Source organism: Simochromis diagramma, unplaced genomic scaffold (assembly GCF_900408965.1).
Source record: "Simochromis diagramma unplaced genomic scaffold, fSimDia1.1 OVJJ01000361.1, whole genome shotgun sequence".
Lineage (NCBI taxonomy): Eukaryota > Metazoa > Chordata > Actinopteri > Cichliformes > Cichlidae > Simochromis > Simochromis diagramma.
In genome coordinates this window covers 18,499,970-18,568,794 of record NW_024386860.1, presented here as the reverse complement: position 1 = coordinate 18,568,794, position 68,825 = coordinate 18,499,970, and the positions used below count along the sequence as shown (strand labels likewise).

At 49.7% G+C, this 68,825-nt stretch overlaps 5 protein-coding genes across 12 annotated transcripts in view; 1 reads left to right on the top strand and 4 right to left on the bottom strand.

Moving 5' to 3' along the window:
* tmem116 (transmembrane protein 116) overlaps positions 1-6,299 on the bottom strand; it is a 9,948-nt gene extending 3,649 nt beyond the window's left edge. The window contains exons 1-5 of one of the 3 annotated variants that reach the window (XM_040030919.1): positions 6,286-6,299; positions 4,581-4,713; positions 2,671-2,717; positions 2,011-2,074; positions 1,129-1,260 (exon numbers count right to left, since the gene is read on the bottom strand). In XM_040030919.1, the coding sequence (XP_039886853.1) occupies positions 1,129-1,260; positions 2,011-2,074; positions 2,671-2,717; positions 4,581-4,670 (333 nt within the window). In that variant the 5' untranslated portion in view covers positions 4,671-4,713; positions 6,286-6,299. Of the gene's footprint in view, positions 1-1,128; positions 1,261-2,010; positions 2,075-2,670; positions 2,718-4,580; positions 5,169-6,285 lie in introns of those variants that run through there. The other 2 variants (XM_040030918.1, XM_040030920.1) reach the window with 2 other exon arrangements.
* A 3,069-nt stretch (positions 6,300-9,368) lies between these two features.
* On the bottom strand, positions 9,369-18,856 carry LOC120732974 (zinc finger protein 436-like). Of its 4 annotated transcripts, none has more exons than XM_040030913.1 (10): positions 18,409-18,856; positions 16,356-16,428; positions 15,895-16,007; positions 14,959-15,659; positions 13,580-13,888; positions 13,344-13,419; positions 12,320-12,627; positions 12,132-12,221; positions 11,723-11,876; positions 9,369-11,521 (listed from the first exon to the last, which is right to left on the bottom strand). In XM_040030913.1, the coding sequence occupies exons 3-10, from the start codon at positions 15,956-15,958 to the stop codon at positions 10,812-10,814; spliced, it is 2,412 nt and encodes an 803-aa protein (XP_039886847.1). In that variant the 5' UTR covers positions 15,959-16,007; positions 16,356-16,428; positions 18,409-18,856; the 3' UTR covers positions 9,369-10,811. The 4 variants fall into 4 exon arrangements, with proteins under 4 accessions (XP_039886847.1, XP_039886849.1, XP_039886850.1 ...); XM_040030915.1 differs by having other exon boundaries at positions 9,369-11,503; XM_040030916.1 differs by having other exon boundaries at positions 9,369-11,485.
* Positions 18,857-18,975: 119 nt separating this feature from the next.
* On the bottom strand, positions 18,976-21,178 carry mrps12 (mitochondrial ribosomal protein S12). 3 transcript variants are annotated; one of them, XM_040030924.1, is made up of 3 exons: positions 21,063-21,178; positions 19,588-19,638; positions 18,976-19,514 (listed from the first exon to the last, which is right to left on the bottom strand). In XM_040030924.1, exons 2-3 carry the CDS (start codon positions 19,634-19,636, stop codon positions 19,132-19,134), a joined length of 432 nt encoding a protein of 143 aa, XP_039886858.1. In that variant the 5' UTR covers positions 19,637-19,638; positions 21,063-21,178; the 3' UTR covers positions 18,976-19,131. The 3 variants fall into 3 exon arrangements, with proteins under 3 accessions (XP_039886858.1, XP_039886857.1, XP_039886860.1); XM_040030923.1 differs by having other exon boundaries at positions 21,037-21,145; XM_040030926.1 differs by lacking the exon at positions 21,063-21,178 and adding an exon at positions 20,700-20,800.
* An 848-nt stretch (positions 21,179-22,026) lies between these two features.
* Positions 22,027-27,353, top strand: zgc:153896 (uncharacterized protein LOC569930 homolog). Its single transcript, XM_040030917.1, has 5 exons — positions 22,027-23,006; positions 25,231-25,376; positions 25,697-26,320; positions 26,412-26,682; positions 27,163-27,353. Exons 1-5 carry the CDS (start codon positions 22,643-22,645, stop codon positions 27,234-27,236), a joined length of 1,479 nt encoding a protein of 492 aa, XP_039886851.1. The 5' UTR covers positions 22,027-22,642; the 3' UTR covers positions 27,237-27,353.
* A 165-nt stretch (positions 27,354-27,518) lies between these two features.
* Positions 27,519-50,829, bottom strand: LOC120732973 (sodium bicarbonate cotransporter 3-like). The gene is made up of 25 exons (XM_040030912.1): positions 50,470-50,829; positions 44,405-44,486; positions 43,101-43,241; positions 42,885-43,023; positions 42,340-42,500; positions 41,736-41,924; positions 37,374-37,489; positions 35,208-35,365; positions 35,045-35,132; positions 34,361-34,507; positions 34,183-34,286; positions 33,871-34,045; positions 33,656-33,789; positions 32,505-32,750; positions 32,250-32,355; positions 31,963-32,124; positions 31,643-31,756; positions 31,065-31,226; positions 30,723-30,974; positions 30,575-30,643; positions 30,317-30,490; positions 30,111-30,239; positions 29,926-30,017; positions 29,743-29,850; positions 27,519-28,354 (listed from the first exon to the last, which is right to left on the bottom strand). Exons 1-25 carry the CDS (start codon positions 50,704-50,706, stop codon positions 28,273-28,275), a joined length of 3,567 nt encoding a protein of 1,188 aa, XP_039886846.1. The 5' UTR covers positions 50,707-50,829; the 3' UTR covers positions 27,519-28,272.
* Between the last annotated feature and the right edge of the window lie 17,996 nt (positions 50,830-68,825).

Here is a 68,825-nt window from a genome sequence, read left to right as displayed (position 1 = left end):
GGACACACCCGACCCATCCTTCAAATTCGGGGAAAAGGAGGACGCATTTGAAGGAGTCGACGAATTGGGACAGCCTTCGTCGCCTGGCTGTGACGTGACCGGCCTTCAAACGCGGCCTCCGGAGGATGCAGCCGACGCTTTGGGACACAGCTGTCATTTACCCGCTCGTCCTCAGGTGCTGGATTGGTTGTCATAGAAACAGAGGCAAAACCGCACCCAGTTTTATTTGATGTAAACGGGACTGAACGAGCTGGATGAGTCACTGATGAGGAAACGTTTAGAGGAGAGAAGCTCAGCAGGTTACGATCCGGACGAGACGCAGCTCAGCTCTGCAGCTCCAGTTTCTCTTTAGTTTTGTTTCCTTGGAGCTGATTGAATTTATTTTTGTTTCTCTTTCAATTTTTCATCACGATTGCTGCCCCGACCTTTTTCCTGCCACTTCCTTTTCCTTTTCTTGGTGATTTGCCCTTTAGCACAAATCGTCTTGGCAAACTTACTCTTGTGTGGTTAAAAAACTCTTTTCTGATAACTATGGATATAATCTGATGATTGCTTTTAGCTGTAAATGTGCTCCACGTGTTAAACATTTGACTTTATTGTGTGAAAGTTCTTGTTTTTTTGCTTGTTGGCACATGCTATTTCAGTTGTGTGTGGGGTCGACTTTGGCTGACTTCTCAGGAAACACTTTGCTTTGAGAATATGGAAATCCCTCGGCAGCTCCACGCTTCACTCTGAAAACTTTCCCCTGAAACAAAGTAAAGAGAACAAAGGCAGCCCGTCTGAAGCGGAGCTTGGTTTTGAACATGTTGGGGTCACGTGATGAAGGTGGAAGTGTTACCGGTGTGGTCTGACCACCGCGCTGGAATCACCTAACCCATCTGGAAAATCGTGTGTGGCGTCGTGTTGTCAGAGCTGCTGCTCCGTCAGATCGGAGTTCATGCCAGCGATCGGTCTCTCTGTTTATTTTATTTTAGTAGCTTTATCAATAAAGTTGGCCTGGGGTCCTGACACACACAAACCCTCGGGACCCTCGGGTCTTTCAGTTTGATTGTACTCCGTGGGTCACTTTGTCTTACAGTATAACCACAGCAGTCCAGTGTAGTGTTGTGTAGTGTTGTGTTGTTTCACCTGTTCCACGATGTGCAGGTAGTAACAGTGCGTGCTCCGGCTTGTGCAGTCTTTAAAGAACAGGATGGAGCCGATCAGCCAGCACACGGCGAGCAGCAGGTCTGCGACGCTGAGCAGCATCAGAGGCTGCAGCTACACACACACACACACACACACACACACACACACACACACACACACACACACACACACACACACACACACACACAGATTACAGCGTGCTGAGAAAGGATTTTAAAAGCTGGAGGGAGGACGGCGCGAGGCTAATGTAGATGACCAGCAGGGGGCGACTCCTGGTTGTAGAGGCAAGTCTGATTGGACAGAAGCTTATGAGAAAACGAGTCTCCTGTTCACCTGAAGACTTACTGGTGGGTTTCACGTCTCACTGAATAAACACGACGGCGGTTTTATGAACCTCATTAGGACTCGAGAAGGGCGGGGCTTCTTTGTGGCTGATCGGGTGTCTTTGTCCTACTTACAGACTCTTCTGTATAAAACGATGAGTGGACCCAGCGGTTACGTAATGTTTTCATTCTTATCCACATAAAAGCAGAACTGAATGTAAACATGTGAATGACAGTACATCTTTACATCTGAGTGTCCTAAAGTGATGCCTCTGCGCCGGGGAAATCTGACCTCGTTACAGCGTTGAACAATAGGCACAGTGTCAGCGTTCAGCCCCCTCTCATCACGCCTAGTTTCAAATCAGCGGCTCGGGCTGAGGTTTGGAAAAGAGAACTCGATAACACAAAGGGTGATTTCACAGCGGCCACGTCCAGCTTTTATAAGCACTTCCTCTTAATTATTTTAACTTTAAAGTTCAGACCACAGTTTATCTCACACAGTTTGTGCAAAGCGTCAGAGAACAGAGAAGCGGCTGACCTCGGGCTTCCGGCTGAGTCCCCGTAACATCAGGCAGCAGATGATGGAGCCTGAACCCAGAATGCTGCAAACACAAACACACATGAGTGGAACCTCACTGGAAGAGCTCGGTGTTTAATAAAGATGGCGTGAAAGAAAAACAGCTGATTGGAACTGCGCCTGCCTCTATTGTCTGAGCGCTGTGACCTCTGACCCCTCAGGTCTTTCCCACTGGTCCCACACTGGGTAAATGAACCAGCAATAAAAGCCTAATGTGCTCTGACGCAGCCCATTACAAACAAGTCTCTGTACAGGAACGTCCAACAGTCCGGCCGAGACGACTCTGATTCTTCTTCAGCGCTCGGATTATTAAAAATGCAGGATTTCAGAGTTTTACAGTAAAAAACAGCGTGTAGGTGTTCAGGTTTTACACAGTAGCTCTGTGGGTCACCTACTCAGTTTGCCTACGTTACATATCAAAAGGTCAAATGTATGTGTCACTAAAATGTAGTTAGAGTATCTTGACTTTCCCAGTCATGTTTCCAGTTTTACTCCTGATAAAAACAGTAATGGCGACAGTTACTGCTGCTGAACTTGACTGAAGTAAAATAAGCTCTAAATTACTCATGAATGGCTTTTCTTTACTTTCCAGCTGTGCCTGTGGAGGATGAAGACACTGACCTGAGCACAGCCATGACGAGCTGGATCCAACTGACCACGACGTACACCTGCAGGGAAACAGGCAGGCGGTCAGCAGGCTGACACACACACTGAGGTGTCTGCACAGACACACAGACACACACACTGCAAACTTCACATTTCTTCACGATGAAGCACAAACATCAAACGCTCTTTTGTTACTTATTCGAGCTCTTAGAGCTGCGTGACTCTTAATGCGATTGTGCTTTAATCGATGCTGCAGCGAGTGTTCGTCTCTCGGTCAGGTCAGTTAACATCAGCTGCAGATGTGGGAGTGAAAGTGTTAAAAATAGAGACAAACAAACTGTGGGGGAAACACAAAAAACCCCAGAGGAAGTTCAGAAATTCACTCCGAGAGGAGAAAAAGGAAACCGTTGTAGTCTCATTATTACTTCTTTCTAAGATGTCAGTTTAACCGTCTTACACCGATGAGGGTTGAAATTCACAGTTTTCAACACACAAAAAGACCAACAAGATAACGGCGAGTGCGCACAACCCTCAAAGTGCCCGCTGACCGCGGCCTCCTCCTACACAGAATAAAACTAAACACGGCCCAAACATCACAAACTGCAGTTCCTCTGACGCCCAGCAGAGGCTGCAGCGTCTGTAATTCGCAGATTTATCTGGACGTTAGTGAGCAGCAGTTAGCAGGTGACAGCTTTCAACATTCACGAAAGTCATTTTATCTGACGCTCTCACACTCCGATGGACGCGTCACGTAACTCGGGGAATAGACCCTGTGCACGAGAAAATGCTAACTTCCTGTTTTAAGAATCAAAGTTCCGCCCTCAGGGTCGGTAGACAAGCCGCTCTACCACTGGAGCCACAGCTACCCATCGATGGAAGTAGCTAGCATTGACAGCACGCCACCCTCTCCAAGTATGGTCACTTCTGGTGCCAAAAGACCAACATGGCTAAAATACTGAAGCTTCAAAATCAGTGAGCGACACCTTGTTGGATACCTCCATCTTTTACATACAGTCTGTGAGAATACATCAAAGTATAAATATGAATAAAATGTTTTAAGCAAATGTTTATATTTACTATATATAAATATAATACATATAATATTTAATTATGATCAAGATCAATAGACATTTTAAAATAAACAAACCCATGATTATGTACAAGAGAATAAATACAAATAAATATGACTCATCATTACTTAACTCTTCATACAGCGACCCTGTCTCTCATCACTGAGTCTGTCTCTAATGAGTTGTGCACTAAATGAAGAGTGAGAGAAACCCAGTGTGTGTTTATGATGACTGCTTTCTCTGCTTCTGCATTAAACCATCAGGTTATTATTGCTCAGCGGTGAGCGCGAGCACTTCAAAGATTTTATTGGAAGTGAAATTTATGAATTTATTTCACTTCCTTCAGTGAGAGATGCTCGATTTAGTGCAGCAGCACAAAAGCACGAGCTGATTGTTTTACTGGACTTTTGGCAGATGTTGAACTGACGGAGTCTCCGAGTGCAGACGGAACAGACCGAGACTCGTCACAGAAAACAAGCCGAACACATCCTGGACGTGACTCAGAGTAAATCACACTTGGATGGTTTCCTCCGGTGTGTTGTTCACAGAGTAGCAGCGCGGTGTACTGTCCCCTTAAGGCACAGAACGAGCTGCGGCATCACGCGTCTACATCAATATAATCTAATAATACGAGTATAGAAAACAGCTTATTTTTATTCATGCAGCACCAAATCACGACTGTTGTTGTTTATTGTTATTGTATTGTTGTAGATCCCGCAATAACACATAGTTCGATTTTATTTCCACGTCACACCGTTTATCCAGCCGCATGTAAAGCTGCTGAGCTCCGTTAAAGTGCTTGAATGTGCGCAGTGATTCTGAGAGCACAGGAGGTGCTGATCGCGATGAGCTCACCTGCGTCCAGTCCTCGGCTCCGGTGGTGTTTGCTGCTGTGTGGTTGGTCATAATCATCTCGTCTGAAGACATCAGAAACTCTCTGAGCATTTCAAATAATCAAGCTGAAGGTGAGAAGGTCACGTGATCGTGCCTGGTCCTGGAGCGGTCAGCTGAGCCTCCCGTAGGCTGTCGGGACCAGCTTTTATCCTGCAGGATGGCGCGGTATTTCGCTGACCCCGCCCCCGGGGCTCTGACTACGCCCCCTGCCCGTGAGGGGAATACCCACCTGCCTGACGACGCCGCAGCTTCGCTTTTATTAAATTGAATAAATAATTAAATGAAGAAGCAGCAGCTGTGAGTACTTCTACTCCAGTACTTGTGTAATATACTCAGTATTTTCAGTTACTTATACTTTATGTATTAGCTCAGGACTCCTGAGGGAACTGCTGATCTTTTCCCCTGTCCCGTTTGGATCGTTAGCCATCAGAACTATTGCCTGAAGAAAGATGCCAAGCGGATCATCATGGCCGTGCCATGTTGGTCCACTTGATTGACCTTTATTATAATTATGTATTTATTTTATTCAGGGAGAGTGGTGAGGGGAGATAAGCCTCCATACCTCGGAGAGCCTGAGATGTTCCCAGAGAGGTGGAGTCTAAGACCCAACCCGACATATAGACGAACAGGCGCACGCAGACACAAACATGCATTCCCACCCCCATACACACATAAACAAATCCTCGGCGCTCACCTGACATGGAGACAGACACTCCCCAAACTTTCTCTACATCCCAGGTCCAGGTACCCTCGCCACAAAGGGGCAAACCGTACCTAGACCCAGGAGATGTAACCCTTTTCCCTGAAGTGGAGACAAGCAGACCGCCCCCTTATCTCCATTAGCAGGTAGGCCCCGCATCCCAGACACCAATCTGACGGCCAGCACCTCCTCCCAGCCCCCCAGCCCCGACGGCTAACAGAGAACAGGGGTGAGTGAAGACGCTGATATGTAGTGTTGCTGCGTGCTGTTCTAAAGTGCATTTAAAACACAGGAGCGCATGGTCAATGTTCCCTCTAAGCTGCGCGGGTGCGCAATTGCGCACTGCTGGCACGTCTCTGCGCACAGAAAATCTGCATTGCGCACAAAAAAAAAAAAAATCCAACCTGAATTTAAGTTAAAATTAAAACTTTAACAATCCTGTTCTGCAGTGTTAGTCAGTGACTGGCTGCTCCCGTATGGGATCAGAACGATGCCACCTTAACCCACAGTCCAGCCAATGATGCGATTCACACTCGTATATACGCAGCTGATCCACGTGGCTGACAGGCTATGACAGCGTCCTTATGTGCGACACCGGTGTTTTAGCAAAGCGGCTGATGTGGAGTGGAGCCACGTTAATGACAACGTGTACAACCATTGGAGATGTGAGCAGGACAGACGGAACAACTGACGGAAACAGTGTGGACTTTATACCAGTTTTTAAATTGTGTTGATCGGCCACGTAAAACCAGAGTTATGATAAAAATATCTGCAGTGTTTGGTTTTCTTCCTGAATACTGTCGTTGTTTATATTTACTGCGGGAAGAAACGGTAAAAACTGCGTTTGATAAGGAAAACGCTCGAAAGCCTGTGAGCGAAAACAAACCTCCCCCCAGCCTTTAATGCTGTAATTTGATTATTTTAATAAACATGTAACTTGGATGGATGCGATGCTGGCGTGACCACAGTGCACACGTCTGCTGTTGCTCACAGTGGTCCAAGTGTCCGCTCAGGGAGTTTGTGTGTTCGCTCAGACACATGAAACATTACAGGGAACATTGGTCACGGTGCTTCCTGCCAGAGAGCAGCACGGCTCCTCCCCAAACCCTCAGTGTCTATACGTGTTTCAAATTGAGAGGTGGGCACCGGCGCCAGAGGTGGGTTTGAATACACAGACCATCCTCTGGATGCCGTGTAGCGTGCCCACCCCCAAGACCCTATATGTAGGTGTTATGAGAGTGTGAGTAATGTGGTTGTCTAGGTTGCGGAATAAAATTGAGGCACAGGCGTCCAGAAGGGGACAGAGGGGGAGTGCCCCACCCTGGTGACACACCTGCACCCCAAGCCCTGCATGTGTGTGGGTGTGGTGGAGCGGGAAGAGGGAGGCACCTGAGGATGGGGAGGGAAGAAAGGAAGGGGAAGGGGCCCCTCCCTGGGGCCAGCTCCCCCGCTGACCCCAGTAGGCACCCCCGCTCCCTGGAGTCCACCAAGGCCAGGGGGCCCAGGCCCATCCAGAGCCCATCTGGGGCACCCGGCAGCGGCACCGCCCAGCCCCACATAACCCCAGGCAGCCCCACCCGACCCCATTGCAGAGAAAACTGCACCCGACCCATCATCCAATCATCTCCCAGACTACACAAGACAATAGACACCCAGGTTGAGCTCATTCTCCACCTCTCCTACACCTCTCCTCTCCTACACCTCTCCCCCACCAGCAGTGAGCTCCTGGAGAGAGGAGACCTCCTGCAAAGATGTTGCTTATCATTTTTAATATGTACAAAAATAAAATCAAGACGATGAATTTGAATTAAGAACTCAAAGTCCAAGACGTCAAAAATCTGTCAAATAAGGATACAAAAACAAAGGATATATATCCATTTCTGTTAAATACAACTGATGGAATTTGCAAAGCAAACTAATCTGCGTTGTGTTATTAATAATCTTTAATGTTCGAATAATCTTCACTACCCGGGTCGCCACCGTCACAGACACACTCTGACATGATCGGCTCGATTGTGCCGCATGTGCTTCTGTACTGTGAGCTGCCCCCTTTTCAAAGATGTTCAACAATGTCTTCAATAATAATTATAAAAACAAAATTGATCTGGGACACACAGCATCTTCCCCCTGGGCCAGCGCACTTTTGGGCCGATGAGCCGGTCTGCAGGCCCAATTACCAGCCCACAGGGTTGGCCTGGAATATCCAATCAGAGTCCTTAATGAGACAGGCCCCTCCCCTAGTTGCTGTTCCAGCTTGTAGAAAAAAATTATTAGCTGGAAACTAGCTGGAAACAATAAAAAGAAATTAAAAGTAGATGCAGCACCGTGTCGAGTTAACCACGTTAGCTGCTGTTAGCTCCTGCACTGTGAACAGTAGTAACAGTAACCAGGCCCCCACAAGCTGTGGCGACGTGAGGAAGAGACACAGGAAGTGAAATTAACATGGTAAGTAAATAGACGGGGGACATAATTAAGAGAGAACTAAATAAATATGACTTCAGGAAAAACCCAGCGAACTAAAAATATGCAGAACATCTCCAGATGTGTCGACGCGAGCAGCCTGAAGGCCGTGCTGCAGGTGTCTGACACCTGCAGGCGTCAGTGAGGCTCTGTGAGCAGGTGTTGGGCTTCTTCCAAGCTCACAGCAACAGACACGAGCCAGCGCCTGATGAACAGGAGCCGAGTCAGCAGGATCAGCAGAGCCTTTACTCTGGAAGAGCTTCAGTGGTATTTGTTTGTTTGTGTCTCACTGCCATGAATGATCTATGTTCGTGACATCACTAGGTGACCAAAACACATCAGGAGTGGAACAGACCACGCCTCGTCCTAGAATCGTTCGGCGGCGCTTTGACGCGTCGGAGCGTTTAAAGAGCTGAGAGCGGCTTCTTCACGCTGAGCTGTGCTGTTTTGGTGCTTTGGAGCAATCCTGGCCTCCTACTTCTTTGCTACAGAATCGTTTAATTCCGGTGCCATCCAGTGGTACCAGGCCTCTTGGCAAATGCCCAATCTGGTGAAGCTCTCTCTGATGGACCCCCACAGTCCAAAACGGCACACCAAAAAGAAAAAAGAAAAAAAAACAGTGTGCTTACACATTAAACCCACCCCAACCGGTCGCAGCAGATGGCCCCGCCCCTCCCTGAGGCTGGGCGGTTTCTTCCTGTTCAAAGGGAGTTTTTCCTTCCCAGGTGCTTCGTACTGTAGACTGAAAACTCTGCATCAGCAGAAACAACCACCAACAATCATATGACCCCCTGTGAGCAGCACTTTGGCGACAGTGGGAAGGAAAAACTCCTTTTTAACAGGAAGAAACCTCCGGCAGAACCAGGCTCAGGGAGGGGCGGGGCCATCTGCTGTGATTGGTTGGGGTGAGCGAAGATGTAGCTAAGAATCAGAGGTGGTGCTCTGCACACCACCGAACAGCCCAGAGACGGCGGTCGTTTACCCCATAAATGCATTTGATATGTAAATAATAAAATGCACGAACAGTTTGTGAAGGTCTCAGTTTAATGTTTCAGATTATAAACTCTCTCCATGCTGGGACACCTCAGATTCCTGTCTGCTTCCCACAGACTGAACCTGGAAACATTTAAACACAGGAAATATCTACAACTCGTGGGAAAATCCCTCATAGGGAAGTGAAAGGTTTGTTGGACGTGACGTAGAAACTCTCACAGGTATTCTCACCTGGCGGAGATTTCAGTTTCATTCATGGACATAATGGTAAATGGCCTGTATTTGTACAGCGCTTTACTCGTCCCTAAGGACCCCAAAGCACTTTACACATCCAGTCATCCACCCATTCACACACTGGTGATGGCAGCTACATTGTAGCCACAGCCACCCTGGGGCGCACTGACAGAGGCGAGGCTGCCGGACACTGGCGCCACCGGGCCCTCTGACCACCACCAGTAGGCGACGGGTGAAGCGTCTTGCCCAAGGACACAACGACCGAGACTGTCCGAGCCGGGGCTCGAACCGGCAACCTTCCGATTACAAGACGAACTCCCGACTCTTGAGCCACGATCGCCACATAATCCCACTCATTTAAGCTCCCTGTTACACGTTGTTGTATTTAACTTGAGCTGCTGTAACAAGAGAAGATAAATCATACCCAGCAGCCACTTTATTAGCTACACCTTGCCAGTACAGGACTGGACCCTGTTTCTTCTTCCCAGCATCGACGAGGTTCTGGAAGCATTCCTCAGAGACTCTCCGTGTTGACGTGACACCATCACAGACTTACTGCAGAGCTGTGGACCGCATCCATGACATGTGGTGACTGTGGAGGCGTTTGGAGGACGGTGAACTTGTCACGGACGTGCCAAGAAACCATCACGCCCCCCGACAGAGAGATCCTGGATGTTGTGGCAGATATTCTGTAGCTCATCTGCTTCAGGGTGTGATGTGCTCAGAGACGCTCTTCTGCATACCTTTGTTATAATAAGTTATATAAGTTTGGTCATTCTCCTCTGATCTGGGGCACCACCCGAGCATTTTCTTCCAGAGATCTGTACTCTGTAAACTCAGCAGCTGTACCTAATAAAGTGGGCAGTGAGTGTAGATATAAAACTTCATAGAGTTCATAGAGGCGTACTGCCACCTGCTGGTAGAAAAATATCAGTCGTGTGACGGGAATATTTCTGCTGATGACATAATTCCACAGATCTTTCCTCAGGATGCGATGAAGTGTTGGAGCGTTCAGCACTCGTCTTTTAGTGTTTCCTGGTTGTAGTGGAGGAATCTGTGGTTCTGCAGGAACACGCAGCTGCTCGAGCTCCGGAAACAAACTCAGGTTCAGCTTCAGCTGAGCTCAGAGGCTTTAAAGACGTGGTGACTTTAAAAGTGTACAAACTGGTCCAGGGTTCAGACTCTACAACAGCACGAAGGCCTCTGTGTAGCTGACCTTTGACCTTCATATATCAGCTGTTTTACCTCTATAGAAATGAAATCAGAACCAGGGCTGCTGATCTGTAGCACCAAATATTCAACGAGCACTAAAAGTTTGAAAAACCCCTTCGTGACCACGCCTCTCGTTTGAAACACGTGACCTCCAAATGAGAAGCTGTCGGCAAAGTTCAGGGGTCACATCCGGACACGCGTCTGTGGTTCAGGCACCAAAAGCACTTTGGTTAAAGGGTCAGTGTGGTCCAATCAGCCGGCCGGATCGTGGACCGGGGGCTCGTTTGGAGGCAGAGATTCGTTCTGTTACTTGGGATGCTGTTAGCCTAGCTTAGCATACAGGCTGAAGGCTCATGCGTCTTCCTGTTTCTTCACTGCGTCCACGACAGGAATGTAACGACAGCTGCAACAGGAAGTGAGCTGAGGCGGGGCTAACAGCATCTCAGAGCCTTTCCTTTAAGGCAGATTTAACCGAGCGCGTCCTCTGAAGTCCTTCTAATATCTGAGGCTGAACTCACACTGGTTTCACTGGTTACTCGCTGACTTTTGTCCACACTGGTTTTCCCAGCACGGGCCTCCCTCTCTCACCGCTTTCAGAGACTCTCATTGGTCGAGGAGGTCCCGGCCTCCCTCAGCCCGGCTGGCTGCAGCTCGTGCTTCTTCATGTGCTTCCTGAAGACTCGGGCTCCGCTCAGGTTCTTCTGGCAGATGTCGCAGAAGTACGGCCGAGCCTCCGAGTGCACGTCCACGTGGTAGGTGAGCTCGAGGGCGCGGCTGAAGCTCTTGTTGCACAGCGGGCACTGGTAGCGGACGCCCGAGTGCGTCAGCTGGTGCTCTTTGAGCGAGCTGCGCTGCTTGAAGGTCTTGGGACAGATGGGGCACTGATACGGCCGGGCGTCGGTGTGCAGACGCTGGTGCCGGCGCAGCGCGCTGGAGAAGGTGAAGCTCTTGCTGCAGATGCTGCAGGTGTAGGGTCTCTCTCCCGTGTGGATCCTCTGGTGCTCTGTCATGTGCACGTGCTGGATGAAGCTCTTCCTGCAGGTGGGGCACTGAAAGGGACGCTCGCCCGAGTGGATCCGCAGGTGCTTCTGCAGCGCCGACGCTTTGAAACAGTCGCGCCCGCAGACGGGGCAGCAGTGCCGTGATTTCCCATCAGCCCCACTGTCGGCCTGTGGATTCAAGGGTCCGCGAGGACTTGTGGGCCCATCGCAATCTAAGAATCCATCAGGGTGTAAAGGTACATCAGGGTCTGTGGGTCCGTCAGGGTCTGTGGGTCCATCAGGGTCTGTGGGCCCGTCAGGGTCTGTCAGAGACATCAGAGAGAACTCAGAGGAACACCGACTGCTGCTGAGGAGAGTGCCTGCAGGCTTTATGAGGGCAGTCAGCGTTTCAGGGTCAAACATGCAGCCATCCAATCATCATTTAGAAAAAACCAAACTGCCGCTGCCCTCACAGAGCCAGTCGGGAGCAATCAATAACTAATTAATTAAAGATGAAGACTCACTGCCGCGCGCTGGCCTCCAGTCCTCTTCCTCACCATCAGAGTTTATCAGCCCGCTCACGTCTGGCTCTTTACGCTCCTCGCTGTTGCCCCGCCCCTCAGTGGGGCGGGGTTTGTTAACAGAGGGCTCAACTCCGGTGAAAACATCTACGGAGGTCTGTAGAAGTAGACAAAGACAGGAGGAAATCAAACTACAGTTAAATGTTAGCGTGATTATGTCTCCAGATAAATGGAAGTAATTTAAAATCAGTGTGACGTGATGTGAATGGCGAGCACGCGGGTTCACACAGAGGACCGGAGCGTCTGTCGGTGAGGCCTTTCATTTACAGCTGCTGCGTTCTGTGCTGACCTCGTTCTGCACCTCAGACCTGCACACAGGTCAAAGTTCACCTGAGACCAGCTGTTTTCTTACCTGCTCATTCACGCCTTCATCCACCTCCTTCTTCTTCTTCATCCCCAGCTCCACCTTCCCGCCCTCGATCTTCATGTCGAACCAGAACACCTGAAAGATGCACAAAATCTGATCTGAGTGCAGTTTCTATCTCCCGCCTTCAGTCAAACGCACGCTCAGATGAAAGAGGTTTGAAGTCTGGGCGTCACCTTGTCGGCGGGGTCGGCGATGAGCCCGTCCCTGATGTGGGTCCTCATGTGCTGGCGCAGCAGGCAGGGCTTCAGGAAGCTCCGGGGGCAGATGCTGCAGGCGTGCGGCTTGTCGGCCATGTGGGTCTTCCTGTGCACTCGCAGGGTGGCCGCGCTGCTGAGGATCTTCGCGCATACCGGGCAGCGGTGCGGCTTCTCCGAGTCGTGGACCTTGGCGTGCTCCAAGAGAGCAGACATCCCCGGGAAGCTCCTCCCACAGCTGAGGCAGCTGTGGGAGGAGCTTCCCTTCGGAGTATCGGTGCTCCCGTCTGAGGACGAACAGGAAGAGGGAGTGAAGGACCTGCGTAACTCAGCTGTTCATGTCACCTGGTGCCGTATCGTTAAAGCTCGCTTCAGTGTAAACCTGAGCTCCACGGTTCCTTCAGCCTGTTCCCACCCACACAGATTTACCCACTGCCACAGCCCACCCGAGTGACGCTGACCAGTGTGAGAGGAACTTGTTCCACTTTCTAAAACACAACAATAAGCTCAGTCACTTTAAATGTCACATCCTTTTTCTTATTTTGGTCCCTGATGCAGAATTATTCACAATCACCGGACCTGACAAGCCTCTGCAAACGTCCTCCACAGCTGGGAGAAGTTCAGACCTCACTGCTCTCTCCAAACATCACTCAGTTCATGCCGCAGTAAATTCACTCCCACAGCTCAGTCTCGATGTCACCACACTGCCTAACGCCCGAGTCCTCACCAGCTAATCTGCTGTAGGACACGCAGGAGCACGCCAACATCCAACAGCAGCACACCGGCGCCGAGGAAAGGTGTTAGCTGAGATGTGACGGATGTTCAGGGATAACGTTTACACTCTGGAGTCATTTCAGGAGAAAAAGCCTCCGTGGATTCTCACAGACTAAAAGGACAGACAGCTAAACTGTGGAGAACGTAACGTGTGGCATGAAATGAAAAGCCGCTTTGCCGCAGCGCGAACGGGCCGACCCGTCTGAAACGAGGAGCTGGAGTTTCTCACCGGTCGCCGAGTCTCCGTCTGCGTTCCCGGCGTTCCTGTTCTCCACTTTCATCCCGCTGAGCGATTCACCCGTTTTCTGGAACAGAGCGCAGATCTGAGGTCAGTTTACCTGCATCAGCTGTGAGCAGGTCAGATTATGAAGCTAACATGCGGCTCCTACATTTCACATAATCCTCTTACATTCTGCACTTATTTCCAATTTCTGCATGTTTCTGAAGTCGAGGCTGACTGCTCACCGGCTGGTCTGAAGGCTGTGATTGGTCGTCAGCGGCGGCGGTGCTACACTCTTCCCTGCCGTGGATCTCCTGATGCTTCCTCAGCACTCTGAGCACAGAGAAGCGCTTCATGCAGACGTCGCACTGGTACGGCCTCTCTCCGGTGTGAGAGCGCATGTGCTCCTTCAGCCGCGACGCTCGACCGAACTCTCGGCCGCAGACGCCACAGGTGAACTGCTGCGCCCTCTGGTGGAGCTGCCGGTGCTGCAGCAGCTTCTCCACAGACAAGAAGTCCTTCTGACACAGGAAGCAGTGAAGATTCATCTCCCCCTGAGTTTCAGACAGACGGAGAACAACCTGAAGCTTCAACTTTTAGCTCAAACCAGCTCACGGCAGCAGCTTTACATCTTTACAGGGAGGAAGACAGAACCAGGCTCGGGAAGAGAAAGCAGAGAATAAACAGAGGCAATGCTGATAGTGTCTGTCTGGGTGCAGACGAGACACCCGATATCTCGCCCTCTGTGGCGACACGTTGTGTCTTAAAATAAAGACCTGAGAATCGAATCGCAGACTCGGGGGTCAGAAGGGCGTCGACTACGATAATGAGTCCGACCTGGAGTTGAAGAGACAAAATGATCCCTGAGAGGAACCAGGAGAGCAGAGGGGACCCTGTCCCAGCGCTCTGCTGTCAGGTTAACACCTGGTGCTCAACATCTGGTTCTCCAGCTGTGGGGGGACACATTACTGTTCGACTTCACTGGGAATTGTCTGATGTTTCCTCAGAGAACATCAGTCTTCCTTCTCTCACCCCAACCAATCACAGCAGATGGCCCCGCCCCTCCCTGAGCCTGGTTCTGCTGGAGGTTTCTTCCTGTTAAAAGGGAGTTTTTCCTTCCCACTGTCGCCAAAGTGCTGCTCACAGGGGGTCATATGACTGTTGGGTTTTCTCTGTATGTGTTATTGTAGGGTCTACTGTACAATATAAAGAACCTTTGGAGCTTTAAAACTGAATTGGATCGCTGTGAGCTCCACGGTGTTTCTCCTGTTATCCGCCCGAGTCCTGAATTCTGCTTGAATGGTCCAAATGAATTCCCGCCTCTTTTCCCAGGATTTCAGTGTGAAGTTGGAGGAGGTCAGGGCAAAGCGTGACACTAAGTGAAACTAAGTGAATTTAACCTTCAGTTCGTTGAGCTTGAACCTGATTTTATTGCTTATGACAGACAGAAACTGTGAGGAGCGGCGCGTGAGCCAGAAACAGCCAATCACAGCGAGCCTCTCGCCTACTTTAAGTCACGACACAAAAGGAAAATGTGACACTTCTAAGGAAACTGTTCACTAAGACCAATCCCTCCTTTCACACTCTTCCAGCAGTCATGTGACCACACCTGTGTAACACTCACCTCTCCGTCGACACCTTCGACTTTGACCACCTGGATCTGCTCGGCGTGCTTCTGCAGGTGTTTCCTCAGCAGACCCGGCCTGTTGAAGCTCTTGCCGCACAGCGAGCACGGGTGCGGCTGCTGCCCCGTGTGCAGCCTCACGTGATCCCTGAAGGACGACGCCGTGGAGAAAACCTTCTCGCAGACGGAGCAGGAGTACAGGTTCTGTCCCGTGTGGGTTTTCTGGTGGTCGACGAGCCCCGTCCTGGAGGCGAAGCTCTTGGGGCACAGCGAGCAGAGGAACGGCCTTTCTCCAGTGTGAGTGCGCTCGTGCTGGACGAGGTGGCGCCGCTGGACGAATCCTCTCCCGCACACCGAGCAGCAGTGGGGTTTCTCTGCGGCGTGGCCGAGCCGGTGACGCCGCAGGCAGCTGAGCTGGGCGTAGCTGACACCGCAGTCGGGGCAGGAATACGGCTTCTCTCCGGTGTGAACCCGCTGGTGGACCGCCACGTTTATCTTCTTTGTGAAGCGTTTGCTGCACAGCGAGCAGCTGTACGGCTTCTCGCCCGTGTGGGCGGTCATGTGATCGACCAGGCGGGAGGGACGCGAAAACTCCCGGCCGCATACCGAGCACCGGTGGCGGCGCTTTGACCGGTGAGCGCTGTCTGAAGCCGGTTCATCTGGTACAGAGAGACTCTGCACACCTGGATCGAGCCCCGCCCCTGCAGGACACAAAGACATAAATGATCATTAAAATCACGTTTTAAAGGATTTCAACTTTCAATATGAATCACGTGAAAACCAATCAGAAGAGCAGCGGTAGAGGAGGACGCTGGGCAGACGCTCCTCCTGCAGCCTGTTGCTGATACCTGCAGAGCTGTTGGATCCAGCCTTGGCCTGATATCAGCGCTCCCCCCGTAACTCTGACACTAAAATAACCCAGCGAGGGTCCCTAACCTTGAGCAGGGAGCTGCTGACAGTCCTCTCCTGTTTCTTCGGGCTCCTCCTTCACTCCATTCATCTCCTCATGCTCTCCTCCTCCTCAGTGTTGATGCGTCTCCTTCAGGCTTCTGAAATAATAATAATGGATTGCATTTATAAAGCGCTTTACAATGCCACTGTTCATTCACTCTCACATTCACACACTGGTGGAGGCAGCTACAGGTGTAGCCACAGCTGCCCTGGGGCAGACTGACAGAGGCGAGGCTGCCATATCGCGCCATCGGCCCCTCTGGCCAACACCAGTAGGCGGCAGGTGAAGTGTCTTGCCCAAGGACACAACGACCAGGACAGACAGAGCAGGGGATTGAACCAGCGACCTTCCGGTCCCTGAACCACATTCGCCCCGACCATTAAACAATTGTACACAAGCTTCCTGCTCACGGTGAAAGCACCAGAGTGTTAGTGTGCAGACGTACCTGAAGCCTGGTTGGTTTCCTCTGAGATGAGCCGCATGAAGCCGCCGTCGCCCGGCTGGAGTGAATCCTCACACTGAGACAGAAGCAAACATTAATCAACCTTAAACGTTCGTCAGCGTGCTGCGTCTGCGACACCACTCTGTCCTGATGACACACCGATGAGCCAGCGTGGCTCACCATCATCAGGAGTCTTCTCTCATTCCTCTGTCCTCGTGACCTGAAAAGAAGCCTCGCCGCTCCACGCTGACGGATGTTTCACTGATCGATCGCTTTGAATCAGCTAGATCGATACACCGCAGCCCCGCCTCCTCTCCATTTGCACACAGCATCACTCAGCTTAACTTCATCATCCTCCAGACCTCTCCACGTATCACTGGACGCCTCCTCCCCACAGACCACTACCCTACTGGTGGCCACTTCTCCAACAGAAGGGAAACAAGGAGAATTTAACCTTTATCTGTTCAAATCATGGTCAGTATGTGCGAGGTGGTCAGGAGGTCCAAAAGTGAGTCTGCAGCCATCTGTGAGACATGGTGGAGGCTCTGTCCTGGTTTCAGCTGCATGTCAACCAGCGTTGGAGAGCTTTGATCAAACTGATCAAGTATGATCATCAGAGTTTGATCCACCATGCAGGAACATCTAGAGACATCTGATTGGCAGCAGCTGCCAGCGCAGTGAAAGCACATCTGGATAGAAACACATGCAGTGGATCGCCACAGGCAGTTTTAGACTCGGATCAATTGTGGGATTAAGTACTGAACTACGGAGCCCCGCAGGGGACATGGGAGAAAAAAAAATAAGACGGACTTTTGCGAGATCCCGAGTTTGTTTTGCGAGATCCCGCAAAAGTCCGTCTTAATTTTTTTTTCTCCCATGTCCCCTGCGGGGCTCCATACTGAACAGTCGTGAGCAACGTGATGCTGCCGCACAGTCGACGGCAAAACGACACGGGAAGCCGAGCTTGACTCCGCGGGCACCGCATGCTGCCTTCTGTTGGTCACAGGGAGCTGTGCTGAGATAAAGAAACACATCGGTGCGTTTGTAAGAACACTGTTACTATAATGTTACAGGACACTGTGCCAGCGCTACAGGACGAAAGAGACTGAACAGAAAATGTGAATGTACCTTTAAGCTTCAAGCTATTAAAAAGTCACTTTATAACAAAATAAATACAAACCAACAAAAATATCTTTCATACAAAAAGTAAACTTTGTTCAAATGTGCATCGTCCACATGAACAGCATGTTTGAAATCCATTTGTATGTTTTATTTTTAAATGTTCAATTAATTTTGTTTGTGCTCCAAATAAATTAGAAATTGCCCTCTTTTCTTGTTCTGTGCCCCACCTGAGCCCCAGGTGTGGGACCGTCACTGTGGAACACCATAAGTCATGGATGGGCCTCCCCAGAGCCCGGACCCCTGAAGCAGTGTGGGATCATCCTGACAGGGAACAGAACAACCGGCAGAAACATCCAAAGCAGCAGGCTGGAGAGCTGCTGGAGGAAGCTGCCCGAGTGGTTCAGTGTTTGCACATATTTCACATTTTCATCACAGAACATTAAGAAATGAGAGGTGGCTCAAGACTTTTGCACAGCGCTGTGTGTCTTTGTCTGCTCCCACTGTCTGTTTCTTCTTCCTTTACCGCACTGTGAGCATTAAAGCGTGTGTGCGGAGCTTCCTGATCACACAGACAGCAGCTCGGAGCTCACGCTGATGGTTTTTGGTGCTTTAACTCGGAGCATCAAACGGACAGCCAGCTAGCCCATCAGCTAGCCTAGGAGCTAGCCCGCTGTTAACGTAAAGCGTTCAGAGAGAAGCCCGGAGCTTCAAACACACTCGTCCGTACAGAATGGGCAAAGAAACGCCCGAAAAAGGATCTAAACCCGACGGTGTTACAGGAGCATCCCTGACAGCAGAGCGGCTGATGCTTAGCTGTGAGTGCGGCTAGCGCATGCTAACGCTAATTAGCTGTGATGGAGGCGGAGCGCCGGTTTAAAGGCTTCACAGCCGCCTTTGGCGAGCTAACCTGCAGGTGTACGGATGGAGCTCTCACCTGTCTGTCAGCAGCACTCACACCGACTCCAGGAGAACTGAAAACCAGAGAATGTTTTTTCAAAAATGAAGAGCCAGACAGCAGGTGAGTCCCAACTGAACCTAACAGTGCTGCCGCCGCTGGCCGGAAGGTGAACTACAACAACACTGCAGCGAGAGGCGGGCGTCCGCGTGCGCTCACGCACACTTGAGGTGACACAAAAGGAGCCAGATGTTTCCATCTACGTCATCATACTTCACCTCAGCCTCACCAACATCTGCAGCAGCTTCAGTCACCTTTGAACTCTGCGGGTGAGACTGCAACAACCTGGAGGTTACTCACCTGGAACTCATGGACAGGTTATCACACAGGTCAAGCCAAGGACTTTATTTTATTCTTCCTCCCACACGAAGGCAAACTGAATATTTGAGCTTATTCATCTCTTCATCAAATATGCAACACGGCGGCGAGGCTGCCTCTGTGAAAGGCGGCGCTGCCTGTTTTTTAGGGACTTCCCTCTGAAATGTGACCTCGACACGTGCTGTAAACAAACCAACTCAAACTGAAGTGACGACAACAACAACAGTGTGGGTTTTTTTTAGGATGAACAGGAAGTGTCTTTAATTCTGGACACTGACAGCAGATCATCACAAACATGGAGCTGAGTGAAGCTCAGGACCGTCGCCGCCGCTGGCAGGAGGTCACCACACACACACACCTTGCACCCCTCCCCCCACAGTCAGTCTACTGCTTCTTCTTCACCACGTGAGCGCAGTCATATTTGCCCCGCACCACGGTGAGTTTGACCCCGGGCAAGTCCTGCGTCCGACCCCCCTGCACAAGCACCACGTTGTGCTCCTGCAGGTTGTGCCCCTCCCCGGGAATGAACACCACCGCCTCCTTCCCGTTGGACAGCCGCACACGGGCGCACTTCCTGTTGGCGGAGTTGGGCTTCTTGGGCTTTCGGATCATCGTCTTCAGGATGACCGCCTTCAGCTGGGGGCGGCCAAACGTGGCTCCAACGGCTTTGGGAGGGACTTTGGGCTTCCCTTGGCGATGCATCTGGTTGAGCGTGGCCATGGTCCTGGACAGGAGGGGGGCGGTCCACGCAGAGGCGTGCTGGGACGCTGCAGAGGGAGGGGTTTATGGTTAAACGCTGAAATAAAGTCGGCGCTTGTTCACCTGATGTCTGACACTCACCTTGAATCAGCGACGTCAGTGCCGGTCTCAGACTCCACAGAGACGCCATTCCTGAAACATCAGACGAGAACATCTGTCAGGAGACCGTCAACCATCAGCTGACACGCCCACATCAGACACTCGAGTATTGCAGTATTTCAGGTTGGTATTTTGGGCTGGGTCACCTGACCCCTCAGCGGGTCGCATCTTTTAACGTCAGCTCCGCCCCATCAGCACTTTAAAATCAAACGTTTGTCTGCGACGCGTTTGGGACGACTCGTCACAGGACTCTGGCATTTATTCAGGAAACAGAGCGGTCCTCGTCTTTGTCCGTCAGACGAGCGTCGGCGCAAAGCTCGGCTTGTGTCTCGTGTTATAAATCAAACAGCTCACTGACAGCTGGACTCGCTCATCGGCTGTGAAACTTTACTTCCTCCCTGCGAGGTCAGTTTGGCTGTTATTACACGTCAGCACCTGTAACAGTACAAAAATATAAAACTGCAGCTCTGCAGCTGTTAAACTGGACGTGAAACACGTTGTGTATAAAGGCTCATTTGCATCATGGAGCCCTGCTCTCTAGAACTCACTGTGTGTGAAGCTGGATTTAAGAAATAATGCTTTATAAAGTTTTTAACAGCATGTTTACAGCCATCTCGTTTCAGTACAGGTGGTGTTGGTTCGTCACAGCTACAACAGTTTCTGTAACTGACCTCAGGTCAGCAGGAAGCGTGTGCCAAGAACAGCACCACAGTAACCAGAAGCATCCTGAGCTCTGAGATCTGATCTGGGCACAAAGACCAGCAGCTGGTGGCCGACAGGTGTGACCGGGTTCTGGTGGCGTACTCGGAGAACAAGCCGCTGAGAGCTTTGAGCTGATGGAAACCATTTTAAAAGGTGACTGTGCAGGACTGGGAGCCAGTGACGTGTTACCGTAATCTAACCTGCTCGATATGAAACATGAATTCATCTGATTACAAAGAAGCTGAAAAGAAACTAAAAGGTTCGTCTTGGCAGCAGAACACGAGCTTCTTTAGAATTACTGCAGATTAAACCTTTGTTTTTACGCGCGAGCACGCAGCAGCTCTCGGTGGGTCCTCGTGCACGCGTCAGCGTTTAACGTCTGTTAAACTCACGAGAACTGAACGCGTGCAGTTGTTCCACTAAACCTGCGGTGGGCAACTCCAGGCTCGGGGCCGGTGTCCTTGATCCAACACAGCTGATTTAAAGGCTAAATTAGCTCCTGCAGTTCTCCAGAGGTTCTCCTAATCATGTGGTTCAGGTGTGTTGACCCAGGGTGAGGTCTAAAACCTGCAGGACACCGGCCCTCGGGGCCTGGAGTTGCCCACCCCTGCACTAAACTCCTGTGGAAGGAGCACACCTGTGCACGCGCTGATGTTTATACGTAGACAGCGTGGCTAACGCTTAACACCGGCTAGCTTCAGGACACACGCGCACACACACAGGGGTTACCGGAAGTTTGCTCGCTCCACGCACACCTGCTGAGAGTCCCGGACAAACCTCCACGCCGGCGGAAGGAATCGGAACTCTGACCGGTCAAAGTATTGACGGCATTCCAGTGAAATCGATCAAGGACGTCGCAGCACGAGCACCACGACCTCTCAACAACCCGGAAATCCTTCCGCTGTCAGTGCGGCCTCCACTGGCGCATTACTGCCCCCTGCAGGACGAAATAGTCACTTCGCGTTTCTCCTGATTTCTTTTTCTTTTTTTTTTCTTTTTTAACTTTATTTAACAAACAATGAGTATACAACATACGAACAGATGAAGTATACAAAACAACAGAACATGAACACACAAAGCCAAGGGTAAAAGAAAAAGGTAACAATTATAAGAATACACGCAGAAATTCACATACATATATTGTTGTGAGAGCCTTTTTGTTGGTGCAGTCTGATATTGTTTGTATGTGCATGTGCACATCCTTAAAATAATGACAGAAATATGGTGTTTTGTTAGTAAACTTACATTTATGGGTAAAAAATTTAGCTAAAAGTATTAAGAAATTTATCATAAAAAACATTTCTCATACTTCTTGGGGAACTTAAAGAAACAGAATAAAACATTTTCCCATCGTAAAGAAAACTCCCTTAAAATATGGACGATAACAAAACAGCTAAATTCCTTCCAGAATCTCTGTGTAAAAGAACAGTACCAAAAAAGATGTGTCACAGTTTCTGGATGATCCCCACAGAAAGTACAATTAGTATTTATGTCCCTTTTAAATTTGACCATGTAGTGACTGGCTGGATAACATTTATGTCGAATTTTAAAAGAGACTTCTTTCACCTTATTTACAATCAAATATTTATGGGGGACCATCCAGACTGTCTTCCGCTTGATATCTGGAACATATCGGTTCCAATAAGATGTTATATATGGGAGAGAGACGATATCTTCTTGGAATAAACTACGTATTCTCTTATTGCTGTTGCCAAGTTCCTGTGAAAAGCAGATTTTTCCTGTTGGTGACTCAGCTGGATCAGGGAGAGTGACTGAGGTAGATATTGAGCTGTCAGTGTTTTTATATAACATTAAAGTCCCTGAGGGTGTGGCACCAAGCACCATTGAGAATTCCTGAACACTGATTGGAAAATTATATAGTGCCTCCTGATTTCTTCTTCTTCCTCCTGCCGTCCATCCATGAACCTCCTGAGCTCCTCTTCTCCTCCGCACATGCTCAGACCTTCACAGCAGGCCTCACCTCGGTCTTTAAACCTTCCTTTTCACTCGTGCCGCTCTCCTGTCAGAAATCACGACTCATCTCCTCGCAGCTCCTCTGTACGTTTTCATTGTATTCTACAGTTTGTAATAAACGTCATCGTCACCAACACTTTATTTAAACACTTATTTAAATGTGTTGTTTTCCTGCTTATCATTGTGTATTATTCTGTTTTTATTGCATTTGGCTCTGTTATCAGTTCACGAGTACAGGTGGCGCACTTTGGTTTCAGACTCTGTAATTACTCTGCAATGGGGTTTTCAGCCAGAGCCGATTCAAGAAGGTCAGCTCAAGTCCTGATAAGTGGCAGAGGCTCCAAGGTTTCGTGCTTCACACATGTCAGCTGATCTCTATCAGACACTGTTACACATTAACCAGGTGGTCCACAGGTGTGCAGGACAGGTAAAGCAGCTACGGCCTCGCTCCGAGCTGCAGTCAGTCGGAGTGAAGATGAAGATGAGGCCGCAGCTGCTCCTGGTTCTGACGGCGGTCGTCTGCGCTGCCGCCAAGCCTCTGAGCAAGGCGGCGATGACGAGTAACAAGCTGCTGCTGATCTCCTTCGACGGCTTCAGGTGGGACTACGACCAGGACGTGGACACGCCGAACCTGGACCAGCTGGCTGCGGACGGGGTCAAGGCCAAATACATCACCCCTCCGATGCTGACCATGACCTCGCCGTCCCACTTCACCACCATCACCGGTAACCATGACAACTTCATTTTAATATCAATTTAGTTTCAAAGTTGCAGCGGTCACAGCCAGTACTGCATTAGGAATACTGCATGCGCTGGAAAGTACACATACTGTACAAGTACAAATATTAAATACCTGAAAGTACTTAATATTTGTACAACACAATACAGTACAACTTTGTATAGCACATTTAAAACCAGCGGCACACCAACGTGCTTTACAGTAACACAATCATTTATAGAAAGGCAACATTAACAGGGAATGTGTACGTGTACGTGACAAATAAAATTTGAATTTGAATTTGAATAAATACACCAACAGGTGGAGAGCACTAATCAGCCACAGCGCAGTGAAAATATGTAAAAGAAAATACAAACAACTCGACTATTCAACAACAAAATGAAATTTAAATGATTAAAACTACATAAAGAACATTTGCAGGATACAGACACTAACTAGGGAAGGCTGGATTGAATAAAAAGGTTTTCAATCGCGATTTCAAAGACTGGACTGATTCAGACTCACAAATAGCAGTAGGAAGGTCATTCCAGAGTTGGGCTGCAGCTGTGGCAAAAGCACGATCACCTCTGGTCTTCAACCGTGCCCTTGGTTCCCCCAAGAGATCTCAGTGCTCTACTAGGAGTGTACAAGCTGAGAAGTTCAACAAGATAGCTGGGAGCAATGTGGTGTGTAACTTTAAAGGTAAGCAATAGTATTTTAAAATCAATACGGTATTTGATAGGAAGCCAGTGCAGGTCAGTGAGGATAGGAGTGAGAGACTCAAACCTGCCAGTTCCAGTTTGTACTCGTACAGGAGCAACAAAACCTCGGAGTCTCATGATGCAGCTGAAATCTGTCTGATCGACATGAACGGAAATATATTTGTGTCCTTTTGTATTTATACCTCTGTCTTTATCTACTAATATCTGTTTCTGCACTTTACATGAGTGCTGGATGTTTGTAGGTATGAAAACTCAGTTTCCCCTGGGATTAATAAAGTCTCTCTGATTCGGAAAAATCTGGGAGAGATGTTCCAGAAAAAAATCAATATCTTAAAAGTTATAATTTACAATCTGCCGAGAGCCGTCTGCTTTAGCTGGTTTACAACTATTTTAAGGCTTTTTGAAAATATTAATTAATTTCTGTGACCAAGACATTAAAACAACGAGACCGGAGCAGCAAAGAACAGGAGGTTGTGCAGACGCGGTGCTAAAAACAGCTGGATAGGAGCTACACACAGTAGAGTCGGGCTGATAACCGGCCTCAGCTGGACTGTGATCATCAGGATCAGCGAGCTGGAGCAGACACGCTCCTCCATAACGTGTCAGTTTACTGCTGATGTATCAGTACGTGCTGCTGATAATACGCCTCTGAGTGCAGCTTTAATCTGTAATAAATACATGATTTAAAAACTGCTTTCACAGGTAGTATCAGACGGGTTAGCTGTCATGTATGTGAGCAGTTTGATTTATAATGCATCAAATCAGTGACCTCAGATTAGGTTCATGTAGTTAAGGAAGCCAGAGAGATAAGCTGTGACGGTGCTGCTGGGAAATAAACCCGTCTGAGACCAGAGTCCAGAGACTGCTGCTCCGGGGACAGGTTTAATCTGAGCCGAGGGTCACGGACACGCGACGATGATGTTAACCAGCTGCTGACGCCGCCACACTTTCTGACATTCAACTTGAACCTTTTGCAGACTGTGTGTGACGCCCATCCCACGGTGTGGTCTGTTAGCTGTGCCTGGAGGACAGCCTATGATGATGGGAGGAACATTCGCTAATGCATCTCCCTCGTGGCCTTTCAGCCAATAAAAGCTTCCTTATTGGTTTAGTTGGTGATACCTGCTGATTCAGCCTGCACAGTGTAGATCGGCTGTGCAGCACAAACATCTCTGCTTGCTTTGCTGCTTGTCCAGGATTCAAGCCTGTGACCTCATGCATTTATGTCTCAGAAGTTGCACATAGAGTAAAACACAGATGTGTGCAAATCCCTCCAGACAATCTGTAGATTATTTACCTCCTTACCTGTGGGGAAAGAAAGCATGCACAACCTAAAATCTGGCTCAGCTTCTGTCGGCGTTTCACATCGTCTCCAACTCCTAAATAAAAAGATCACTAATATCCGACCTCTGATAGTCCCTCTCAAATAAAGGATCTTACTTTCTGTCTGCTTTCAGTTTCCAGAGCGGTGCAGTGAAATGTGCTAAAACCTTCCTGTGTGTTCTTTAGGCCGATGGGTGGAGGATCATGAAGTCGTCCATAACTTGATGTTCAACCAAGAGACGAACCTGAAAGTTCCTCACAAAGAGACGCTGAAAAGATCGGAGTGGTGGGACAACGGAGCTCTGCCGCTGTGGATCACCGCTCAGAACCAGGTGAGTCGGGGTGAAGGATGAGCTGCACTGACACAGGAGGACACTGTGGTTATTTTACCAAACACGCAGGAGAGCACCAGATGTAGAAAGTAGACCACATCTAAAGGTGCGATTTCTATGTTTGTCTAATTCGAGGAAAAGTTGGATTCTTCAGGAACATCACTGATAAAAAACGGGAAACCAAGCTGGATGAAATCTGGCTGCTTCCTGTGAACGCGAGAGTGCTTCCAACACTTCTGGGCTGTTTGCAGCCATAACACGATCACAGATCAGGAGTGCGATGTGGTGCTTACCATTCTGTTCAACTATTCTAATTTCAGGGTCTGAAAACAGCTTCCTTCTTCTTCCCCGGAGGCGGAGCCAACTACAGTGGCCAAGCGGTCAATCGAGTGCTACTGGAGGAGTCCGGCCACCCCGACGACAATGAGACCGAGTGGCGTCAGAAGATCGACACGGTGATGAGCTGGTTCTCCGAGGAGGACTTCCACCTGGTGACGCTGTACTACGGCGAGCCAGACAACGTGGGCCACGCCAAAGGGCCGGACACGCCGGACCGGAAAGAGATCATCCGTCAGATCGACCGCACCATCGGCTACTTGAAGGACGCTATCGATCGCCACAACCTGACCGACGGGCTGAATGTCATCATCACCTCTGACCACGGCATGACCACAGTAAAGAAGAAGCCGCAGGTAGACGAGGTCATCCTCAACAAATACCTGAATTTATTCGAGGTCGCTAAATTTGAAATTCTCGACTACGGTGGGTTTGGCATCCTGACGCCACATCCGGGGAAGGAGCAGGAAGTTTTTGACGCCCTCTCCAACGTGCCCAATATCACGGTGTACAAGAAAAACGAGATTCCAGAAAGCTTCCATCTCGCCAAAAGTGAGCGTCTGCCTCCCATCGTGATCATCGCAGATCTGGGATTCAACCTGAACTCTGTAAGTACCCCAACGTTTTACCTCCAAGAACCAAGAGCAAAATTCAACAAATCTAGAGAACGTATATCGACTTCATATCGTTTCACACCAGAGATTCATCGTCTACGTGAATAAAGGTGACCACGGCTTCCATAACACTGAGATGGACATGAAGACCATCTTCAGGGCCTTCGGCCCGAGCTTCAAGAGGAGCTACCTGTCCGAGCCGTTCGACAGCATCCACATCTACCCTCTGATGTGCAAACTGCTGCAGATCGAACCAGCGCCGCACAACGGGTCACTGAGCGTGACCGAGGACATGCTGCTCCCCACCACCACGGCCAAGCCTTCGTTCACAACGCCGCAAGGCTCTTTTACCACAGGTGTGTTGCCCTCGTCTGACGCTCTTCTAGAGTAGCGGTCTGTTATCCAAGGTTCAGGTAGACTCATCTTTCAAGTCTGGCTTGAGTTCAGGGTCAGTTCACGTTCTCGCTTCGAAGCGACTGTGCCGATCAACTCGCCACCTCACAACTTTTGAAGATGAAATAAATCATTTCATCTATAAAAAGGTAGAATTCTGTACATTGCTTAGAGACCTGTCGTAAGTCCATATCATTTGGTGCCATTGGTCATCAAGCATTCACATTAAAAACTCTGGCCCCGCCCACTGCTCATCACCACTGATACAAGACGCTGAACCTACAGCCAGCTTTTGAAGGCGTCTCCAGTCCAATCAAAGAATTATTTCATATCATAAGTGAGAGTTTAATAAGACCAGGTAAAAACTAGCCTAGCTTAGCTTTCAGCTCTGAGTGCAGATCATGTGACGTGCACGTTAACCACGACGCTCCTTTCCTTTCCAGCTGGATCGCAGGGAGCTCGGCTGTCCGTGGCTCTGCTGCTGGCCATGCTGCTGTCCATGTTCACCGTGCTGTAACTGGTCCAGGATCAGTTTGACGTACAGCTGGATTCAGCGGTTTCCTCATTTACTTTCACTCTGAATGTTGTAACGTTTGCTTCTCCAATAAACATGAACAACGTGAACATTTTTAAAGGCTTATTTTCTGTTTCCTTTTTTAACATGTTGTGTTTCACCTGATGTTCCTCTCGGAGGCGTTTCCGTTCGGTCAGACTGAACGCTGGTTGGACATTTTATCAGGTTGTGTCTGATACTGTGAGGACTGTGGGAGCCTCTGGTGGATGTGGAAGGAAATGCAGCTTTTGCATCAAATCTCTTTATTGTCAAATTGTTGAACTAAATCCATCAGAGATCAGCAGCGACTCCTGAAATGATGGAGACGACTAGAGAGGTCACGTGACTCGCTGTGATCGTCGCCACCAAACTGATTTATTAAACTTTACAAAGAAACTACGACAACAGCAGCTGTGACGTCACTCATTTTTCTGCTGTAGGCAACCAGGTGCTGTACAGAGACCACACACACACACACACACACACACACACACACACACACACACACACACACACGCACACACACGCACACACACACGCACACACACACGCACGCACGCACACAAAAACCCTAAATCAGCATGATGGATTAAATAAAAACGTGTCGGCGCTTCGCCCGTTTCACGAACACTGAAACAAAAGTTCAAACCATGAAATTAAAATTTCTGACGACATCCGTCCGGAGACTCAGGCGGCTGTTTTTTTCCTCCTTTCTTTTTCAGTTTGATGCTTCGGCAGCCAATCACAGACCGCCCGAGTTAAAAACACAAAAACGGCAGCAGAAGAAACCTGAGGAAGCCGTTTCCAGAAGTGGAGTCTCATGTTTCACCTTAAAACGATGAGAAAATAAAACGTTCGCCTCGTCCGAGACAACGCAGAGTCAGAAGTACGGCACGCTCAGGTGAAGCCCGATTGGTCCCCCCGTGACCTTTCGCCTCCCTCGGAGCACGCGGAGGAGCTGCAGCGCCCCCGCCTCACCCTCCTGCCCCGGGGCGGTGGATCATAGCGACGTCTCGGCGTTCACGACTCTTTGCCCGTCCTCGTTCTCCACGTTTATCCGGACGCTCGGCAGCTTGTCGTGGCTGAAAGAGAACAGAAACTTTACTGGCACCAGAGTCAGACACGTCTTACAGACACGTTAAATTACTTCCACTTCCTGTAGTTTGGGGCTGTTCTGAGATCTGATTGTGCTCACAGCACAGGTGTGGTGCCGTCTCTGAGGTTTGGTTTGTGGCTCTGGGAGGAAGCTCGTCTCCGCTGTTCTGACCGAGCTGTCAGCAACTCGTTTTCATGATGTGTTTGAAGTTTATAATGAAAACTAAAAATAATCTGACATAAAGACCCTGAACGTGAAAATTAACATAAAGTGGAAAACAGAAATCTTTGTCTACGTGGACTCAGAGAGTGCAAATAAAAATCACCTACATGGAAACAGAGAGCAGGGACACGAATAAGCCGTGTTTATCGTGTCTAAAACATCCAGCCTGAAAACATCACAATTGGATTTTTTTTCTTAATCCACATCGTCCAGCCCTCCACAGCACAGACGCCTGCCAGCGCTCATTTTTAATGGTTACAGGACTGCTGTTTAAGTCTGACGTCATCAGTCGTGTCCGGGTCCAGAGTCAAACGAACACCGAGCTAAAAACTGTCTAAAGTCTTTCATCTGTAATAAAATCATCAGCGTTGCTGCTTTACCAGGTGTAACAATTACGTTTAACATCCATGAAAACAGGATTTATTATATTTAAAGGAGTTAGAAGTTAACAGGAAGTTAGCTCGCTAGCTTCCACCTAAACATGCTATATCAGAATCAGAAAACTTTATTGATCCCTGGGGGAAATTATTTATATATATATCATGTTCTGACAGAGATTTCTGAAACAATTCAAACGTACAGCTCTGCTGTCACTTCCAACATAAATGAAACTAAACAGCAGTGGCGTTTGCAGGGCTACTGAAGTTGGGCTAGCTGCTATATAATGTTGTGCTACGTGATCGCTAGCTACAGAGCTATGTTAGCATAGCATAAACAGTGAAGCTGGAGGATGAACGCTAACACTTTTCCACTTGATAAAAGTTAACGTGAAGGTTCCTGATGGTTCGGGACAAATGCAATCGCATGGCAGGATGCTGTACACAGGCCAAACTTGGCAGGAGAACAACTGAGATAATCCATCCACAACACGAGGTTAGTCATTCATATACTGCTGCTGGGCTGGAGTCACATCGTGAGGTTTAAACACGGAGCTTTAAAACGATTAGCGGTAATGAACCGAGAGAGGCCGACAGTGATCACTGTTTTTAGGGGCTTGTTGAGATTAAATAGATACAAAACATTCGAACATGTTAAAAACACAACAGCCTTATTAAACGCAGAAGCATCATCGCTTAAAGACATAAACACAGTGCAGAGAGAGCCAATCACAGAGCATCGCAGGTGATGTCGCTGGTGGTGAGGCAGGCGTACCTGAAGGTGCGCCTCAGAGCTTTGCTGCTGTCGGAGTTTTTGGAAACAGACTTCCAGATGCCGCTTTTGGCCATTTCATCAGAGATGTTCACCTCTGACGGGTCGCTGCTGAGTCAAACACACACACGTTAGCCTCTGCTGCAGAGTGCGCGCAGCCGTCAGCGTGCTTGAGTTCAGACCCACCGCTTTTTCAGGTTTTTGATGGGGAAATTGAGGACTCCTCCTCTGTCGTACGGCAGCTCCTCCTCCACCTCCTCCAGCATCCGCCGAGCGTCCTGGACACACACACACACACACACACACACACACACGGTTGAGCCAATGAGTACACAGAAGCAGGGTCACGTGCACACACCAGCGCCCTTCACCTCCTTCTCCTTCTTCTTGTCGTCCTCCTTCTTCTTCTTGCTCTCAGGGATCAGGTCGTCCAGCCAGCTCAGCTCTCTCTTGGTGAAGCAGAAATCCAGAAGCTTCCGGATGAAAACCAGAGCGAGAACCTGCAGAACGCAGCAGGAGGTGAGTCCCCGCGTTACCAAGGAAACAAGGAGATGCAGTGTCTCTCAGTGCGTCTCACCATCATGGGGAAAATGACGGCGGCGGGCGAGGCTTTGATGGCCCACAGCGCGATGAGGCAGGACAGCTGCACCACGGTGAAGACGTGCACCTTCCACAGCGGCACGTAGCGCAGGTAGATCAGGTCGGGCTGGTGTTTGGCCGGCATGCCGAACAGTTTGATGCGGTCAAAGAGCTGTGGGACAGACAGACGCACGAGAGGTCAGACGAGCTTTAACGCCGCCATCGGCCGGACAGACGCTCGGACGCAGAGACGTACCTGGATGCCTTTGAGCGAGGACACGCCCATGTAGAGGAACACGCCGTACAGGACGGGCATCGGGATGAACTGTAAAAGCAAAGAAGCGATCTGTGAAGGGAGCGAGGGAGCGAGGCGTGAACGCAGCACGCACCGTCTGACGACTCACCTTCAGGACGGAGGTCATGAACACGGAGCAGCCCATCAGGAAGAAGATCATGAAGCCGGTCACGCGCTGCTCTCTGATGCCGAGGAACTTGGGCTGCTCGCCGGGCGCCGCGCACTCCGACTCCAGCTTCAGGCTGTTGACGTGGGAGATTGAGAGCACCGTCGCCGCCACGAACCACGGCAGCCCCATGATGGAGCACACGCCCAGCATCACCGCCACCACCAGCAGGTCCAGATGATAGCCACACCCTTTCTGCAGCCCGCACACACACAAACACACACAGTGAGGTAAAGGTCGTCACCCCGCGGGGACGACGGCGCGCGGCTTCACGTCAGTTCTGACCTTCAGCTTGTTTTCCTTCCTGTTGATGATGACGGCGGTGATCTGCTGGTCCATGAAGATGAGGATGGTGCAGAGCAGCGCGGGGACGGCGGCGGCCAGCAGCGTCCACCACGGGTTCGGGCCCAGCGGGGAAATCAGCCACCCCCGATTTTCAGACGTGGGCTGAAAGCAGCGCGAGACCGTTTCTACGGTAACCTCTGAGTGAGCATCGTGTCAGCAGGTGTGAGCCGACGGCGCCCACACGCTTGATGATTTTACACTTTTTGTAACATTAAATATGTTACATGTTACCACTTAATGTTTTCATAGTTAAACAGTTGAAATGATCCGAACTGTGAAAGATGGAGAACGAATCCAAAGTTGTGACCTAAATGAGAACCGAACCCAGTGAACGACCCTCCGTCAGCGTCGAGCGACCTCTGACCTGTTATCACAGCGAGCTGCCGAGGGCCCTCGCTCAGTCTAAACCTCCCCCCAACATCCATCACTGAAGCTGGATTACATTATTACTGGAATAAAGGGCAAATGGCGCCCCCGCAGGCTGTTTGGACCTGCGCATGCTGAGAGGCGAGCGTTACCTTGAAGCGGTCGGGCACGTTGAGTTTGGGTGAAGGAACTCCCACCAGATAATCCACCAGCACCATGATCATGATGGTGAGGAAGACGGCGAAGTCGCTGATGGTCGATCGAACCTGCGGGCGGGAAACAGCATCGATATTTTCTTATCGAACGGTAAAACGCGACGTCTCAGACCTCCAGCTCTGCACAAATATTAAACCGAGTGGTGATGTTTTCCTGTGGATCCACTAAAGCCTTTATCTTCATCACACGTGAGAAACATTAAAGAGGACCGAGTCTGCGAGCACTCCGTCGGCTCCTCTCTCAGGGTGTCACTGACCTTGGTGGGGAAGTAGCTCTTAGTCTTGAACTGTTTGAGGAAGGAGGAGAGGAAGAAGGTGGTGAAGAAGAGGATGATGGACCAGAAGAGGACGTCGGGGACGTAGGGACCGCTGTGGCTGCACGCCGGGCCGACCAGCTCCCCCATGAGTGCCTTGCACGTCTGTGGGGAGAGGGAAGCGTCAGCCGCAGTTCCTCTGATGACCAGCAGAGGCTGCTGCTCGTCTGTTCTGACTGAAAGGCGCCGCTGACGGCAGCGTCAGACAGCAAACAAAGTTTATTTCTTACCTTCGAGCTCAGCTGATCCCAGGTGATGTTTTCTGGGGTCACGTTCTTTTTGCTCCACACACCCAGGACTTCGGCCGAGGCGTTGGCGGGTGGAGCACACTGACATCTGAAACAGAGCAGCAGCGCTGACGTCAACTCGGAGCTAAATGACCACTTCACCCTCTTAGCTCCAACCGTGGGAGCACCGGCCCGGGATTCTGGCCCCGAGCAGATTCCAGCTGAAACGACCACGGTGACGTCGGACAGTCGCCTCACCTGTAGAAGGTCAGGTTGTCCAGCTGGTTGTGCATGTTGATGGGGTAGAGCTCCCCGAGGCGGACCAGCTTCTCCAGCGCCTCGTAGATGAAGATGATGCAGATGAGCGCGGCGAAGGCCTCCTCTGTGAAGCGCGTGATGTAGCAGACCAGAGAGCTGGCGTCCGTGGCGACCAGCAGCAGGCACAGGAAGGCGGTCCAGAGTCCGATGCTGGTCCTCAGGTGCAGGTAGGACAGATGGTACTGACTGAGGACGGGAAGGAAAGGAGGTCAAAGGTCAGCCGAGGGCACTTCTGTAGGCTCGCTCTCTCTAACCCAGCAGACATCCCTGCAATAACTGATGTCACACCTCGTGAGCGCCGCTTTGTTTGAAGCTCTCCTGACCTCTACGTGACCCCGACCAACGCCCTATAGCATCGACACGTGATCCCAAACCCTACAGCGGCGCCGCGACACGTCACTTCCTCCTGAAGCCATAGAGACTTCTAAAGACGGCAGAGGCGTCGTTGCTTTGTTTATCCTCCGGATCAGCTTTTTCAATCTCGCCACGGAGCAGGAAGGTTTCAGACTGAAACACTGAGGTGAAGCTCGATTAACAGACGGTTTGTGACTGCCGCAGTTTAAACGCTTCCTGTTCTGGCTCACCTTTAAACAGCTTCTCTGCTCTCCGTGACAAACATGGATGATGTAATCCAGATGAAAATGGAGCAGGTTAAAAAAAACGAGGCTTTTATGCAACTGTTACAAAACATCTTTGTGCATCACAAACAGCTTTTTTTAATCCACCAAAAAATTATACAACAACATGAAACAGCTGAGAGCACCGAAGCACAGCGTTCCCACAGCTGCTCCAAAAGTCCCTCAAATCACGTTAATCTGTGACGCTGAGATTAAGCGAGTGACACGCTGCCAGCTCGCAGCTCCGTGCACAGCACTGGATGCGCCTGCAGGGGGAGCCGCAGCGTTGCAAACACAGAGGAGACGAACCCAAAGGCACAAGGACGGAAATAAAACACGAAAAACCTTAAAAACAAACACAAACAATTTTTCTCTCTGCTCAGCAGCCCGCTGTGATGTCATCACAACCTGAACAGCCAATGGGAGCAAAGCTTTCATGCAAACCTGTCTGGCCGCTCTTGCGTCACGACTCACCTGCAGAACTTGAAGAGGATCTTCTCAAAGACCAGAACCGGGCCCGTGCTGCCCAGGATGGTGAGAGGCTGCCCGGCGAACAGAGAGTAGGCCACGCCCGTCAGAGACGCGCCAAACAGCGACTCAATGGCACTCTATCAGAGAGAGAGAGAGAGGGGAGTAACACCCGGATGCACCAATCAGGGCCCAGGACGAGCTCACACAGGGGTTCTTACTATGTTCCCTTTGGTGGCCTCCCCGAGCAGACCTCCGAAGGTGATGACGGGCGACATGCAGGCGCAGTACAGGAAGAGGATGGAGGCCAGGCACTGCAGGCTCACGGCGTCTCTGATGTCGCTCCAGTAGAACGGCGCCTTCCTCCGAACGTCGTTCACCAAACCGCCAAAAATCCTGTGGGACACACGAGGGATTCCCCGTCATTCCCAACACACAGCGAGCCAGCGGAATAATCCCACGTTCAACACGTTTCCTGTTTTAATTTGAAAATCTCCTCGCAGTATTTATTAATATTGCTGAGCTTCACTCACCTCCCCGTCCTCTGCAGCTCTGGTCCCGCGTGATGCTCCGCCTCCTTGCCCATCTCAGAGCTGTGGGCGGAGCCATTGGGGAAGGACGCTATCTTTCTCTTCTCCTGCGGAGACAGACGGGGGCGGGGACGTCACTTCTGAGAGATCAGAGCTGGCGTGGCGGTTTCGGATCTTTTACCTGAGACGGGACGCTCTTCGGGGGCTCGATGCGGATGCTGGGGTCCCATTCTCCCGGCGGCAGCACGGTGACCTGATCCAGGAACTCGTCGATCCCCGACAGCAGGTCGTTGCGGTCCCTCGCCTTGTACGCCACGTCGTGGAAAACCTGCAGCAGAGCCGCCACACGTCAACAACTTTTTGTCTGCGCTTCAAACGACATTACGCCTCCTGAAGCTTTTTCACGAGCACGCCGTCACACTGACACGTCTGTGTCTGCAGAGGCGGGAACAACGTCAGCAGCAACCACAGACACACAACAGACACACAACAGGTAAACACAGCCGGCTGAAACGCAGCGCAGTGAGCCTTCATCGTCCCACACGGCCTCTAAACACCATCATCAGCTGCAGACCTGCAGCTCTCCGTCACGCTGCACGCTCAGTGCAAACAAGCGTGTGATGATCAGCGTGCTCCAGCTGACCTCGCTGCTTCTACAGACACGCTCCGTCACTGAGCCGTTCATCTTTAAACTATCAGGACGCGAGGAGGCGACCAAACCGGGTGACCATGGAGACTTCCTGCCTGAGTCTGCTGCCGGTCTGGGCGTAGTTTAACCCCAAACACACACACAGGCTCACTCTGGGCTTCAGACGCCATCCTTATATCTATTCCTGTAACGTCTGTGTGTGAAAGCGTCGCTCACCTCGTCTGTCATCAGTGTGGCGATGGAGCGCCCGATCTCGTGGTACTGCGGACCTTTTCCAAACGGACCGAGCAGCAGGAAGAGAAACCTGCAGGGACAGGAAGTCTGTCAGCAGAGGAAACGCACGGAGCGGCGTGCCGAGGGCGGCTCGGTCGCGGCTTACCTGGTGGGCACCGGGACTTCGGTGAGGCCGGTCAGCAGCACGGCGGGGCAGAGCCGGACGAAGGCGATGATGGGCCGCTCCAGGAAGTCCACTTCACCCACCAGGACGTTGGAGGCCTCGGCTCCGTGAGGAATCTTCTTCATGAAGTTCATGTCCACCTGACTCACACACACACACACACACACACACACACACACACACACACACACACACACACACACACACTTTGTGTTCGTTTTATTTTGTAGATCCTCGTTGCTTTCACTTCCTGGTCTAGGACCTCTGTGATCCTCGCTGCAGGCTGCCTGAGCCACAGCAGCGGATCAGCTGCCTGCAGCTCATTTTTACACCTGACAGACAGGAAGCAGCTGAATGCACAGACTTCACCTTTGACCTCCACGGGAAACATCGTGAGGTGAAGCAAAGATGTGGAAAAAAAAAGCTCAAAGTTTCACATCAACGACTGAAACATGAAAACTGCTTTTACACGTTTAACTGTGAGATGAGACCTGGAGGAGGAGGAGGGTGGAGGAGGAGGAGGAGGAGGAGGAGGAGGAGGAGGAGGAGGAGGAGGGTGGTGGAGGAGGAGGAGGAGGAGGAGGGGCAGATGGAGGAGTGAACAGATCCATGAGTTTGTCATGAATCTGAGTTCCTGTGTAAATAAAGTTCGATTGAATAAATCAATAAAAACATTTTTCCATCCAACACTGAAACAGCTGATGGTCACAGAACGCCACAGACAGCCAATCACAGAGCACCACCACGATGAGTCACAGCACAGGCTACACTGATTGGCCGAGGGCCGGCGACCGACATGCGACTTACTGCGGGCTTCCTGCTGGCCGCTGGCAGCAAACAAACGCAGTCGCAGTCCTGCTGGGAAACACAACACAGCTTCTGATTGGCTCATTCGGGGACTCGCCGTCACGTGACCGAAAGCTCAGGTTCTGTTTGCACCTGGAGGCAGGTGTGGCTGCACAGCTGGATGCTCACTGGATGGTTTTAAGACCAAAGTCTTTGGAGTTTGAGCTCCATCGTCCAATAGCGTCACAGACTGAAGCAGGAAGTGGAATTCATCTCTGTGTTGCGGATTTTCTGCTGTGACGGACCAAGTCTCCTGATTTCATCCTTAATGTAAGCAGATACCCGATGACCTGCTGAACCACGGACGCAACGATGCGATGCTTGGATCGGACACCAGGCTGATCCCGACTCGGAGTCTGATCTACTTGATTCAGATCTGCGCAGAGTTGATCAAATCTGCATTCGATTTACACTTTTGTCTCCAACAGTTTGCAAAAGCAAACGGATGTTCTGCTGTGCAGGAAAGCCTCGTGCTGCCTTTCAGCGCATTACTGTGCACGTTAATCTGCGACGATGTCGTCGTGTTCGTTGGTGGCGTGGAGGAAGCAGGTGGCAGGTTCCTCCACCCGCAGCTTCTGTTTCATGTGTGAAAGTCAAACATAAACCACTGAACTAAAGCGACCCGTCCATGAGGTCACTCAGGACCATCACAGCTTTAATTCTGCAGGTTATGCCTACGACTCGAGGAGTGGAGGCTCGGTGACAGTCCGTTTAGACTCCGCCACATTGGCAGGTTACTGTGTGAACCCGCCCTGAGCTGCGAGGCCACCGTGTAACCTGGATTTAGTTCTGACGGAGCGCCAGCCTCAGATTTCCGGGTGTCGGAGCTAAAAACGTGTTTTTAACCCTTCAGAAGTTTCATGTGGTCATTTCCTGTGCAGCTCTGTGCACTTAAAGGGCCGGAGCTCTGAAGACGCTCACCGTCTGCAGGTAAACATCTCTGATTGGGTCAGAGACTCACAGACTGAACGTCTCATCCATCTCGGTGCTTCTGACATTTATTAGTTTTAAACATTAGTGCATGTGTCGCAGTGCGTCTGATAGGCGGAGCAGCGTCAGGGTGGAGCCTCCTACACCCACCAGCCCACAGCTCAGGGATGTTTCAGTCCCATCTGAACACCAGCTGATGTGTGAGGCTTCATGTAGCTGGCAGGGGTCAGAGGTCACAGTGGTGCAGCTCTGACCTCTCATCATTAAAGCATCTCTCACCTCCCTGAAGCTCCAAACATTGGAAAGCTGCAGGGAGCAGCAGCCGACCTATAAACCACCCAACCTGCGTGTGAGGCGGAGCCCCGCGTTTACCTTGCTGAAGTCCACCGTGCTGTTCTCCCGGCTGCCGCTGCCGCCGTTGCCGCGACTCTCGGCGTTTTTGTTGTCGTCGAGGTTTCCGGGGGCCGACTGAGGCGACGCCAGCAGACCTGCAGAGCCACAAAGACCACAGAGTCACACGCAACATCTGCAGCAGCTGTCTGCAAACACACAGCCGTGTTACTGACACACGTGACATCACCGCCTCCTGACCCGGCGGAGTTCAGTCTCAGAATGAGATTCCTGCTCGCTCACGCTGAAGCCGAGCGCGGTGCGGGCAGTGACGCGGTTTCCTCGGTTACATCATTGTTAGTCGGTGCGCAGCACGCCTGTGGTCACAGAGCGCCGCGCAGCAGAGTCTCGGCTCCACGAACGCGGTCAGCACAAATCAGCTTCACGTCAGCTTTTCACGCTTCAGCACCTGAACAGAGTGATGAGTCGGTGGTCAGGTGATCGAGCGTCAGCGAGTTTTGATTCTTTCACGGATCATTAATGAACAGGAAGTGCCGGGAGTCACTCGAGCGTCCAGAGTTCTCTGCCGCAGAAACACCGCGACCTGCTGGGAGCCATTTTAATAAATCATCCGTTTCCACTGCTGATGACTTGCCCCTGGACCTGCATGCCTCTGCCCCCTCCAGCCTTTGTTGACTGTCTGCGGGACGTTAAAGCCTGGCTGTGGCATAATGTTCGCGCCCAAAATGAAAATAAAATAGAGATGACAGCTTTAGAGGCGACAGCCCTCTGGGCCAGCCGGCCCTCTCACACTGTCAGGAACACTGGAGTATGTTTGGATAGCTCCCTCAAATTAGAGAAGCACTAGTTTCTATCAGTAGGGCGGCTCGATTATGGCAAAAATGATCATCACGATTATTTTCACTGACATTGAGATCTCGATTATATGACGATATTTATTTAATAACAATGTGTTGAATAATGACTTTAAAAATAATATAAAATAGTGCAAATACTGATAACAGTGCAAATGTTTGCAATATAAAAAATAAATGAAAAATGTAAACATCTGTGTTTAGTGAGCTTTGCAGTGTTGCTCTGTGGTGCAGCTACACTGTAGCAAAGTTTACACACTGTGTCTACTTGATCCACGTCTGACTGAACCCATAATGTTTCCACACCACTGAAGGTTTTTCTCTTTTCAACCAACGGCAGTCACTCTCCTCTCCAAACAACTTCTGCTTAGCTTTCCGAGCTTCCCTCTTAATTGTTGTGACGCGTGTTCGAAACGCAGAGAGGTGCGCTCGATTTGCCACACGGAGCAGCGCCAGAGTAAAGCTTGAGGGAGGGGCTAATAATCGGCTCAGTCATTTTTAATGATCGTTGAAAGCCCAGATCGTAATGAGATTAAAATTCGATTAACCGAGCAGCCCTAGCATCAGCTACACAAAGTGCCAAAGCAAAGCGCCACGTCCCACTGAAAGACTTTTCCCCGCTCTCAGCGCCTCTGAACCGGCATCAGAAGGTACGATCACATCACTGCAGTCCCAGCTAGCTTACACTGGCTCCCCGTTAAATACGGGATTGATTTTAAATTCTCTTGCGCACTTTTAAAATTTGAAATAACCTGGCGCCTAGCTACCTAACTGATCTCCTCCACTCGTACGACCCCAGGAGAGCACTAAGATCGAGCTGCTGATCGATGGTCTTCTAAGATGTGCTATAGCAATAAACTTTCATTTGACCGCGCTTCTGACGGCGACACAGACGTGAACAAGTTTACAATACAAGGAAAAATGTAGTTTTTGGTGGGTTTTGTTTTTTTGTGTAGTAAGACCACAAAAGTTCAGACGTCCTGATTTCCAGATCTTTAATGTTTCATAAAGGAGGGAAATGGACTCGGATCGGACCCGAGCCGCCTGTCAGAGCGAGGGAAACAAACAGGCAGACTCCAAGTCGCTGCAGCTAACAGCCTGCTAATGACAGGCAGCAGCCGCGGCCTGCCGCCTGATTCCTTTCTGATTGGCTGAAAACAACATCTGAGGCGCTTCATGTGTGATCAGAGGCCGGTTTGTTAACTCCAGCAGAGGCTAAAGGAGACCGAGGATCCAGAGGACGCTGCCGTTCAACCTTCACCTGTTAAAAAAGTTTGTTAACAGAAAAACTCGAACGAGACTGGATGTGAACACAAACCCAGGCTCAGACAGGCGGCTGTACGACACTGCAGGTCCAACATTCACGCAGCTCCGTCTCCAACAGACGGACGGCAGCAAAATAAACCAAAAACATGCAAAATAACCCCGCCCCCAAATAAGCTACCAGTACATTCGTCCAATCATCCGCCTCCAGCTTCATCAGCACGTTAGCGGGCATGCTTCAGTGTCAGAGCGTGGAAACGGCATCACGCCGGAGGAAAGCCGTGCCGTATTTGCCTGTTTGGGGAACCACGTCGTCTTCATCTCCCAGGTGGAACACCTCCTCCTCTTCTGGGGGGTGCACCACCACCTTGGGGAGCCCCACGGGAGCAGAGGAGCGGCGTGGAGAGCCACTGGGGACGGGAAGGGCGAGTCCGTGAGGCTGGCTGGGTTCGGAGAGGTGACGGCCGTAACGATACAGAGAGAGGTCGGTCTGCGACGAGGAGGCGGAGCCGGGGAGGAGGTGCCCGAACGGGCCTAGGGTCCTCGCAGAGGGGGGTGGGGTCCTCGCAGAGGGGGGTAGGGTGGAGAGGTCGAAGGAGCCCATGGAGCAAGGACGGAGGAGAGAGAGACGAGAGGAGGACAGACCCTCCCCTGAGGAGGAAGAGGAGGAGAAAGATCATGATGATGAAGAACGATGCTGCAGGAAACACCAAGCCAGCGTGCATGGATCAGTGAGTTAGGACGCACGTCACACCAACATCGGCTTTCTAAAGCTAAACCTTCCTCCACCAATCACCAAGCTCCGCCTTTTCTTTACGCCTACCATCAAATCCAAGACATCTGGATCGGACCGGGACCAATTCAATTCAGTTTTATTTACACAGCAGCAAAACCTCAGGGCGCGTTTTATTAGAACCAAGTCCTGCTAGTCCTGAACGAGCCACAGCAGCTTCATGCAGAGCGGTCTGTGCCGGTTCTCGGTTGTCCCGGTCGTCCGAAGTGCTCAAGCGGAGGGCAGCCGGACGACTTCTGGGTTCTGGACGATGTTTCGCCTCCATCTGAGGGCGTCTCAGGTATCGCACCTGTACAGGGGTGGTCACTTTGTAGGCGGTAGGACATTTGTGCGTCGCTGCCTCATACTCCCACCGTGTCAGTTGGACACAGAAGTCGTCCGGCTGCCTCCGGACCCGAGGGACAGTCACCAAGCTAGGATGAACCTGGCGCTTTCAGCCTGTTTGAAAAGTTTAAGAAGCAAACACTTTCTGTCTTTTAGTTACAGTCTTTGTTCAGGTAAAGGCACCAGGAGGGCCACCCTCGCTCTAACTACCCGTCTGCAGTGAACACGCCAATTACTGAATGTTTACTCCATCGCATGCAGGAAGAGCTGCTGTAACTGGGCATCAGCCCACTCAGTCCACTGTGGTGGAGAGCAGAGGAACACACCGAGCCGGGAGCGTCGTGCTGGAGGCGATGACCTCGTGAAGTTGATTACAGCTGCAGTCAAAGTCTGACCCTGAGCTCTGCTCTGTGAGGTCTTCAGCTTTATAAACTGTAGGAAAGAGTCAATCTGAAGAAAAGCTCCTGAACGAACGAGCAAACGGTAAAAGCTGCAGCTGATCGGTCACGTAGGTCACACGCACGTCAGACGGCTCAGCGCCTGCAGACGGCGTTCGGCCCGAGCAGCATTAAAACATTCCTCTCTCACAAACAGGATCCAGGAGTGCGGATATGAAAACGCCGACTCCGCTCATGCTGTTAGCTGGTTATTAGCTCAGCGAGTCAGCGGGTCCGGCCAGGTCAGGGAGTCCCGGTCAATAATAAACAGGGTGAGGTCACAGCAGCTCAGGTACGGGCAGGTGAGAAACCAACCGGAGCCATCAAACTCATCACAATCACTCAAAAGCCACGGCAACGGCACCATGCAGCAATATGAGACCCGTCGTCTTGTCACCCCTTTACCTCGACCAATCAGGACGGACAGACTCTACATTCTGCCCGACAACAGAGACAAAGAACTATGAACTAGGAAAGAAAACGGTGCATTACTTAGTAAAGAACTCGTAAACCTACCGCCACGCTGGTTTGCAGCGTGCAGCTGACCCGCTGAGGTCATTTAGACCCCCCCCCCGGTTTTTAAACAGTGCAGAACTAAACCCTGCAGAGCCCGAGCAGCGCCAGAGGTCAGGAGGGGTCAACCTGAACTGGCCTCCTGCAGCTCGTCTCCTGACCTGCAGGTGCGAGGATGACAAGAGCGCTGCGGTCTCACCGTTGCGTTCCAGTAAGTTTGGCTCCGAGTATTTCTTGCCTATGTCGGCAAAGGATCGGACCAGCGGGATGCGGTTGCTCAGCTTCTTCTCATTCTGATGGTGGTGGCGCCTCAGCATGGCCTCCCTCACCTTCTCCTGCGCGCCCTCCTCCAGCTGACCGGACGCCAGCATGCTGTCAATCACCATGTCTGCGAGGAAGGAGGACAAGAGGTCAGCTGATGGACACAAACGCACTGCAGGTTTATGTTCTGAGGAGGAAATGAAAGGCGTGCAGCAGAATCATTTATCAAACACCGGGCCTTCGCAGCAGCCTTTCACTTCCTCTTCTCTCTGAAACAAGACGTCAGAACTCGCCCTGAATACCAACTTTCTAGAGATTGGCTGATGCCTGGAAGCCTGCTGAGGGGCAGCTTATACCAGCAGGAGGAAACCAGAGAGCTGCGCTTTCATCGTGGCGCTCTTCGTCTCCAGCAGCTGATCCAAACTAGATTTAAAGCTCAAGTGTGGTTTTAGCACGTTCCGACCTCCTCTAGATTTAAACACAAAGGTCGTTTTTGGAGCAGCGTATCGAGTGATGGGACGAGTTCCCGACGGCGCTCTGACCTGCGATCTCCTCGATGGAGCTGGCTCTCATGTCGAGCAGCACGGTGCCGTTCAGGATGCAGGAGCGCAGCTCGAACAGGCTGTGCAGTGACAGCGTCGCCACGTAGGGTTTGCTCCAGCGCTCGCCGCCGTCCTCAACGTCCTCCTCAAACTTCAGCCACCTGAACAAACACACACACAGCCGAGTGTTGACATTTGAAGAACGCCAGGCGTCTGATTCGTGCTAATGCTATAATGCTACACTAATGTGGGCTGATCCACTTTGCTCTGCTGAGTAAATAAGTTAATCTGAAGGTTTCCAAACCACACGACTCGGCCCGCCTTCATCGGTTTCCTCTCAAATCCAGTGAGGCTCGTCTTCCTCGTCCTCACAGCGCTCTGCAGAGTCTGGATTAGAGAGGAAACCTCTTTAACCCGAGTCAGAAACGCAGAACAAACCAGGCCTCGCCCCTGCACAGCGGGAGGATCACTCCTCACAGCTCTGCAGCGTTATTGGAAAGATTAACGTCTGAACGCAAAGCAGAGAAAGAGCATAAGCGCCCTGCCTGGCCGTCTCCTTCCACTCCTGCATGTCTCCGTCTTTGAAGGCGAGCTCATCCAGCTCGGTGAACAGGTCGTGGGGGATGTGCTCCTCGTCGTCGTCCTCGGTGCCGAGGATGAACTGGACCCTCTGAGACGGCGTGTCTGCGGGGACACAAACGCTTCAGCACGCCGCCGTCGTACAGCTGGCCCGTGTTTGTTTATCCTCGTTCAAACCTGACCGTATGACGGCGACTCTCGCCCGTCCTCCCGATCCGAGCGCTCTCTGCGCTTCCTGTGATGTCGATGTCCGCGGTGACGGTGTCTTCTCCGGCTCTGGCGGCCCAGCGGAACGTGCACGCCAACGTACACCGCCCTGTGACCTGACGGAGAGAAGCAGAGGGGTCACATGAGTTTGTTCTACACCTCCAGTGATAACAGAACGCTGGAAACAAACACGTGAGGGAAACACTGAAGGCGCTGCTAACACGGGAGGCGTGCTGCACAGCTCGCACTGCACGCTCCGTTTCTCCTTACCTCAGTAACGTTCGTCGGATTTTCTCCGGCTGCGTGCCGACCTCTCACTCAGTTGTTTGTTTAAAACAGGACTGTAATAAACTAGTAATAACATGGAAACAACCTACAGCGTCTAATGAGATGTGAACTGAAGCTCTGTTTGAGTTAAAGATGCTTCTTGTAATTACCGTGACCTCACTTTTCGTGTTTCCCTGCAGGGCCTTTCAGAGGTTTCCGGGAGGCTCGGGACTCAAACTGCACGGTTGTTGGAAATCGTTTGATTTGATGCCGTTTTTGGCAAATTGTGCACAAAAATAATTATTTTTGTTTTTTCCTGCAGTTTATAAAAATTGTTGCATCTCAAAAATGAAACTAAGACAAAATCCATTTCCTGCAGTTTGAAACTATTTCATGCAACTTTTTGCATTTACAGTTTTGAGGGATTCACCTCTGAAATATCTGTAACTAGAAATATGTGTAAGAAAAACAGTTTCTGTAGTTAATTGCACCGTTTTGCAGTTCACGTAGCTTCTGTGGACTTCATGCACACACATGATTAAACTCTGGGATACAACGGTTGCACTGATGGCACTACGGCAGGTACAAACATACAGAGAAGCTCTGGTGGGCTTCAAAGGGTTAATGACAGGAGCTGCAGCACATGCACCACACGGGGGTTCGTACGTGCTTTAGTTCCTCTTTCTGAACACGCCACCTCACAATAAGAGCTGAGGTCACGTGAGTCACACTCCATGTTTGGCGTGTACACGTCACGATATTTCATTTCCACTTTTTCTGCAGAAATGACGTCGACACACTGCAGACTGTTTACGGCTGTTTCCAAGTTTGACATATTTCTTTCTGAAATATTTTAAATCATCATTTTCTCTAGCCTCAGGCTGTGTGTGTGTGTGTGTGTGTGTGTGTGTGTGTGTGTGTAAGTAAATGCGGGCTGAGTCATTTTGTTACTGTGTGTTTGACTGTAAACACACACTGAGGCACCTTTGTGTGTGTCGGTGTATAAACTCACTCTCCAGTTCCTCTTTCTCAAAGTTGGTGTAAAGGGTGGAGCTGGTCTTGCCCTGGTCCAGCACGGCCTCCTCATCGTTCCCCTGCAGAACACACACAGACCCACAGGTGACCTGAGAGTGGGTTTAAACGAGCGCTTATCAAACTCATTTTCCAACTCTGTGTAAACACGGTCGCGTCTGCCTCAAAACAACGGCGAGGCTTTGGAGACAGACCGTGAGTGATGTGAGGACGGCTGCTGAGGTCACGGCGTGTTAGTTGGCACCGGGAGGGCGGCAGAGTCATCGCAATCACAGCGTCTGCAGCTTTAAACACCGACCCACCAGCACGCTGCAGATTACGCCTCGCCACTCAAATCAATCACCAAATAATGTCACAGTGAACGGGCAGGAAGTTACTGTCAGCCAAGGAGTCTGGCTCCGCCCACAGCTGATGGGAATGCGTGACTAACTGTACAACAGGAAGTGGAGCAACAGCTGGACATCAGTGAGATGGAGACAAACACAAAACAAAAAAAAAAAAACCAGAAAGAAGAAGACGCGGACCCGCGTACGCTAAACTGAGCGTGCTCCACTAACCATAATGACCTATGTCGACCACCCCGAGAGAGAGAGAGACACACACACAAGTTTGATGTTGGTGTGTCAAACAGGAAGTGCAGCTCCACACTGGCTGCTTTTTAACAACCAGCTGTCTGTTTGCAGAGCAGCACATCACCACACACACACGCGCACGCACACACACACACACACACACACACACAAAAGCAGCAGCTGCTTGAGTTCGACCTCTTTGGAAAACGTTCCCGCTCAGCAGCATCTCTCCGTCTGCACGTCGGAGCTCCTGACACTCACCCCGAGCTGATCCCAGGTATACGAGCTCTCCGCTGAGCCGTCTGTGTGAGGTTGGGCTCATTTTGGCCTCCCAACAATCATTCCTGCTGCAAAGCTCGCACTTCTGTCTCACGCTGCCTTTGGCAGAAAGCTTAAACTCGCCCTTCAGTTCAGCTCGTTCATCCCAATAATGATGACGAATCTCTGAAGCGAGCACGTGCTCGCAGAGCGAGCCAGGAGACCGAAGGAAACCCTGCAGGTGACCTTCCCCACAGCTCACGACCCGGCAGAGTCCTCACCACGGCGGGTCGATGCACGCCCGCATCACTGTGGATCTGTTACATCACTCATCGACACAGAGACCTTCCTCTGTTTAATGAACCGACCCAGAGACACTCAGACCGCAGACGCTTCAAAACACGGCCGAGTTCTGTCAGTGATTAATCGTCACAAGCGAACGATCACACAGTTTGACAGTTAGCCCCGCCCCTCCTCATCACGTCTGAGAACATTGAAGCTGCGTCTCTGTAGTTTCACAGACGGGTCTGGGCACGCTGCAGACTCCTAGAATAAAGTTGAAGATCGTTTGTCTCTCTCATGTGCCTGCATTTGTGTGTGCGTGGAGACACAGCTGAGTCATTTAAAAAAAAAAAAAAAACGAAGGAAGATGAAGAAGATGAAGCTGAGCTGGTGAGAGGACCCGAGAGTTTCTACAGACAGGACGAGCCAGCAGGTGCGAGGTAGCGAGTCAGCTGACCTCTGCCCATTTACGTCAGCTGCAGTCTCTCATGTGTTTGCTCTGATGGGTGGATGCTAACGTCCTGCCTCTCACTCACCTGCTGTCACTGTGAGGCCGGCAAGTGACAACAAAGATGGCCGCTCTCCAACGGTTTATCGTTTAAACTCGGAGCGAACGCTTCAGATCCCTAAGAGTGCTCCATCACAGCCGTGCCATTGCTGTACAGATATGATCGTACAGTATATGATGCTCATGATATCGTTGCAGCTATAGCAACAACACACATCGACATTCAGAAACACAACAAGCCCGAACATGTCTGAGAGTAAGAGCCAGGTGTCGTCACTTTGGGCTGAGAAACAGAGGACGAGTTACTGATAACAGGAAGACCAACGTCGTCGCAGGTGTGACATCTCATGTCAGGACCAGTGTTACTATGGTTACTGCTCAAGGGTTAGCTGTTCAGTTACATTGTTACTTTAAATTTCCTGGGAAAACAACAATTTGGTTACTTTAGTGGTTATGTCGGAGCTCTGCTGTCAGTGGATACGACGCGGCAGCGCGGTCAGGGGCGCAGCAGCGCGGTCAGGGACGCACCGATCCTGCCTGTTAGAGCAGGACGTTGCCAAAAACATTCAGCCATAAAAATCATCAGCAGGCTTTCTTAGATGTCATGCTGATACCTCTACATCACAGGGATGAAATTAGACGTCAGTAAAATGTTTGTGTTTATTTATAGTAAGAGCTGGACGCCCCGCAGGAACAGATCTGAGGCGCTGACAGACCCAAACATACGAGGAGGAGGAGCCTCCCAAGCCTGATGTGATGAAAGCGTACACGCCTGCAGCTCTCGGTCCAAATAAGCTGCAAGTGCCTGAGAGCAGAGCGACAGATCCATCCGGTTCAGCAGGGTTAAAGATAGATCGCGCACACACGCACACGCACACACACACACACACACACGGCTCAGGGGTTCCTGTTTCCTGTCATTACAAACACTGTTAGCGCACGCTGCCAATGCCACATCGGCCCACAGGAAGCGCACACACGTGGACTCTTCTTCTCTTTCACAACGTTTGAGAAGCTACGAAACTTTCAGAGCTGCTTCTGGGAAGTGAACCGAGGGGGGGGGGGGGGGGTCAGGTGTGTTCATTTACAGGCTCGGCTGCAAAGTTGACCTCAGCTGACAAATATACACTCGCCGGCCACATTATTAGTTACACTATACTCATGCTGGACACGCTCCTCAGAGACTGGTCCATGTCGATATGACATCATCGCACAGCTGTTGCAACATCCATCAGCTGGCCTGATCAGAGTTTGGTGAAGTTGTGTGTTATCCTGCTGGAAGCAGCCAATCAGAAGACGCTGCTCCGCAAGTTTAAATGATGCTCCGTTTGTACCGTGGGGCTCACCACGACCCACCACGCCACCGGCCTGCACCACTGATGCTGTGGTTGTGCGTACAAGTGTTGTATAAGAGCCGGTTCAGTTACCGTGGTGATGTACAACATCCGAAGATCACAGCACAAAGATTCAGACCAGGAGAGCTTCAAGTCACCTTTATTACTTTGAACTTCAGCAGGTCGGCTTGTGCTGCCTTGTGATTGGCCGATTAGAAATTTGCATTAAAGAACAGTTCAACCGCTGTACCTAATAAACTGTCCTGTGTGTAAGAGTGAAAAGACTTTCTACTAATTTACACTAAACTTAAAGGAAGAAAAAGACGAGGCTCCCTTCTTCCCTCACCGAGCACACACACTGAAAACACAGCCGCCGCTTCCAGCTGCAGCGTCCAGACTCAAACTAAACTCGATCGCCCGCTGGAAATCAGCGCTGCAGAGACCTGGAGGAGGAGACGTCCAGGTCTGACCTTCTGACCTCAGAGATGAACTCTGGATCCTGGACACCAGAGCGGAGCCAATACACAAACTTTCACTTCAAGGCTTGTAAAAATATAAATCGTCCCCGAAGGATCGAGAACATCGCTCACACTTCAAGATCGGCTTTCAGCTTTAGAGAGCGAGGCAGTACGAAACATCCAGCGCGTCATTCCCCACGAGCATGACCTCTTACCTTTGACTGCGTCTCTTCTGTGTGGGGCTTCACGTGCACAGCAGCCACGAGGGGTCAGAGTTACAAACCGACATGTGGTAACCTCAGCTGGGTCCATCATTGCAGTCTGACTGCACTTGTGCGCCCCTGGAACAGTGTGTGCGCCTCACACAAAGACGGGGAAACATTACGAGAGCCGGCGCTTACGCAGCTTTTCTTCTGTTCTGTAGATCAGCTACACGGCGAGAGACGCCCACGTCACCAGACGAGGGCGAGATCAGGAGAGATCTGCTTCCTGAGGATGGATCCTGTCCACCGACGGCTCGAGCTGAAGGTGAGCCGTACCTGTGAGCGGATATCGTGCAAAACAGATGTGGCCAGATGTTGCAACGCAGCAGACACCCGCCGCTCTCGAGGTGCACCTGTGGCTGCGTTTAGATGCAGAGCAGTCGGCCGGTCGCCGATGCAGCGGCCGGTGGACTCTAAACATCAGAGCGGAGTCTGGGCTACGATCGACACTGCGTGTGTGCAGAGGCAGGATGTTGCCATTTGTGTTGTTGCTGTTGCACACACGCTTTCAGCTCTTTTCCTGTTAAACTCATTTCCTTCAACGCTGCGCGACCAACAGACACATGGAAACCACTAAAGCTCGTCACCTTTGCTCAGAGCTCAGTCACAACCACGAACAGCCGACCAAAGGAGAAGCTGCCCGACTATCAACGTCAGAAACCCACTTTTCAATCTGATAACGTGAAACAGAAACTGCTTCTATAAGCAGATACATACCAGAGACATGGCCCGGGCCACCCTCTGACTGGCAATGTCCCCCCAGAAGTCTCCCATAACTGCTCAGTCCAAAAGCACAGACTCCTCAGGGTCAAAGAAATCCTGCCACACGAGAGAAAAACTGTGGTGGAAGTGTCCCACAGAGCTGTGAAAATCAAATCCACCAGGTCTGTACGTCTGCAGCTCGAACACAGCGTCCACAGCGTCCACAGCGTGGATGTGCGAGTGTCCCCGGGACAGTAAGTGACTCCAGACAGCGAGCTGCCAGCAGAGCCTCGGATACGATTCAAGTATTTATAGCAGAGCTGTTGCTTCACTGAGCGAGCAGCCAGCCTGGAAGTCTGCAAACACAGCAAGAAAAAAAAAAAAAAAAAAAAAAAAAAAAAACACTGAAAAAAAGGAGGCGGGGCATCTGCTGACAGAGGCGTCATCCACATTTCTGAGCAGGAAAAAAAGGCAAACAGAGCAAGAGCAAACTGAAACTGCTGACCTGAAACCGGCCTCAGCCGCCCCGTTTTCCACCCCGACACGTCCGTACCCGCAGTGTTTACCTTCCAGGTCAGAGGTCACACACACGAGACTCCTTTATAGTCACAGATGTTCAAATCAACATGAAATGAACCAAATAAGATGATTACGCCTCTAATGATTCACCTCCTGTACTTACTGCTGTACGCTTACTGACGCCTGTAATTACGTTTTACTTCTTTAAAGTTGCCACTTCCCATATTTTATTTCCATATTATTTGTTTATTGTCTAGCGCATTTATTTCCTTATGTGTTTATGATTTGTTTATTTAATGAATTTACATGACAAGTCGTTATGTTACAAACTCCTCATAGTTGAAACATAACGACTCAGGTCACTGCTGTGAAGCTGCACAAATAACACAAACATATTCAATTCAATACATCGTTACTGAAAAGATAAACACAGACACATCCCCATTTATTCAATTATATAAAGAGGTGCAAGTTGAAACTAGTTCTTGTTAGTTTAGGCAGTTTGTCACAAAGTCCACAGTGCAGGCTGTTGGCTGCTGCCAGTCACAATGCAAACTTTAAGTCTTTAAACAGGCGAGTTAGAAAATACAGGGACAAGCTGGGAATCGTCCACAGACTTTCGGCCTTTCCAGTGTGGCGGATAAATACAACAACCGAGACACACACTGTGGGGTTTTGTAAATATAATAATAAATGCAAATTTGCTGTGTGATTGTGTAACTTTATTAGCAGCGTCCTCCTGAAATGTGTCAACAACACTGAGAGTAACGTCCTCCTCTCAGCCCCTTAATGCTCTCAGGTCGCTATGGCAACAAATAAATATTTCTTTCAAAATAAGACGCACAACTACAACACGGGAGAGACCCAGGGAGACCGAGCACACGATTAAAACCCTGAAAACCATAACATTTCACGACCGAGTCTCAACTCTCACGGCCCGGTCCATGACCCGGGGGTTGGCGACCGCTGATCCACAGAGACCCAACAGTTGGTATCAGGCTGTACACATGTTTAACGTGGGGCCTGAGCCCGCTGGAGCCCCTGCTGGATGCTGGGGGAAGTGCAGGGTGTGGTGCTTCTGACAAAACTGATTTACTGTCTCAGCCTAATGCTCAGAGCCGTGGGGTCAGCTGACGATCCTTTACTGACCTTAAAAGACGAGCGTGAGCTGCTGAGAGGAGCACGGCAGCAGGGAAGCTGGTCACTGCGTTTAAGGCCGAAAAGTGAGGAAGTCAGGAAAGTCTGTTGGTGCAGTTTCCATTTCACATGTCGAGTTTCTCTGCTCTGGTCACGTGGCCGAGTCGGCCACTTGTGGTTGTCAGAGGCCAGATGAGTGCATTGTGGAGGAAATGTAAAAGCTCCTTCGTCATGTGTTGATGTGTTCATGCAGCAGCTTGTTCTCGGTTCTCATTAGAATTCCTGAGCTGAGTGGAAAAGAACTGGCGTGGCCTCAGAGGCACGTACGCAGTATCGCTCCATTTATTGTTTTCAGATGCAAAACTCCGGGCTGAATGCCGTCCCGGCGGTGAAACGGGACGCTGTCCATGCTGAGAAACACGAGACGGCTTCATTTACTCTTTCCAGCGCTGCCGATTCTCCCTGCGAGCAAATCGAATTTACCCACCCCGACTCTCCCACAGGGACTCCCAGGTCAGGAGAATCGGCTTCCTGCATCACCGAGATTAAAAAGCAACCGTAGAGCGAGGTCAAAGGTCGGAAGACAACAGGAGGAACGGCAAACGGTCCCATGGGACTCGGATTACTTAAGGAGAGACGAGCTGCGCTGGCACAAAGGAGCAGAGCAGGTCAGGTGGTTCAAATCTGCCCTTAAGGCCCCACAGCAGCGGCGCTGAGCAGCATGTGGAAATACACATACATGTACGTGCTACAAACACCCACATAAAGAACGGTGGCAGATATTTGTCCTTCAAACTGGGACCATGACTTTTTGGGGTCTTAAACTGTGAGCTGCAGTTCCTCTGACGTCCACCTGAGGCGCCGTCACAAAGAGCAGGTTTAAGCGCTTTTATTTAAACAGGCTTTCTGCTGATTTTATTGAATCATTATTTATTTATGTTAAAAAAATACCTGTTTATTTTATTATGTCTTATTGTATCTTTATATTGGAGATAATGACATTTAATGTTCTTGTATCAGTTTTGGTTTCTACAGCTGATAACGGCCAGCCGCCGCTTCCTGGCTGCTAAGAACCCGTCATTAACCAAGCAGCAGGATGAAAAATAATACGGCAAAAGTATGAAAGAAGGGAACATGGAGCGAATCTTCTTTTATGTATGAAAACATTTAAGTTTGAACCTCAAGCTCCACAACCTGCTGCAGGCTTCAGTTATGATTCCAGCAAAGAGAGAAAGAAAGAGGAAGTGCAACAGGGAGGAAGAACATTTTTGGAAATCTTTGCAATGAAAATATAATGACACACACACACACACACACACACACACACACACACACACACACACACACTCCCATGACTCCCCTGAGACCAGAGAGAGTCTGTGCTGATGCTGCCATATTAGGAGAACCAGCAGGGAGGAAAAACATCTGGACTGCAGCAGCATTTACTAAACACATCAGCAACTGTGGGAAAATTCACACCACACACACAGACACACACACACACACACACACACACTGTACCTTGTGTTTAAACTGTGTGCTGATGCCCCACCGCAGCTTTCTGATTGGCTAATTTCACAGCTAGTGAGTCTATTATTGACCGTGGCCTGGGCTCACCCAGTGTGTGTGTGTGTGTGTGTGTGTGTGTGTGTGTGTGTGTGTGTGTCTGTGTGTGTGGGGCTGCCAAAGGAGGCTGATTTAGACAGAAAGTACTCTGAAAGGGAAGTACTCCGTTCAGATCAAAATACTTGAGAGGGCCAATCAGAAAGCAGCAGCATGACATCACTCACATTAGGAAGCCCAGAGTTTAGCATTATTGCCAGAAGTGCCATATTTGGAAACAGAGGGGGGAGGGGCAAGCTATCGGCTAATGCTAATTAGCTTGGTTAGCATCCACAGACAAGATAACGGCCGATTAGAGCTCAGTAAAAAATAATAAAGTAGAATTTCACCAGAACTGAAGCGTGTTAGCACAGCGACCTCACAGCAGCCATTTCATTGGTCACATTAGGTCAATAAAGGCTCCAACAGCACAAACCTGGTCCACAGGTGCAGTCCAAAGTTAGCTGAAGTGAAGCCAAGCAGCCAGCTAGCAGCTACAGCCACCTGTGTCAGCATCCACCTGTCAGTCAAAAAGGCCACGCCCCTAACAATACAAACTACAAACTTAATACGTATTCGACCTTGCTTTTAATGAGGGGGGCTTTAAGAGGGTAAAACTGATGATGCTGGCGTTCCTCACGCCAAGCCTGCAACTGATAAAACGTCCTGAGTGAAGAGCTCGCACAGATTTGTGAAGGCTAAAATGACGGTTTGAACCTTGTTGTTTGGTGCAACAGCAGGTATTCAGTTACCAGGATGCGGAGACGATCCTGAATAAAAGGCTTTGTTCCCCAAATATCAATTGCTTCCCATTCACATTCAAACTTGTGGCCACCGATGCATCGTTGCATGCGACTGCTGACGTCAGCACGCAGCGGTTCGCTCTGTTAACTTTCAGACACCATCAGGCGCCATGGCAGAACAAAGCCTCAGTGAGTCCGAGGAGGAGGAGTGGCCCCCGCAGTGCGGAAATGTGACATGATTGTGTTATGGCGGCATGTGTGTCTGCCTGTGAGGGATGACCAAGGCTGGACCTCCATTCTTCTGTTTCAATGTGGCTTCTATAACAGGAAGTCAGAAAGAAACAGACTGTGATGTGGGAATAATGAGAATAACGAGCTCCCGGCTGGGATCGTTCCTGCAAACGCCTCCTCAGAGTCAGGACAGCAGATCGCAGCTTCACAGCTCACTGAGCTCAGCCAGACGCTGCCCTCTGCTGGTGGGTTTGTGCAGATAAATACGATTGTTGAATCGCTTTATGACATCACGATGCATCGTTTTCATCTCCTTCGTCCATCTAAGACAACGGTGTGATCACCTGATGTCTGGAAAACGCCCCTCACTCTTATTTTGAAGGTTCAGTCGCTGCCTTCCTGTTATAGGGATTATAGTTTATTTCTGACCTTTGGTTTTTAATTCAGTTTAGTCTCCAGGGTGGATTCTCTTGTTTCAGTCCTTACAGCCAGGCTGCTGCAGCGCAGTGTTCAGTTTGAGTTTCCTGTGAGCTGCAGGGGGCGCTCTAGCTAGAACATGACAAGGGTGGAGAGCTGATAGGCAGGGTTTTAATAGTTTTGCAATTTTCTCTAGTTTTTATTTTTATTTAGTTTTGACTTCAGATTTTCAATTTTATATCAGTTTTAATTAGTTTTTACCAATTGTTTGCTAGTTTAGTTTTTATTTTTTTGAAAATCCTTAGTTTCAGTTTAGTTTTGATTAGTTTCAGTTATAGTTTTAGTTGTGTTTGCAATAATTAAGTGCAACAAAATCCCAGTTTCATCATATCAGTCATGCTCTTCTGCTCATCCTTGGGTATGTTGCTATTCCAGCTACCATACCCTGCACCCTGGACATGTCACCTGTCTGTCGCAGGGCTAACACGCAGAGACAGACAACTCACATTCCCACCTATGGGTTCTTTAAATAAATACATACATAAAGGCAGATGAACAACCACTGATACCAGGCAACTATAAAATGTATATCTTGGCCCCAATGAGACTATTAACTCTTGCAGCACCGGGTGTTCGTAATTTTGGTTCAAGTGAGTTGATAAACTTTGTGAAGGCACTTGACTCACACAGTTATGTAGATGTCCCCGTCCTGTTGTCTCGGGATGCATCACGCTGCCTTGCCTGGGTTAGCGTCTGTTTCTGGGGATGAGGGTTGAGTGTGCTCCCGTACCTTCTCAAGGTAAGCTAGGTTAGCCTTCTTGTGTGAGCTTTTCAAGCGCACTTTAAGGTTTGTGGGATTTTTTCCCTTTAGAAATGTCCCTCATAATTTGTCTCTTTCCACTACAAGACACTTGCTTTATCCAAAACACAGTCATATTCAAAGTAATCCCAAACTGGACTCTGGCGCTTTCTCCCGACCTTTCCTGACATGATTCTGCGCGTGGGCGGAGCAGCAACACAGACGACTCGACTAACGTGCTGCCACCTGCTGGCATAACGACACACAGCAAGAAAAAAATCTGGAAACTAAACTTAATTTTCACCCTTGACTATTGTATGACACGCACACATCAGTGAAACTAAACACATTTTTGCTATAAATTCAGTTAATTTTAGTTTTGTGAACACTCATTACAGTTTTAGTTAGTTTTCCTTTTTTTGTTTTTATTTTTATTTCCGTTAACGAAAATGTTTTTTCACTTCTAGTTTTTGTTATTTCGTTAGTTTTCGTTAACGATAATAACCTTGCTGATAGGCGGAGCTCATGAGAGGAGCAGGTGAGGCAGCTGATCCATGCACCGCTGTTAAACACCGGGGAAACTATATTTAACCCTTTAAAGCCGGTCGGAGCGGGCACGCTCCGTTTTGCGTAACTATTTTTAAATCCCGGTAGATCTGCAACCACGTAAGGTAGCGCAATAATTTGTTTTGCATATGAAACAGGAGGAGTTGTACTTACATCTGATGCCATCAGCTTGTCCTCGGTCACAGTTTCCTTCCACATGTAGCTTTGCAAAAACTGCATAAAAGCGCTTGCAGCAACAAAAACATAATATTCCAGAAACACGCTTTGCCGATCTGATCAGCTGTTTGTAACACTTCCTACGTCCATCAGCGCGAACTATCGCATGTCCACCATGACCTGCCCGAAACCGGAAGTGATGTCATTTTGCGGAAATGTAGTTTTTTACCATCAGGACCTCATGAGCCTATACTGGTGTTTTTAAAAGTTATGTTTGACTTTCTGACTTTCTGAGTCGTTTCTGGGATGCTCAGGACTCATATTGCACTGCTGGAAATAGTTTATTTTGATGCAGATGCTGTTATTTTGCAAATTTGCATCATAGGATTGTTTTTTGTTTTTCCTGCAGTATATAAAAATTGGTGTATTTCAAAAACAAAACTATTAAGACACTCAAAATAAATTTCCTGTGGTGGGAAACTATTTTGTGCAACTTTTTTGTATTTACAGTTTTGAGGGATAAGCCTCTTAAATTTCTCTAACTAGAAATATGTTAAAAAAAACGATTTTCAATATTTTTGTAGTTTATTGCACTTTTTTGCATTTTATGTAATTACTATGCACTTAATGCAGACATATTATTAAAATTTAGGCTGTAATGGTTGTATTGATGTATAGCAACTTGAAATGCTCCCACAAATGTCTCCACAGCATGTAAAAATATAACATAAGCTCTGGCGGACTTGGTTCTATGGTCGGTCTTAAAGGGTTAAGATACATGCATGTACAAATTCCAGAATTGTTTAGCAAAGAAACCAAAGAAGGAAAGTAAAGAGGTAGCATCGTGTTTTAGTTGTTTTAGCTGGTGTAGTTACAGCTGAACGTGTTGAGGAATGAAACGCGACACATCTGCTGCTCCCACATCTCGAAGCTTTAAACTCACCCTCGCTCCCGGCCTGAGGAGGCAGCGCGTCTCACAGTGAAACGATCAGAAATGCGAGCAGGAAAACACGCCCACGTGGAGGCAAATCAGCCGCAGCTTCCTCCTACACGACCCGGCTCGAGGCCACACGGACGCCGTTCCTCCAATCAGAGCTGCCACTGAACCATCAGGACTGTAATTAGGGGGCGACGCACCACCACCTGAGCCCCGAACGCCACTTAATTACCCAGGATGCCTCTCTCTGCACGCTTCACATCTGGAAATGAGTTGCAGCAATTTCTGTGAAATCAGACTTCTTAAAGACAGACGGCTCCGCGGGGAGTAAAGGCGTAGAAATAAAGGACACAGCAGGGGGCGCTGTGGAGACGAGCGATGAAGAACAGGCAGGAGCAGAGGTTCAGATGGTCGACCTCCACCAGCTACACCTCTCCACCCGCCTCCCTCTCATTCACACACGAATGACTGCTTCTGACTTTCATCCCCGTTCTCTCCGGAGCAGACCTCCACCTCTCCGGGCTTCTGCTCCACCTGCTCTCTACTCTCCCGGCGTCCTCATCCACAGAGAGTCCTGTCTGTCACCAAATCCCAGCCCTCGTCCGTCACTCCTACTCCACACCTCACCGCTGTCGTCACACACTTTGTGCACCACCCTCCACACTGCTGCTCCCTGATCCTCTGTCCCTCTTTCATGTTCATCATCAGTTACTACTCTTCATCCTCTTCATTAATTATCACACCTGTCCAGTAAAGTCACCAGAATTTATTTCACCCCAACCAGCTCAGACTGAGATGCATCACCTGATATCATCAAAGGTTATCGGTCACCACGACCTGAATACTCTGGATTATATTCCACGCTGTGAGCACCACGTTTCCTCCACAAAACCAAACCTCCAAACGTTTCGTAGTTCAAGAGTAAAAGCGTTCGTCTCTGGCGGTTTATCTAATCGGCACAAATTTGTATTTCTTATTTCACAAGATGGAAATAATCTAAAGCAAACATGAGACTTTCTTCAGCCTCCTGGAAAGACACGTTTATGTGGCCGATAACGCGGCACTGATACGCTGGCGCCACATTTCTATTAAAGCACGGAGGATTTACAGTCTGTGTGGCACCACAGCTGCATCAGCAGCACCCCGTCTGCAGCGACTTCACCTCCAACAACCTCCAACCAACACTCCCCGTACGGTCTGTGCGCCTGTGTGAGCGAGGCCTACACCCACCTCCACGTCGCAGACTTTCCTCTTTCCTTTGAGGGCTTCTTCTCCACGCAGCATAAAATTGAAGTGAGTCAGTCTGCATCACTGCATCTATAGTAATACAGGAAACTCCCTGCAGACGGAGTTTCACTCTAACTGCCCACCGGAGAGCGTGGAGCCTCCCGAGGACGAGTCTGCTGATGTCAACACGAGTCCCTCAGGTGCACCATGACCTGGTTAGCAGGAAAATCTTTGGAGCGTGATTCTCTCCTTCAACCAGTCGCTAACCTGCTGCCTCCCTACGACGTCCAGCCGCCCAAATGTAAGACGAGTGCCGGCGATTCAGAGCGAGTCTGCGCTCACGCGTGAACGTCCAACTTTCTCTGTGTGACGGTAAACACGGGCAGAAATCACAGCGCAGCCTTTCTCTCACAGCTATGTGGACACCTGCAACAAAAGCTGCAAGCCGACACCTGAACGCCATCACCGCCACCGCGGAAAGAAACAGCTCAGGGAAATCTGACCTGCCAGGAGCTCACACGTACACAGCACCTCAGCCTTTCAGGCCCCACTGTGAACACCGACTGTGGGCTCATACGTGGAGCAGCTGTGGCTCAGGCGCAGGTCTGGCCCCACCTGTGTGGACCTGCTGCTGCTCTGGATCAAAGAGTCGAATATCACCGAGCCGGACGCCTTCACTTCCTCCTCCATCTGCACCAACGATAACCTGCTCCATCAGAGCGCCGCGGCCGCCACACGGCCTTCGCATTGTTCACAGCCGAGGTCCATTACAATGAAGTTGCACCTCGGCTTCCCCGGAGCCTCCACAGACAGGAAGTCAGCGGCACATTAAACACGAATCACATCTGCTGAGACAAAGACGCGCACAAACACCGGAGGTCGAGGGTACAAACCTGCGGGTTCACCAGGAGAGGCTTTATGAGCCGTGACGCAGCGTTTCATGTTTAAATCTGCAGCTCAGTTTGACTCCCGCTCTGCAGGTGAGGGCTTCTTAGACTGGACCTCTTTATTTTCAGGCCCGTTTCTTTTCTTGCAGCTTTGTATGACTCAGTTACAGAGGACTCGCCTCTTTCTTCGTCACACGGGTCCAGGAGCAGAAACGTCGGAGCTCTTATTGGGAGTTTGGCCGTGTTTGATGTGAACATCCAGCACTGGAACAGGAGCCACGAGACAGGGCGGAGGGAAGTGGAGAAAGGTGCTCGTTCATTAGTTACCTGAAGCTAACACTGGAGCACACGCTACTCAACACAGAGCTTTTTCACACTCGTGAATATTTGGTGCAAACTTGGCGTGCAGTTTTGCAAGAACCTCGACAAAACTTCAGAACGTGACCAAGACGCCACCGGGACTTCTGATGACTGACAAGCAGCTTTAATATCTTTCACAGTCAGTTTCAGGAGAAACAACACGACTTGTGCGTTTGACACGAATCCTCTGTGTGTGCGCCGCGGGCCTGCCACAGCTCCCACAGAGACCCATTATAACACAGCACAGGGTGTCCCGCTGCTGTACACATGTGAAGCACATCGTATGCTCAGTTCAGTCACACGCGAGACATCGAGATATCTGCCCGACTCTTCTCTACCAGCGAGACTAAAGCTCCTCGGTGAAGCACAGCATCGTCTCAGAGCGGCGACACGATGAACCCTAGTGGATCAAAGTGTTCTGGTCGGTGGACACTTGGCTGAAAACATGTTAGAAACGGGGATACCGCCGGCCCGAGAAGCACTGGGCTGGAGTAACCTGACGTCACGCAGGGCTGAGCTGCTTTATCACCTGAGACGTGAAAGCTGATCTGGGTCGCAGGCAGGTGACAGAGCAGCTTACGTACGTCCTGCTGATGTTGACCCCGACAGCCCTGATTGGTCAGATGGGCCTCGTCGCACAAAACAAATTTATCGAACCGTTACTCTACCTGCATTTGGAGTTTAGACAAAATTCATGGTCGTTTACACAGAAAGTGTTTTAGTTGCAGCAGTCTGCACACATGGCAGCAAAAATATACTTAAATGCACAACAACAAATTAAATAAACGTGGGAACGTTTGCTTACAGGACTCAGCCTCTCTTCAGCTGTAAATGGTTTAAATGGCTCTGTGCTGTGAGGGTTGAATGACATACCTCTCAGCGTTTATGAAACCTAACTCTGTTTAATACACTACAGAGCTCTGAGAAACCATCTATCCCAGATGTTTTATCCAGCTGAACAGGACATAAAAACGTATACGTGAATCATCAAAGTGTTCTCCAGCATGTCTGCAAACAACAAGTCACCACAAAGTCCATTTGTCCTGCAGTGAGTGTTTTTAATGCATCACATGCATGAAATATTACACAGCGAAGTTGCTGCAGGATTCATAACAGAATAAAAGAAATCTGACCCTCCATTGTCGCACCTGCAGTCCAGTCACACACCAGACTCATTCAACATGAGACGAGCCCGAAGAGGCAAGCTGTCAGAGAACTCTAAACACCTGAAACAACAGCACGAGCTGAGAGTTGACGCCTGGCTGTTTGATGAGTCTGGAGCATCTTTTCCACACAGACAGACAGCAGGGTCCATCGGTGACGTTTTCAGGTAAACACCCTGCTTCAGGTTCTGTCTCCATGGTAACAGCAGGGCAGCATCCAGCCCTCCTGAGCAGGATGCTCCAAGCCAAGAAAGTCCAGCCTCACTATGAAGTCCACTCCACAGAGAGCGGTCACGGCGCAGCATCGCTACAGTGTCCTCCAAACGAAACGTGAATCACGCCACACACAGACACTCATCTCCACGTGGCCTGCTGACTGTACCACAGGAGGGAGGTAAGCCTGTCCTGCCCGGGCCTCACGCGGTATGAATGAACTGACAGGTCCTGACGGCTTCATGCCTAAAATCAACGTTTTTTATCCACATATAACTGATGGGGTGGGCAGCCTACGCCAAAGTCTATAGGAAAAACGGCTAATTTTACCCGGTGCGATCGGCAGCAATCAAACACAGCGCACGCACGCACAGTAGACACGTGCCCCTCTTTCCTAAATGCACTCTCCAGTCGCCATGAAAGGATAAGTTTGATTATCGAGAAGGACATTTTAATCTTGTTTAAAGGAGTAAAAACTGCACATTTCGGGCTTGGAGATGGTGGGAAGAGAGACCGACAAGCCGGAAGAAGAAGGGGGAGCGTAAAGAAAGTAAAGCCCGTGTGTGGATGTGATGCACGCCGAATTTAAGCTCACTTCGTCACAGATAAATTCACCCTTCTGTGTTACTGCAGCGGCTTCACAGACCTGCCTGGAGCACGTTCGCGTATAATTAGCCTATTTTTGAATGCAGTTTGGCCCAACGCGCATCATTACTTCACTTCCTGGCAGCAGCGTGGTCCCTAAAAAACAAAAGCGGTCGGCTGCCAGCCTTTTGTCTGCGGCCGGGTGAGCGGCCTCCCCGGGGACAACCGGGGACTGGTGAGGCGGCCCGGAGGCTTCCCTGACAGTGGACACCATGTTGGGTCCAGAACTTCTCCGCGGGCTGCGAGCCGTCCGAGCCCGCGGAGGAGGCGCTAGCCGCCGGCTAACAGGTACTCTTCAGGGGGAACTTACAGATGTGAGGAGCGGTCTCATCTGTTCGCGCTCTTCCTCCATTTCCAGCGCAGGCTCCTCTTCCTTTCACCCGCGAGCTGCTGGATCATCCGAGTTTAGAGTGTAGTCGCCGGCTCCCGGTCCTTCTCCGCCTCCTTCTTCTTTATTCTTAACGCTTCTCCGCCGCCACTACTTTACGCCTGCCTGGAATATATTAACTCCAGCTGTAAGCGCCGCCCTTTTTTGACTGGCAGTTCCGCTTTCCAATGACGTGGCGGCGGCGGTTTTACTACCACCAATCGGCGAGCGGGAGCGCGCAGTGGGCGGAGTCGTGCCGGTAACAAAGCGTGAGAGTTCCCTTCAGTTTGTTGGTTTTACCGAAAACTTTCCGATGAATCCGGTAAAAACAAGCAGCGATGAAAGCGGACGAGTCCGCTCAGTTTTACCTTCATTTAAACCGGTAATCGGAAAGTCTCAGAGGGAAAGCCTGCGCTGTGCACCCGCTGTACCTCCGACCTGCCGAAATGATAAATACTATTAAATATAAAACACGATATCAATGACAGTATAACAGAATTATAAATAATAACAACACATAAAACTGCAGCTGACATGTAATAACAGTTCAGTGTCGTCATACAGACCTCTGCTGATGAATATTAATATTTCCTATACTTTATTACACGTTAGCGGAGTTTTTGAGCTGTGGTCGTTCAAGGGAAAGGTCAGAGTGCTTCTCCTTCCTGACTCTGATTTAACCAATATTAATATTTATAAACGCTGCTCACTGCTGCGCATGTATGCATGTATGCATGTATGCATGCATGTTGTTTAACGCAGATTCTGACAGAAGCGTTTAAAAATGTTTTCAGAGGAATCAGGAAAGTCCAAAGAGCTCCCATAAAAACGTCAACATCCAGCTGTGTCTCATTCAAAGGCTGTTTTTGTGCGTCAGGTCTGTGTTTGCATAAAGTCTGCTCTCATACTCTGTTATTTCACATTTTCAGTAACAACAACAAAAAATCTAGTTTGGAATAAGAAGGACAAACAAGTCAAATTCATTAATCAGGTTTTCTTATAGTGTAAATTAATTTTATATCTTCTGCTCTTGTGTCTTTGTCTTTTTGTTCCCCATAAACCTGATGGGCATGATCTACAGAGGAGCACGTAATCAGGAACAAGCTCCACATAACGACAGTCAGCTCTGATATTCATGCACAATCATTCAAAATGTTTCAGACAGGGAAGACAAATAAAATTACTACACAAAAACATTAAATTGTAAAATAATATAAAATACATGTTTGAGTAAACAAAATAGCGTCTCTTAATTAATCTGTAGAACGTGCAAACAAACTGGTGATTTCCTGCTTCTACGTATCACAGAATTTTCAAGATTCAAGACGCTTTGAATCTTGAAAATTCAACAAAGCTTTGCAGGGTCTTCATCACTTGATGGATTCTGACCTGCAGCTCGTTTGAATCACACGTTAACCTGATAAACTCACACAGATGCAGATTCAGACCGAGGTCACGGTGAGGTCGCCCAGCTCTGTGCACTCGAGCTCTCATGCCCGACTGAGTTCAAATGAAGTGAGTTTGTCGGGGTGGTGAGTGCCATCAGAGACCAGAGGAACATGCGCCTATAAAACTTCACCTGCGCAACAAAACAGTGAGATTTCTGGTCACAACCAGAAACGTTTGGACGTTTGGAGAAAAGTGAAGAAAAGCTCCTTCTCTACTGTGAAGCTTGGAGGCAGCAGACCTGATGGAAGCTGTATGTAGCCCATTATCAGAAAACACTGCTGGGCTGTCAGACAAGCGCCAGGCCAAGTGGAGCCATTAGTGGAGGTCCTCCAGTCTCAGTCTTCTGACCTCAGTTTGAGTCGTTCTCAGGAAGAAAGCGAGGTGTGAGGAAATACAGAGCCATCCACAGCTGTTACAAAAACCTGTCTTTGATGCTAAAGGGCCAGTGCCCTGTATGAAGACCTGAGGGTGGGTACACTTATAAACATGACCCCCGTTCACGTATGTGTCTGTAAAAATAGGCATTTTTCCCACTCTGTAGGACGGCTCATGAAGGCAGCAGTCTTCCTCCTGCTGTGGGAACTCTGAGAGATCCTAACGGAGTTCAGCTGTGGATGGAAAACAAAGAATAATTGTTACCGTGAGATTAAATCACGCTGGACGATTCGGCCCTGACACAGTTTCGCAGCAAACCGGCCTTCTCACGGCTTATCTGTGATTAGCAGATCAGTGTTTGTGCAGCGTTTCCCTCCCGCTGGAGCGGTCGGCCTCTGTAATCCTGACAGATTATTTCATTACAGAAAAGTCATTGTTGTTCCCACAAAGCCACAAAACAGCTCCTGGCAACCATCGCAGGCTTTTTCAGGGTTTTCCTTCAGAAAAACAACAGCGGAGGTGGTTTTACGTGATGCTGCACATCACTGCGGACTCAAAGAGGAACGCTTTGGTAGAGCTGGTCCAGCTGAGAAGCCGTCAGCGCTCAGAGGATTTATTGGTATTATGACACGAAAGGATAGATGAGACGGGAGGCCTGGGCGCTCCGTGACACACCGAAGAACGTCCCTCATACTCGAGCGTCTCCCTGTGAGAGAAGTCTGGACGCAGTGTTGGGTTCATGAAGCAAATAATTATTATCACATACTGAAGGAAGAAGAAGGGGAGGAAGACAAGAAACAGTCATGAAACTGTATCCCGATGTACTGAAACTCTTCGAATCATCAAGTCATTGTGAATCATGAGGTCAATAAAAGTGACAAAAACTGTAAAACACACAGAGCATAAATGGATGTGACGGCGAGGCACACACGCCGGCGCCATCTCGCCCTCTCAAAGGGCGACTATGGATCACTGAATAAGTTGCTCGTCCATATCAGGAGCTTTTGTCACTGTTTTTTACAACCATGTTGTGTTTACAGTTTTAATCATGAGAAATTCAAAGTTCCTCAGTCGCGTCTGAGCTTCTTTTATTTCTAACCTGATAATAAACCCGAGGAAATAAAAAAATCTGAAGTGCATTTCAGTTTTTAAATCATATGACTGTAAAAAGCCAAAAACAAACTTCAAGAATCAGAATCAGAAAGAAAGAAGAAAGACCTTCATCCATCGTTCTTCTACATGATTTCTCATAATTGAGTCTGATTATTGAAATAACAACGAGAGAAGACAAAGTTTCTGCTCTGACGGCTGAGCTGCTGCTGGCAGTAACAGCAGTGATGCACACGATGGCTGCAGGCCGACAGCACGGCTCGGCTTCTACACCTGCCCTGTGATGTGTGGGGCTAAAGAAAAGCACAGGTTTCCTTTAAAGGTTCAAAGGTCACCGCACCCTTTCAAAACTCAGAGGTCCCAGAACGGAACCCTGAGGAACGCCTCATTTCCATGACAACGTTTACTGAGGACACATCCTGTGGTTTTGACGTTTAACACGAGTCTCCAACACAGGAAGTGGAAGAACGACCCAGAGAGAAGAGAGCAAACAGGTTAAAGTAGTCACTGTACCTGTGACACACCAGCCTATAATAGTGTATTTAATATTGATTGTTACAATACTTGAACGTGTGATGTAGTTATTCAAAGTCATCCGGGCCTTGCTTACATGCTACATTAGGCTCAGGTCATTTCCTGCCGCTCTGCAGTTTAAAGCAGCGCCGCTCGTTCTGGTTTTCATTAGCAGAGCAGATTAAACGTGAGCCGTCAGCAGGAGACCCGAGCCTGCACAACTTTCTAATTAATATTTCAAACGACCTTTGACCTGCTGGGACTTACATAACTCTGTCCTCTTTATTGTTCAGTCCTCGGCCTCTCTGTAAAGACATCACAGCGGTGCGCACGCTGCGAATCGTGAACATAAAGCCAAAGGAGAGCTGGAGCAGTTCCACCTTAAACTGCCTCAGACGTGTTTCCGATTATTTTCAGAAAGGCGGACGAAGCAGCGGGAGTAACATTCATCAGTGCACACGATGAAGTGCAGTCGTTAACATTAATCTGAGTTTAGCAGCCTCTCATTGTTTATTCAAAAAAGAAATAACAAACAGGAGGCATGCATCCAAAAACTGTAGAAAGGCACACATCGCAGAACAAAGTGTTCAGAGGAAGTGCAACAGGACTTGGTCTGTGCGTCCTGAGTGATGAGGGTTCCTCAGACCGTGGCTCAGGTTGGTGATGTGGGTGGGTGGGGGGGTAGTGTTTGCTGATAAGTTTAATATTTTTATTAAACCTGGCAGACGGCAGGTCAGAGTTTACCTGCATCGACGAGCTGCAGCTGCTGCGACGCTGTGCTTCATCTCCACAGCCTACCTGAGTGATGTGCCCACGGTGTACCATCCCGCTTCCAGCAGGGTGACGCTCCGTGCCACAAAGCTCAGATCCTCACAAACTGGTTTCTCAAACATGACACGACTTCCACAGCCACAGATCTCAGCAGAGCACGTTCGAGTGGAAGCGGAGCGGATACTAGCAAGATGTACCTAATAAAGTGTCCAGTGGGTGCACAATCCCAATTCTGGAAAAGTCAGGATGCTGTAGCAAATGTAAATAAAAACAGAATGCAATGATCTGCAGGTCTCAGAAATCCACGTTATCCACTCCAGAAAACCAAAACTCTAAAATGTTGGAAACCAAAGGCTGAAAAAGTCACTGGGACTAGAAACCAGTGCCTGTGGAACTGGACCTGGAAGCTGGCACATCTGGAAAGGCTGAAAGGTATAAGCAGGTTTGAGAGCAACATCCAGATGTGTTCGAGCAGGGCCGTGCTGAACTGCAGACTGCGGTCCAGACCTTTGACCAGCTGCGAACATCTGGAGCATCACTGCAGCAACAACAGGACGAAGCAGAGCCGGGCCCGCCGAGCAGCTGGAAACCTCCATCAGACCTGAACAGCTGCTGTCGTTGGCTCACAGACCATCACAGACCATCACAGACCATCACAGACCGATGTCAGAGCGCAGACTGGTCCTGCTTTACAGACGTGACGCTGACATCAGACTCAGCACGAGCTCGTATAACGAATCCTTCCCTCAGTTTAAATGTTTTCTAATTTGAATCAAATGTGACTTTACGACGCTGGCTTTGATTGACAGCATCCTGACTTTTTCAGAGCTGCGGTTGTACACTACCCAGCAAACAATCAACAATGACGCAGAGAAACAGGAAGTGGGTTTATTTCAGAGGTTCTGCAGTTCAGTGTCAGACTCACCATAAAGCTTTGAAGCCTGAACACAATCAGCTGTTTGGCTGCTGTGGGTTCATTCTCCTGCTTCAGGACACGAGACAGTCAGCTGCTCCGATCTGCAGCCACACATTATAATCATCTAACACTGATCACAGAACCTAAAGTAACTCCAGGAAACAGAAACACTGTTGAATCCAACTCGTTTACTTACGTTTAACATGAATGTGTAAAGTCTGTTTAATAAATACAGTTTGACACACACACAGATCTGAGCCATCACAGCGACGGCTGAATCTCTGAAACACAAAGTCTGCAAAGATTTTAAATAAATAATTAACATTTTGTTCATTTGCAGCAGAAAAATTGTGTCTTGAGCAGCTGCAGTCATTACCCACAGTGCCGTGGGGCTCAGACCCACCACGCTGAGGAGCTTCTGCTCAGAACTTTGTGGACAGCTGCTGCGCTCTTCCTCCCTGCGGAGGATGAGGATGTTCGGTAAGTCCGGCCTCCTCCCACAGGTGCTGGGTGGAGGTGAGGGAAAAGGGAAAGGCAACCACACCAGTTCTCCTCCACCTCAGACCCAGTCTGAACCTCTGTCGCCCTCTGGTGTCCAGCAGCTCTCACTGCGACTCCGGACCACCTCCTGCGTCCCAGCAGCGGGTCAGAGGTCAGCCTGGCAGGCGGAGGCCTCTCTGCTGCTGGGCGGGGCTCGGAGTCAGCATCCTCCTCAGGTGAGCCAGGACCAGGTGCTTCATGCTGCCAGACTGCTTGGAGCGAGCCAGAGCAGTGGATTCTGGGAGCTCAGGTCTGTGGGGACGGACGGACGGCTGCGATTAGATCAGGTGATCTGTTTTTATTGGTTTGTTGTGTCTGTAGATGTGCGCGCCGTACCTGTTGAGCCTGCAGCGGCGTCCGCCTTGGAGGCCGAAGCCCTGCGGCCGGGGGCCCGGGGGGTGACGGGGGCCCCCGGGGGCCCTGAGGTTCCTGGACAGAGCGGAGAGAGAGTCTCTGTAGATGAGGCCGCGGCGGGTGGAGGTGACGGGGCAGTGCTGACATGTTACCAGCTGAAACGAGAGGAGGACATCCTTCAGAGGGATAACTGGTCACACGCCCTGAGCAGCAGGACAGCTCGCTGCGTTTCAAGGAATGAAGTTTAATCTACATGTTTGTGAAGGACGGACTGGATCAGCTGATCTCAGAGGACGCTGGGTCTAAATCGAGCGCTCCGTCTGCAGGACGGCTCCCAGGAGCTGCCGCCGCCGCCGCCACAGACCTACTTCTGCTTTAATTAGACCTCGTTTACCAGCAGCAGCACACAGAGGCCACCAGATACAGGCTGCTTCCTCGCAGCAGCATCTGTCAGACCCATTTAAAGGTGGAGCATCGTCACATTATCCTGATGTGGTTAGAAAAACAACCAGGAAGCTGCTGCTGAGCCTCAATGATTTGTTTTTACCTGGATTACTTTCTGTAAAAACTATTTCATGTTGGTGAGCTTAATTGAGATCAAAGATTAAACTCGTCCCATCTCAAAAAGCTCCTCTTTTTCTAAAAAGCCCAAAACTTTAAACAAATATAAAAATAAAAAATGTTCCTGAAACATTTTCTTCACTTTCTAAAAGTTTCTCAGCAACGTACAAAAATCATCTCCAAAAAGCGTCGACCAACATAAAACTTCCAGAGCTTGAATTTATTTTCCTTTTAATAAAAGAAATGTTACTAAAACTTAAACTTACTTACTTTGCTTTTTTATTTGCTGAAAATCAGTGAGATAAGAAAAGCTCCTGATTCAAAAGTGACAGGATCAAATATCAGACTCTGTGTTTTAAATATGAAGAAAGAAAAAAACAAACAGAGAAAAAGCTCTCGATGATCGAAGACACAAAATACACAAAACAGATGGAATAAAATGAAGATTACTCACTGAGACGAAGGCGGCCATGCTGCTGCTCTCACAGACCATCCAGCTCTGAGTGATATCATGCAGGGGGCGGGGCCACAGCCACACAATGATGTCATTATTTAAGACTTCCTGCAAACTGTAATCTAGAGGCAGATTACAGATTAGAGGACACACACTCACACACACACACAGGATTTAAGGCTGATATTTGCAGGTCTGTGAGAACAAAGTTCAAAGGTCGTAACTGTATCTGACTGTAAACATATAAAACTATAACGTGCAGCGAGACAGTAACGGAGGCCTCGCCATCACCCGCGGCTTCCAGCTGTCGCCACAGAGGTCACATGGTGTCTCTGATATGAATCACGACTCTACAGCAGCTGCACAAAAACAGCAGGTATTAGGATCGTGTTTCACTCTCAAGTCTTCAGGTTTTTCACATCACGTCGCGGCGGCACCTTTGCTTCGACTTGATCTGTGCGTCTGACGACACGGACAGATGTTCCAGGTGTGCACACCTGCAGTGCACACACAGCAGGTTTACCTGCGCGTGACTGAAAGCTGTGATAGATGGAATATGTACTGTTCTGTTTTTGTCCTGGATGCAGAAACAAACCAACGTGAGAAAAACTGAAACACTGAATGAAACAGAAAACAAAGATGAGCTGATGAGAGTAAGAAACCTGTAACTCTGAGCAATCACAAAGCACGATGCCAGTTACTTCAAAGGAAAAAGAGACGAAGCAGCTGCAATAATACTACAGAGGGCACTGTGCAGTATGTATTTACAGGTACATGTCTGCACACAACAGGCAGCAGAGAACGGAGGCGTGTGAAGGAGTTGGCCGTCCGACTGCGGTCTGGAGTGTGGGGCCTCCCTGCTGCTGTGGAGTCGGGGCGGTCTGCCTCCCCCCACCGCAGGGAAAAGGGTAACACCACCTGGGTCTGGGTGCAGTTCCCCCTCCAGGGGCAAGGGTACCTAGACCCGGTTTGTAGAGTACGCTTGGGGAGTGTGATCGTGTGCACAGCGTC

Excerpts from the sequence above, each read along its gene's own strand:
- LOC120732974 (XM_040030913.1), bottom strand. The coding sequence starts at position 15,958 with ATGAATGGAGTGAAGGAGGAGCCCGAAGAAACAGGAGAGGACTGTCAG. Across the intron at positions 12,222-12,319 it reads TCGCCGACCCCGCCGACAAG|GTGTTCTGGTTCGACATGAA; the intron begins GTGACGCCCAGA and ends TGCATCTTTCAG. Across the intron at positions 11,877-12,131 it reads ATGAAGGCGTGAATGAGCAG|ACCTCCGTAGATGTTTTCAC; the intron begins GTAAGAAAACAG and ends CTACTTCTACAG.
- mrps12 (XM_040030924.1), bottom strand. The coding sequence starts at position 19,636 with ATGGCGTCTCTGTGGAGTCTGAGACCGGCACTGACGTCGCTGATTCAA. Across the intron at positions 19,515-19,587 it reads ACTGACGTCGCTGATTCAAG|CGTCCCAGCACGCCTCTGCG; the intron begins GTGAGTGTCAGA and ends CTCCCTCTGCAG.
- zgc:153896 (XM_040030917.1), top strand. The coding sequence starts at position 22,643 with ATGTCAGCTGATCTCTATCAGACACTGTTACACATTAACCAGGTGGTC. Across the intron at positions 23,007-25,230 it reads CCACTTCACCACCATCACCG|GCCGATGGGTGGAGGATCAT; the intron begins GTAACCATGACA and ends TGTGTTCTTTAG. Across the intron at positions 25,377-25,696 it reads GGATCACCGCTCAGAACCAG|GGTCTGAAAACAGCTTCCTT; the intron begins GTGAGTCGGGGT and ends TTCTAATTTCAG.
- LOC120732973 (XM_040030912.1), bottom strand. The coding sequence starts at position 50,706 with ATGAACACATCAACACATGACGAAGGAGCTTTTACATTTCCTCCACAA. Across the intron at positions 34,508-35,044 it reads CCACACTGATGACAGACGAG|GTTTTCCACGACGTGGCGTA; the intron begins GTGAGCGACGCT and ends GCTCTGCTGCAG. Across the intron at positions 34,046-34,182 it reads GAGCTGCAGAGGACGGGGAG|GATTTTTGGCGGTTTGGTGA; the intron begins GTGAGTGAAGCT and ends TGTGTCCCACAG.